Raw genomic sequence first — 57,252 nt, forward strand, 5'->3', positions numbered from 1 at the left:
AGCAGCTGTGCTTATTACCCATGGGCAGTACTTGTCTTGTGTTGTTTACATATCGAGTTATTGCATGATGGTGCGTAGGTAGATGACAAATGGCACCAAGAACACCAAGTGTTCAAATTTGCACAAGTTTTCCATCCTTTTTACTTGTCTCTTGATGTATAAAGTACTTTTTTTGCCAAGGTCTTCGTCTGTAAGGAAAGGGACCTTATATAAAACTACAATATACAGTAGCAGCAGCATTAATGCAGACTGAATTAACAAGCAATCCAAATGATAAGGGTTTGTGTTACAGGAGTTGAGACTTGCAGCAGGTCCCAGTTTACTATGGCTAAATTAGCCTCTGATAAAAGCATTGTTTTCACTTCAGTCAGACATACAAGACTTTCAGCAGGAGAGACATCAGCCCTGAGAATCAATGGCTTTGGGGCTATTAGCTAACAACATGTGGCTTTTCAGAGCATTCCTTCAGTGCTGTGGAACTTCCAGCCACCTGCACATCTTGCAATAAAACCATCAGAAATGAGTGAAAGTGGGGGGGAAAGCAAAATAAATGTAACACAGATGTCCAAATAAGAGTGTGAATGATTAATTCTGCAGAGATTAGTAGGGAGCAGCAGTCTCCCACAACAACTTTCCCAGGACAGAAAGAACTCGTATTTTTTACTGCCTTGGATTGTCATCAGAAATTAATTTTCTCTCTGAAAGACAAATTGAATAGTAGCATATGAAATACAACAGAAGGAACAAGAGAGAGTCTGTTTTTCCACCCCCCCCCCCCCTTTTTTTGTCATCCTTGGTCTCTTACATCTAAGCGATCCGGAGTGTTCAAACTTAAATTAAGATCGGTGGCTAGATAAACAGTTAAAGCTGGTTCCCATAGCTACCCTTCACACAGTGCCATGATTGCATTATAATCCGACAGTAATCAACTCTAAATGAAAGAAAGATGATAAGGGTGCTATTTTCAGTTTTTCAGCGCTGATTTTTATTACCTTCCAATCAGATCCGTGCAGCAGTCCTTTTCATTACTTTGCAGCCGTGGCAGTGTTTGTAGAAACATTTCCGTAATAAGGTCTAAAGAACTGTTTAGATGGCTTGCATTAGATGGCTTTGCTGAGGGGATTTTCAAGTCTCTGTTTCTTGGCAATGGAACAACTCCCTTTCTCTGCAAAGAGCTCAAATAATAATAGTAATAACAAGCAGAAGACCTCTGCTTATTAGATCAGCATTGCTTTACATATTTTGTGTTCCTTTGGAGAGCTAAGAGGCACATCCACTGATTCAATATGCCTTTCTTTCTGGCTATGAGGGACTTTGTGTAGCTTAGAGCTTTATAGGAGCAAACAAAAAGAGTGACTAATAAAAACCAGCTGAGAAGCAGTTTCAATTAAATGTTATTTGTTTTACACTATTTAATATATTCTGCTGTTATATATATATATATATATATATATATATATATATATATATAGGGCCATACATTTTATTTATTGCTTGTTGTAGAGCATTGAAAGAAGTCAATTATGAACTGTTATTTAAAAAAAAAATAAAAAAAATAAAAAACATTCTGGCTATTGAGTCAGATATTCTATATTGTATAAAAAAACTGGCACATTCAAGAATACTCTAATAAATACAAGAAGAATTGACAGTTCATGAAATTATTAGAAATGTAGCCTCTGCCAGAAAGTCAACAGCATTCTTTTGGAATTTTACATCATAAATAATGAAGATTAATAGTGTCATAATGGCATATACAGATAACTTGTATATACCATATGATGAAAGGAAAAGTAAAAATGCAAATAGTACATAATACAATTGTGTTTTTGTCAGATTTTATTTACGCCGTTGTTATTCCTGCAGAAAGATCAAAGTTATAATGTTAACTTAAGTTGTTAAGTTGTTAAGTTGTATTTGCAAAAACAGCTTTTAATTGCTTAGATTATGTTTCCCTAAGGACAGGAAGATATGTAAATCATGTCATTCTGCCAATAGGCTGTCACCAAGTTAAATATAATGCTGAATGCTTGCATGTATGTAATTACTGCCTCTAGTGTTTTGTAAGCCTGTGGACAATGATGAAGTATAAATATAGGACAAATGGTTTGGCCTTGTGACCCATTTAGCTATTCTGCAGTTCTGTAATGATGGAAATCTTCACCTGGTGTAGTCTTTGTGGCTATTTGTTTTATTTCTTGTATGTTTTTACCAAAAATGAAAATAATAAAACATTTTAAATTTCACATAAAAATGGCAAGCCTAAGAACATGAACTGCATTTTTAAAACAGAGCTGTCACGTTGTGTATCATGAACTGAAATGCATTTAAAAAATATTCACAATTTAAAATGTATTGCACACTGTTAATTACACGTGACAAAGCTGACAGTTTGCACATTAATCTCATATTCATTGTTTTATTTAAAATCCAATGTACTGGAGAACAATGCCAAAACAGAAGCAATTGTGTCACTGTCCAAATACATTTGCATTTTACTGTATATATCACAAAGGGTCATGCACATGTTGCTTTTCATGTTCAAATTTGGTTCAGCAACAATGCGATTAGCGATATTAGGCACTGACCTATTACCTGATATCAAATTGCTAAAATGTACAAATTTACTTTGCAAAAAACATTACATACATTCTAAATGATGTCAAATATAGTACCTATGTGACAACCTGCAAATGTAAACCAAGCAAATCTTGGTGAGAAAGTGGTCAATATTGGTCGATTCCTGTAGGTGTATTCCCGTGGGAGCATTTATGACAAGTATTGCAATCTTAACAGAGCAAAGCATAGCAATATAATTTCATAAGAATGTTGCCTTGTTTCCTTTGAAATGGATCATGAAGGCAGTGTTTTCTTCGTGTGTGTGTGTGTGTGTGTGTGTGTCAGACATGACACACTTAAAAAAAAAAAAAAAATTTTGTCAACCTATCAGTTTCATACAGCCATCTCTGCTCTTGATTGAGCTGCTTTGTAACATGAGCTTTATGTGTTCTTTCAGCATTGTCTCTACTGGCTTCACTTGTCCAAACCATTCACATCATCAGCTCTGCGTTCTTGTCTAATTACGCTATTAAGGGATGGGTGTAACAAAGGGATTTCGTACGGAGGATTAAAAAAAAATGACATGTTCCATCTTCTGCTTTTCTGTGCATAATTACTTAAAATAGCAGCCTGTGCCCCAGTGCCACTGGAGATGCAGCCTGTGAAAGATCAGGACAACGAGAGTCTATGGAAGGAGAAAGCACTTCCTTTTTTCTGTCCTAGACTGGGTGTCTCAGCAGGGAGAATACAGCCTGTCAGAGATGTCTGCAGGTTGTCAGAGAGAGGCGTGGGGCGAGGTACACCCTGAGGCTGTCCCGGGACAACAAGAGGAGCGTTTGTAGGGGCCCCCGCCATCATTCATCCTGAGAAAATGAGCCTTGCGATGATGCTGCAGCCATGTGCCGGGCACACCCACACGTGCAGGCACACACATACACACGCACCCATGCGCATACACACACACACACACACACACCCACACGTGCAGGCTCACACGTACACACGCACCCATGTGCACGCACACACGCATGCACTGTACCGCTCCCAGACTCAAGGACAATATCTCCCTTTCATACCATGCCTGAAATGTGAATTAAAGACCCTAATAAATCATATTTCCCCATCTTTTCTTCCCTTCACTGCTCACAACAGGAATGCTGGTAATGAGGCAGAAGGCCGGAAGGATATTGGCTGGGAGCTGAGAAGCCTGGTTAGGGCATCTTAGATTTTAAGTAGTCTGACTCATGAGCACTGAGGCTACTCTCCTGAGGAACTCCTTAAACCCAGCCTCTCAGTAAAACATCTTCTCTTTCACATGAATGGTTGGCATCCCACATCCCTGTAATGTTTTCTTGACTTGCGTTTCATTTCCCATTCATATATGTAGTACTTTAGTACTGTTTCAGTAACACAAGGCCGAATCAACAAATCACAGGGTTTCCTCACATTCACAACCCACTGTTTACTTCTGTAATACAGTGACAACCATTTTGTTGTTTCTTGGCTCTTGAGGTCTGCTCAATGCGTGCTTACCTTGAGGGAAAGTGCATTGATTTAGAGGTAAGAGCTTTCTTGAAATTGTATAAAACACATTTAAAGCCTGAGCAACTTAATTGAAGGCTAGGGCAGTATGAGACATTTTTAACATCCGGTGTTATTCAGTGAATAGCACAATGACATTACCCTGACATCCATTTACTGCAACAACAAAAGAAGTTTGTCAATAGACACTATTCGGGCACTGAAGGCTCATTTAGTGTTCGGTTGACCAAAAATAAAACAGGTCCTTACGTTTTACATTCAGGGGCTGGCCTCCCTTGAGATGGTGAGACTCAAAGATTGCTGCTGACAAAACAACATTATTTCTGGAGTAAAAACTTGTTACCTTTTTATTGTGTAGCATCAGATTAATTCATTTGGTTTTGTGAGGGATAATTGAATAAGGAAATTAGTAATTACCATAATTTATTTTAAATGTGGAGTCTTATCCCCTGAGGACTTCTCAAAGTTAATTATAGGTCAGATATAGGACAACCCTACACACTCTGATGTGCAATATTGGACAAAGCTGTTGTTGCCATGTGCAAGTTAATATAAACACCATAAAATGAATGCAGTCACCGAAGGTTATCTTCATACGTGAGCCAATTAAAGTGTGTGCATAAAACTAAGATTTGATTAGACCCCCCCCTCCCCCCCCTTTAGCCAAGCAAACCTTTTTTTTTTTTTCGAAGCCTGTGCCGTTAACCACGGCAGCATTGTGCACTTGATAGCTTGTTATTGTAAATAAGAGGGATAAAAGCAGTCCTTCAGTGAAGTAGGTCTAGTGCAGTGAAATATGCACCCAATTAAAGAAATGGGTGTAAGGGGCTAATAAAGTGTGTGTGCCTACAAGATGCCACGTCCTAATGAATCCCGGCTAATTTGCTTTGACTGATGAATTTCGACGCTAGTCGTAGGGGTTGAATAATTATGAAATTTATCACAAGACATAGTGACTCATTAAGGATTAGCAAGGTTTCATTAGAGCAATGTTGTTCTAAAGACACACATGGTCTGATCAGAATAATTACAGGCTGCACAAAGGATGCTGGGATAGGTTCTATGTGAGGGGGCTGCATCCTGGAGCTTCGCTCTGTTGTGCTAGCATATGCCACGTTCTTTAAAGAGCAGTGGGGGGATTAAAGTCCAGCCCCTTCACATTTTTGCTAAGGAAGGGATGGGTACATCTTCAAAGAAGATGGCCTGCTTCACACTGTTGTTATTATTAGGGCCATGTGTTATGTCCTCAGCCACCCCACTTCTGCTCCTAGTGGTATGTGGCTGGTGTCTTGGTTTGATTGTAGGATTGATGGCACCTGTTGGAAATCCTTTATACGGAGCCCTGTGATGGCTGAGAGGGAGCCATTGGCGCTCTATGCTGCTTTAGTTTCTGTTATTCTATTGTGACTTGCCAGGGTCAGACTGCAACATATTGGGGGCTCGTCCAGGATGGATTCTTCAGTTTGCTTTACCCCTAGACGACTTTGCTTCTCTTTATGGTTCTCATTGATGAACGAATGGTGAGTTGATCCATGTGTGGGTGTTGTCAGTTATCATTTTGAGCTTCATGTCCATCCGACCTCAGTTAGCTGACGTCAATGAGCAGGTCCTGTGGGCTTGCTAATTTATTATTTTGTCGGTCATTTGCTAATCTGATTGCATAAATAGTATTTAGTGGCTGATAGCATTCATTTTTTCTACATGGTCTTTGTGTCTCGGGGCTCCATTGACAGTTCCCATTCACTTGTTGTGAGAAGGTGATATCCTTAGGAGAGGTTTTTTTCTTGTCTAAATCGTTCTTTCTATTATTGTTAAACTCTAGGGATGTAGTACCTATTAACACAACTACTGCTAAGTTTTAAGCATTTGTGTCTCAATGAGGAAGTGCGGACTACATGATCATCCTGATGGGTGGAATGTGATCTTTCAGGTAGTAATTCCAACCAACTGGCAAAATGAAGTTTTGAGTTTTGCCAATGTTGGTTTAGCAGACCATCTGGGAATCAACAATACATGTGGTCACATTCTTAGATATTTTTTTTTGCCTGGGCTTAAAGCATGATGTGGTGCAGTACTGTGAAACCTTTATGGTCTGTCAAGTTGCTGGTAAATCTAACCAGACCATTCCTCCTGTTCCTCTAACCTATATTGGTGACTGGAGAATCTTATGAACGTGTTATTGCGGATTATGTTGGACCGCTTCCATGTTTCAAAGGTGAACATCTGTATTTGATTACAACGTGTGCAGCCACACGCTTCCCAGAAGCTGTTCCTCTGTGGAAGATTATTTCTTCCGGTCGTGAAGGCATTATTAAAATTTTTGTCTTTGGACTTCCTAAGGCCATGCAGAGTAATCAGGGGACCAACTTTTTGTCATGTGTCTTTGCCAAGGTCCTTCAACATTTCCAGATGAAGCATGATGTGTCCAGTGCCAATCATCCTAAGAATCAGGGGGCCTTGGAAAGGTCCCCCCAGACTTTATAATCGATGTTGAGCACTTATATTAAGATCGGAAAGGGTTAAATGGAGGGCCACCCACAGCTCCTTTTTGCAGCTAGGGAGGCTGTGCAGGAGTCCTTGGCATTGCTGTGTTTGGCTATATAATGTGTGGTCCCCTGGCGCTGTTGAGGGACCAGTGGCTGAAGGAGACTACTCAGTATATCTTGTTAAATTATGTATGAATTTCACTCCAGATTACATCGAGCCTGTGAGATGGCAAAACAAAATCTTGAATTTGCTCACCAAAAGATGAAACTGGTTTAACTGTAAGACAAAAGTCAACAAGTTTGGTTGTAGTGATAAGTTATTGGTCCTGTTGCCCACCACTAGTTCTGCTCTGCAGGCATGGTACAGTGGTCCATATGCAGTCGAACATTGGGTGTCTGACTATGACTATTGCCAATCCAGATAGGAGGTGGTACTCACAATGGTGTCATAAGTATGTTAAAACCCTACTATGTGAGAGCCCACTGTAAATTTTGTAACACTCCCTGTAGTGCTTTGACCATAATCTTCAGTAGCAGACCAACAGAAAGACCTTCAGGTGTGAAGGGGTTGCCATTCACAGAAGGGAATGTGGGCGAGGTGACTGTTCAACCTCAGAGTCTGTCATCCTTGCTCATGTGGAAGAGAGAGGTGGGTATGGCTCTTCCCTCTCGAGGTACAATAGAAGGTTTAACATCACCCTCATTACCTGTTAAGTCCTGAGAAGGCTGACATTATGTTTTTGGTTGAGTCTTATCCTACTCTCTTTTCTGATGTGCCTCGTCAGATGTCTATCATTACGCGTGACATTGATATGGGTTCCATGTCCCCTACTGAACAAATTGCACACTGTGTTAACCCCATGAAACGTAATCTGTTGTGTAAATCACATTCCTTCGCAATCAGCCTCAGTTTACTGTTCAGTAGTGCTCGATGATACCTCCACAAAATTGCTTTAACATCTACCTCGTAAAGTCACCTGCATCTCAATGTCAAACCCAGTGCTTACCTGTAACACTGCTGGTGTAGTGTTGTTACATGATCTTCCAGTGTTTGGCTTGACGACCTAATATTAACTCCCTACCTCCTCTTTGGCAGTCCAAACACATTCATTGCACATATCTGTGTACCTGAACATGAGTGTCAAATGTGACGTCAGGTTCTGCATTCAGCCTAAGTTCTGGAGCTTTGCATGACTTGTCTTGCTCAACTGGCACTCGTCTTGCTGGCACTGAGGCTATGGTGAAAGTACACTCCTTTCGCTGTGTATGAGCTGAGCCCCCTGCTGCCATACCCATTTTAACAGTATTACGATTTGGCACGTCCTCATGTGTGTTTTATCTAGACAGTTGTGTGTGTTTGGAGTCTATTACAGATGTATGACCTTGATAAATTACACCCGTGGGTGGGATAATCTTCCGGCCGATGCCGCTGTTCTGCATATCGGATGTCAGTAGTTGTGCCATGTAATCTCATATGTGATTGGATATTTGCTACATCTTGATGCTGACAAGATATCGGAAAGTCTGCATTGGATTTTATTATTGTCGGTTCAGTCGCTGCTGATGTGGTTATGTTGGAATGTTGGGCTGTCTTGGCCCTTGGCAGGGGTCGCAGGCAGCTTTCATAAGGGAAGTTAGTCTGCTGGAATTTCTCTCTCTCTGGTTTGTTTTCTGTCCCTCTTGCTTCAATTTCGTGTTGAATATGGTGAAGGGGAGTTGTGGTTTGGTGAGTGGGTTTCCAGTGGATTTTCAGGTGAGGCCCTATTTAATATTTCTATATTTATTTTTTCATTGCTTTGTGCAGATGGGTGTCACTATTTGAGGGTGGGGGTGTTATGTCCCTAGCCCTCACACTTGTGCCCCCCTAGTGGCATACGGCTGGTGTCTTGTTCTTTCATGTTTTGTTCTTTTTCTTCGATTGTAGGATTGGCGGCACCTGTTGGAAATCCTTTATGAGGAGCACCGTAATGGCCGAGAGGGAGCTCTCTGTGGCAGCCATCTGGGTTCCACACTGTCTGAGTTTCTGTGTTTTCCATTTTGTTAATATACCAATTTATTTTTGTAAATAAATTCCTCTCTTTTGAGAGTCGCCAAGGGCAGACTGTAACGTGTTTATACAACTTGTCTTTTCAACAACAATCTGCGGGGTGCCTCTGCAGCCCCTACAGCTAATAACTGAGATATCAGCCAATAACTTGTGACTTGTGAAATGATACACATTATAAACACACTTTCAGCGCATGCACAAAGTAGAAAAAAGGAGGTGCAAGGATGGGGAGCAAGATTATAGCTTAATTAGGTTATTGGTTCACATATTGTATGTCAGGTACTAGACTTTCATGAAACATTGTTTGGACAGATATATTAATGGATTGATAAAATTGCTTATTTAAATAACCACTTGTAACTCAGGCAATGTATTACCCAGGCAGAAATTATTCTAAAAAAAAAGAAAAAAAAAAAAAACTGTGAGCATAATATTCAACTGAATTCATAATTCAATCACAGATTTTTGAAGCAAACCGTGTTGCCTTGTACTTCTAAGTAAATGTGCAATCCTGGTACAGAAGCTGAATTTGGACATCAGAAAATTTGTCTTAATTCATTGTCCATTATGGCTCGCTTTCACTTTGTGCCGTCCTACCCAGACATCACACCGAGAAAAGCGGAATAAAGTGCACATTAGTACTTTGTTGCTTTCCGTCTGTGGGAGGTAGTCCCAACAAAACGTGGAGGTAGTTTGCCCGTTGCGAAGAAGTCACAGCTTTGCTGCTGTGGAATCTGATTTGTGTCAAAACAATCAAACAAAACACTGTATGTATGGTATGATAATAATTTGGTTGTTTTTCACAAAACTGATTCGCCAATATGGTACACTGGTCATATTACCATAATACTGCATTGCAATTCATTATTATTTATTATTTTAATTATTATAACAGTAATATGAAACTATTTTGACAGACTTGTGGCAAACTGGCACATTTCAACCAGGAAATGTTTTTTAGGAGTACGTCAGATAGGAGGACGTTCGTGTAAAACTAAGATGTCTGGTTACTGTACCTGCACATCATCAGGTTTGAACTTACAATAGTCTCTCTGGACAGATAAGCCTTATCCAGGGGGCACAAATGGTGCTTGAGAGGGAGCTGCCAAGAAAAGATTTCATTTATACTTGGCTTCTATGCAATATATCAGCATGAAACAAGTTTTATTCAAGTTATACTCAATTGTCATCTGAACACAAGAAGATGTATATGGGTTTGATGTAAGCAACGTCTGGAGGTAGTTTTGGTCAGACTTATCTGGTATCAAATTTGACATAAATTATTACCGTAAAAAAAACAGGAGAAGCTAACAGAAACTTAACGTCTGAAAAGTACGTATTATGCATGTTGTACATTTTTCTTCTTGTGTTGGCACACGGCCACAATAAAGCCACAAAGCTTGGATGATTGCCTGGGCTCACAGCATGACAGTCCAGCTAAGGGGTTATCTAACAGGAGGAGTATGCTCAGATGGCGTCAGTTAGAAGACCCTGCTATACAGTGCATTAATCATTATTAATGTACCTTATCTCAATGCATTTTGAAAGAAGCCATTTAAGTGGTTAATCATAATACTGGTGAGCGGTAAGTGCAACGACTCATAATATAAACAAATGTTAAACATTATAGAATGAAAAAAAGAAAACACAGCAATATATTGAATGAAATTATCCAGAATGCATGGCAGCAAGCAACATACCTACAGTTAATATACTACACCACTTTTCAAACAAAACATTTCAGTTCTATATTAGGATATTTTGGCAAAAGTATTTTAAACATTTTTAACATGGGTTTTAGAGGTTGCCAAAATATAGTTTAACTTCTTACGCTAGCTGGCCTTACACGGTAGATGTCATTAGTTATATGCAGTACAATTATATCAATTAAAATTGATTTGGTTGATTATCCAGGGCAAAATCCAGTTGGACAAAATTATGGAATCTCCTAACAATATATGAATTTGAAGTAGCTAATAAAGAGTAGGGCCACCCTTCACTTTCAGAACAGTTTCAATCCTTCTTGAAATGCTGTCATACAAATTCTGAACCATGTGCAGTGAAAAGCCTCCAGTTCTTTAGGAATGTAGGCGGTTTAAATCTATTCTATTGATTGTCCATCAGTCCCTGTCGGTAAGCTTTGCTTGCGACAACTGTTGCTCTTTGCTGGTGCAGTTTGCTTGTGTTTGGCATGGCATCTGGTGTCATAATGTTTCCTATGCATTAACACATTTCACAGCTTTTGTGAGCAATGTACCTGCACTTTGGGAACTGATTATGTATCCTCTTTGGAACTGTGTTGCTTTGGAAGCTCACATATCAAAGTGTTGATTGTCAGACCTCTGTTGCAGCTGACTCATACTGCTAATTGGCATTCAATTTAAAATGACTCACCTGCAGCTGCTTTTGTAATCGTGATTGTTGATTTAGTGACTTCAAAGTCTTTTTCATGTAGTGTTTCTGTTGTTTCTGTTAGGTAAATGTAGTTGTTACTATCATCTGCACAGATTAGGTATTTTTTTCATACCTTTTTGGTAATTTAAACTCTTTCAAATGACTTTTTTCATTTGATTGTTTGGCTCATTTCAGTCTTTCAAGCTTTTTGGACTCAGCTTATAAATTTACATGATGCCTTCGCTGAATTTGCCAGAACAAGTTGATAATCTTATTAATGTTGATTTTATGGTAAATGGTAAATGGACTGCATTTATATAGCGCTTTTATCCAAAGCGCTTTACAATTGATGCCTCTCATTCGCCAGAGCAGTTAGGGGTTAGGTGTCTTGCTCAAGGACACTTCGACACACCCAGGGCGGGGTTTGAACCGGCAACCCTCCGACTGCCAGACAATCGCTCTTACGTCCTGAGCTATGTCGCCCCTTTATAGTGCATTTATATATTATGTCTGTAGCATTCAGTCTGCCGTAGAAGCGGAATGGTCTCAGCTGCGCTGGATGGTGGCGAGAGTATAAGCACCTGGGTTGCGTTAGCTAATCAGCCCAGGTCCTTAAAGGTGTGTTCCTCTCCACAGTTTGGGGCTGAGACTGGGAGCTCACACCAAAAGCGTGTGGCTTTATTTGAGGTGCATTTAATTTCATTTTTGTTTCTTTTAACAAGATGGGGAAACAATGAACACCTGCTGAAAAGTGGGAGAAGCTGTCCAGGTGAAAATCTGGCCAGCCACAAGCGGGGAACTGAAAAGTTTCCGCTCAGTTTTGCTTTCTTTTGTCTGATTTATTTTAGTTTGTTGCCTGGAACCCGTGACGGGAAAGGGTGAAGATGGCGTTTAGTTTATTTCATGTTTGTGTGGGATCTCTCTCTCTCTCACACACTCACACTCACAGTTTGTGAGCTCTGGTTAGCTTGTATGGTTTGACATTTGACTGTCTAAAACTGAAATTTAAGGTCTTTGACAACATATGGTTCATGCATTTATCATTATTTTCACGTAAAACCATTTATCGATCACAGTAGGAATGTTATAAATGATTAGACATATAGCTGGCAAAGGACAATGAATGAATGTACATTTATTGTGTTATTGTTGGGATGATCTAGACTAAAGGAAACCCTTTTGACTGGATACTCCAATCAGCTACTTGTGTTTTATTGAATATAAACTTTAATCTGCCACTGTTGTCCTCAAAGCAGCTAAAATCTGCAAATATTCTTGCCATAAAGAAATTGTAGGTTGAGAAAATGAATGATTGATATAGTGAAATGTAAAGATGAGAAAAAACCATGGTGGTAAAAAAAAAACAAAAGCGATCCTCTAGATCATCCCACTAATAATCTTGTAAAGAATCTAAAGCTCATCCATAAAATTTGATAACACATTTATTGGCAATATGAAAACACATTTATCATTGTCTTTTGCAAGTAGCTTTATGCGTAATTATTTGTAACATACCCATTTGTAATTGATAAGATGTGAATTTGATATAATTGTATATGCGTTTATATAAATTGTATCACGCATAAATAATGATATCAAACATGTAAAACATGTCCTCAAAGACCAACCATAGAAATTTCCTTTGACCTGCTGACAATGTTGAAGTGTGGAAGAATAAACGTGAGGGTGTTTTTAGGTACTTTTTTTTTTTTTTTTTTTTTTAATCAAAAAGACTTGTGACTTCCATGTAATCTTTAAAAACGTGTACAAAGGAGAGTCAATTCTGGACTTGTTTATTGTGTTGACAGTATATAGGAAACCATGATCTTTGCAGGTTGTGTTTTAATTTATCATTATTTTCATAAACCTGAATATTTTGCTTAATTGTTTCACTGTTATTTCACCGTACACTCACATGCATGCACGCACACACACACACACACACACACACACAAACAAACAAACTAATGTAGGAGGAATGAATTTTTAATGTAATTTCCCTCTGCTCTGGGCTTTGCATTCCCCTGTATGCCTTCTAATGGAGCTGTCTTAACATTTGCTCTGCTGTGTCTGTTTTTCCAAGTCCAGGGTGCTTTTTATTAAGGAATTATTGATTTGCATTTAATTAAACTCCCACTAATTTGCTCTCGACTGACATGAGATTGATCAAGCCAATCAATAACATCATATTAAAAAAATGTGTCATGGCTTGAGAGCTGAAAGGTGTAAAACTGCAACTTTGTCTCAAAACCTGCTGTTTGTTACTTTTTGATGTCACAGCCCACCCTGGGAAAGCAGTCCCACTGATTGCGCTGTAGAGGCATACAATTAAAGCTATTGCAGATAAAACGTGACAACTCTTGCTGAATGTATTCATGGGGAACCTCAATTATCATAGAATTTTCATCCATGTGCCAATTTTAAATCGGTTTGCTGTGGATTTAATGATATCTAGGGATTTTGAATACCATTTCAAAGTTCAGTTTTAATGTATCGATTGCTGAAACAAGAAAACATTATTTTGACATTGTTCGCAAAAACAACTGCAGAGGTTATGCTGCAAGATGCAAACCACTAGTTAGGCACAAAAACAGGATGACTAAGTTATAGTTTTATAAAAAGCATTCTATAGGACCTCTTACACATACATACATATATTACTCCACTCTAAAGGTTGGTCAATTTTCAGGATAATGACAGCCTTTTAAATGTTTTTCATGCAGAGGGACATCACTAAGTTTAGCTGTTTCATGAGGGGGGGGAAATTAAAAACCCAATTGTGTACAGAAGGGAAAGGATCACAGGACAGTACCTTATTTGGTGGCTACTGCTTAGGCTGACATGGTTGCATCATTCAAAGGCCTCTGGCCTCCCATGTATTGGCAGACTATCAGTGTAATTGCACAATAAATGCTGCAGGAGGTCTCCTCAAGGGGAATGAGGGCATTTAAGGTCTATAAGACACAGGTCTATAAGATACTGGCCCTGTCCTCATTCAAAGCATTTTGCCACCTCTCTTTGTAAAGGAGATCCTGCGGATTAAATTCCTGATCCACAGAACATTATAACTCATTATTCCTTGCTGCTGGCATGAGGTGAACTTGTGCATTTAGAAGATTTAATTTGAAGATTTCTCCATATGCAGCCTACCTGCTTCCAAGCAGAGCTGATGTTAAAACTATCTGAATGTTCTCCATCAGCAGATTATCTCTGTCTAATCTTCCCTTATCAGCTGGATCGGCTAACAGAATCTCCTTCACAAAAAAGATGGCTGTCCTGCACCCTCACATGCATACAAGCACACACACACACACACACACACACACACACTTGCATCCACCAGTAGTTGAGCCTAATCCATTCTCAGTTCTCAGAGTGGGGATACTTTTGATAAGGTCATTGAAACAATTTGTACTTCTATTTTGAAAAATACAGTTTGGTGGGCAGATATTTATAGCAAATGTTGCTAGGTTGCAAATGACTGTTTGCAAGGTTAAGGGTAGTGTTCACAATTGCTCAATGACAGACACTTAACAACCAAGAGACACATTTTGTAACATTACTTCTACCAAGGTTGAACTGAAGGTGATAGTAAGTAATACTGGGTGTGAGATTACATAGACATTTGTTTACAAGTAACCAAAAAATCTGCTATGAGTAGGTTTACAGTTGTATTTTATATTTTGGCCAAGAAAAAAAATACTTTCTGCGTTAGCATTGCAGTTCTTATGCTTTCTGTGCTAAGCTGTAAAAAAAACCATCCACCCCGATAGTCTTTTCCCAAAATCTTCCAAAAGAACATCATCAATACAGCTCTTGTATAGTGAGGCTGTCATATGTGAGCCAGCTCTGCATGCTGAAGGAGATATGGGTCTTTCACATACTCCGAACAAAGTAATTGTGAAGTGCGCTACCACCCGGCTGTGAATTAAACCAGCAGATTTGTGTATGTATGAACTACCGTGCCCCACAATCATCCTATCATCTATGCAGAATGTAATCAGCGTTGCGCTCTCATGCTGGAGACGATGGGGGTACACTCTGGGGTCCATTATCAGCTTCCAAAAAATGACTATCTCATAAAATGTCATTTGAACTTGGGGGTATTTTCAATATGTACTCTGAATGTGTCGGATTATCCGACCCTGCCCGACTCCAGCAGTGTTAGATAAAAGCTACTCAGCAACACAATGGCATAAGAATAAATATAATGAAGTGTGAATTTCTAGTCTGAAGTGTACCATCACAAATAATGTGTCTTTTAACAGCTATCGAATCAGTTTTCCCCCAGGGCCCATAACTTCATTATGAGGCAGGACACTTTTGCAGATCAACCCTGCGGGGGGGTGCTGATACTGTGGACGGCTGCTGCTTTCTCTCAGCTCTGTTTAAACATTTAAATAGCATTTCTCGATGTTGTAACACCGCTTTCATCATCTGTGTGTGCAATCATAATGCAGATGCCTGGGAAGTGCTACAGGACAACAGGAGAGCGCAAGAGGGGATCTGGGAAAAGCACATTTCCATGGGGATCCCACAAGCCCCTTCATTATTTGTCTCTGTGATATTGCAAAAAAAAAAAAAAAAAAAAAGAAAAAAAAAGAAGAAAGTCATTTTTCTTGTCCATTTAGAACAGCTCATTAAAAACAGGAAAGAACAAACAAAGCCTCTCCGTTGAGACCCCCATTCAGAGTCATTTCATAACTCTGTTTTAATAGTTGAGATAAATTAATTATTCCTCCGTGTAAACAGCAGTCTTTGCAATCTTGGTTTTGTTCTTGGGTGTGTGAGGGGAATGGCAGGGCGGGAGAGATGAATGGGGCTGAAACCAGGGTGGAATACGGCAGCCTTTGCGGAGAGGAAATTTGAATGGTGTACCGTGATTTGTTGGGGGAACCGGGACAATTAAACCGTTAATATTTGCAGTTGGAGTGGCTTCAAATAGTAGATGTCTTTTTAATAGACCCAGAGGCTGAACACAATAATGGAGTGCCATGATGTCAAGAATACTTGTTATTGAAAGTCAGCACACTTTTGTAATACAACTTTTCTCCCTTCCTATGTATGTTATCAAAGGTAAAAGTACAGAAATCCACTCACAGATTTCTATATTAGCTAGCATGAACAAGAGCTACCCTGTACAGCATCTGTATTATAGGATACACACATACATATCCTCCTAGGTAATTAACTTAGTCCCCTATAGGGGACACAAGTCTCTGGTCTTAATATCAAGAACCATATATTCTACTATGTTGAAATCTACACTACAAGGGGCATTCAATAAAAAATAAATCATCTTTTTGAATATATTTTGGTTGCAACATGTTTTGCGTCATCCAAGATATTTGTACATTGTCAATAAAAAAACACTTAAACTTTTTGTCTGCTGGGAAGATAATACATCTTATATATGTACAGTATATGTGTATGTTCAAGCCTGTGACTAAAAAGAAAAGTATGCCATTATTGTGTGTGAAATGTTGAATCTTGGAAAAATGTTCATTGTAGTCTAGGTGTCAGTGCAGGTGTGAATTTTAAGAGTTCCCAAACTGTAAAAATCAATTTAGGAATTTCCAACAGGAATGGCCACATTCTTGATACAGAGATAGTCTCCATTCCCTTTTCAAGGTCTTCAATATTTTCCTTTCTGAGAAAGAAAAGACAAGAAAATTAGGTTTCCATTCAGCACATCAATGCAAAGCTACTTTTAGAAATGCAAGTACTGGTGTAAGGTTCGATAAACGATCATCTCATCTTATCACCTTTCGAACAGATCCTTTCTGAAAAAAGAAAAAGAAAATGCGAGATCATTATATTGAAAATGTTTTACAAATGGCAATAAATAAATAAATAAATAAATAAATAAATAAAACGTCTTCACTGCAGGACGCAAAAGCCATTACAGCGCCTCTGGAATTATGTGAATGAATGCTCTCTATAATGCCACTTCCAATTCACTGGAGTGTTTAATTAGCAAATACCATCTCTGGCTCTAAATCACAACAATGCAGAAACAAGGGGCTGTAAAGAACTACAGAACAATTACCACTAGGACTGCAATGTGCTTTGAGATACAAGGTTTTTTTTTTTTTTTCCCCAGCATGCCATAAAGACCAAGTGCTTACCTGGCAAGCATATGCCTGCAGTGTATTTGTATATGCAGCACATATTTTATCATTACGTATTCATCACGGGTTGTAACAGCAGAAATAAGTGTACTTATCCCATTGAAGGTGCCCAAAAACACGTGTTGCATTTGGTCATTAAGGCTTAATATAGCTGAAGCAATGGCATATAATGATTTAATGCAGACTGTATTTGTGTGTAAGTGTTTAAGTGAGAATTATGCAGAAATTGTTTGATATGATTGAGTGGTTCTGCAAAGACGTACCCTGCAGAGAAGAGGTCCCTAAACAAAGCTGGAAGCGTGAACATTTTGGGGGAAAAGGTCGCCTTTTCTAAAGTACCATAAAACATGCCCAAGACTCCATATTTTCAGTGTAAACGGAAACACGCACATAGCCTATAGCAGTCTTTTTACTTCTATGTAGGCCTACCGTAAATTAAATTCGAGAGGTCGACTATAGTCTAGTCTTACACTAAAATTAAAATGAGCGATTCTTTAAAACGTATTCAAAGGGTAGCCTAGCATGCATATATGCATGTTCATCTCTGTGATCTCTGAAACATATGCCACTACTAAAAGTCTCCGAATCGCATTTTATATGAAAAGTTGTATTAAATAGTGACTTGTTTTCAATTTGCGTGTTCTCTTCAACTTAACGGATCGTAATGCTTAAATTTGACCAATTTTGTATTATTATTATTATAAATTAATAAAAATTACAGTTAAGTTGTACACTATTCCAACCCTAACTGCCACGATGTTACTTATCCACCTGTGAAACAGTGATCCCACTTATATATGTCGAGTCTTTTTTTTTTTCCCGTTCCAGCAATCAGAATTCTCTGGGAAAATGCATTGTCTATGCATTCAGGAAAAAGCACAATTATTCCCCTTAACCTAATCCATTTTTCCATTACTTGGAACAAACAACGAAAATCAGCCACCAGCGGAATAGCAGTTCCAGTATTGATAATCAATCATAATTTCGGTGTCATTAACCAGCAGCAGACTGTGTCATGAAATCGTGCATTGGTAAAAGCAAAGTGGCAAATAAAAACCTAATTATAGGCTACATCTCAAACCCATTTTGTTTCGTGTTTTATTGTTTTTTATTTATTTATTTATTTTTACAATCTAATGTCATTAAATAGTTTGCACAATGTTCATTTAGAAATTGTATCGTTTCACACGCGTAAAAATAGCTTGTTTTGTCATTTGCTTGGACAACACCACCAAAGAAATGCCTTTTAATGATGTAAACCTCATCATGCATAGGCTACTTTAGATGCTTAGCCTACAGTTATTTTCGTGCACGTTCTTACAACAACAGTAGAGCTACACAGGAAAAACGTGAAGTAGGTAACGTGTGAAGGCGTTATTGCAAAATGTGTCTATTTTTTCTTTACAGTAGTTGTATTGATCCTTTGGAACTTTAAAACGCTGGATTGTGCTGTCCCTTTCATTGACAGATGATGGCGCCACCGTGAAGGCGCACGAATAAACGCGTCCAGGAGGCATGCAGATACAACTTTTAAAATAAACTAATAGTGCAACATGACATCCTTCAAGTGTGTGAAACAAAACAACATATGGAAAGATAAAACGTTCAAACAGAAGTTGGCCTATAAATCTTACCGGTTAACGGTTAAGCACCACTGACATAAACATGCCATTCAAATCTAAAAGTAATCAATACTCCCATGTTTCTTCTTGGATGCCTTACATGTATCCAGTCTTCAAGCTAATAAGAACAGACCTATCATCTGAAAATAATTACTTTTATAACTACAGCCTACACCCTTATTAACTCATTGGAGATTTATTCTGTTTTAAAATTTTACGGATATAATCTCAGAGATCCTAGGCTATCAAATAAATGCCATCTGAAATACCACATCGGTATAACTTGTGAGGGTGTGCCGTTTCTGTAGTGTCGAAATTAGTAGGTAGCTCCAAAAGAAACGTCGAGCTGTAAACTGCATTTTTCTTCCTTTACTCTGTGTGTCCAAGTCAATTTCACGTTCTTCTGATTGGGTGGTTTTGTTATTCCGGCTGAATAGACTGTGTGGAGATTGGCTGCAGATTGATTTACGTCATCCCCCCCAGAAGAGATGTACTTGGGATCTTCATTCTGTCACTAACACATGTAGAGCAGGGCAGGACTGAAGTACGGCGTTCGTGGGGGGAGAAAGAAGAGATTACATTACTCTCGTTTTGTGAAGCCGAAAAACAAAGGTCCGTCTGTTTTGTATGGAAATTTCTAAGTGCATAGTGCAACATATTTTTTTCAAGGACATATCCCAGTCGCTCTTGAAACAGGCTCGCGCCAGTGGAAATACAATCTGAAAACTCCATTGCCTTACTTCGTGTATTACTATCAATAGAGCGAAATATTCCGGAGGACTTAAGATCTGCATTTTCTGGTCTTGGGCTGGTGCGTTGTATCTTGACTTTGTCATTTGATTGCGAATTCAACCCAGTTCCCCGGACTCTCTGTATTGCTTTTTAATACAATATAATTGTCCGAGAAGGGTCTGCGCGACAAATTGTTTCAACACTTACATTTCAAGGAGACAAAAGAGGTACGTTTGCTTTCATTATGAATTTTAAATCCTACATTCGGTTCATATTGATATCACATGTCGTTTATGCGAAAAGCATATAGTGTAACAAATGTCTACGTAAAACTGGCTGCATAGATATTAACAAGCAGTAGCTGCGTGTATTAATTGGTGTTAATCAAAAACATGAAGAGCGAAAAAGTGACTTTAGTAGCCTATGTTACGTGTAGCCCAGAACGTAGCAATAGATTACATGACGGAGTTAAAACGTCTGGCGCTTCCAACATCACGGAATGGGAACGAGGATCTGGCAGGAGCGGGGCTAACGGCGGCTTTACAGGCGTTTCTTCGTCCAACTAGGAGCATTAAATATACACAAGCGCAGCGGGTGAATTTGCCATTCCATTATTAAAAATATACTATTTCCCATATTTTACTTTTACGTTCTATGAAAGTGGCACAAACGACTGTTAAAATGGAGACTGCTTTGCCTCCAGCTGCCTGGTCTGTTTTCTATTTCACTGACTCCATCTCAGTACCTAAATTGCCTGGCCATGTAATTACTATAGTAAGCCCATTTAAGTTAAAAGCTTTCCCCCCGTCTATTCTTTTCCCCCCTACAAACTCGGAATGAAACTTGACGATGGCCCGATCCTATTTATCTGGGGACTTACTCTCGGGCTGGGCTCTTTGATTCATCTCCTTTTAGATTTAATCAGCACTAAGGTATTGCTTGTCCTTAAGAGTCTCAGCTAATGGGGTTACTGAATGCTTTTCTCAGTGTAACGTTTTTTTTCTCTCTCAACCCCCCCCCCCCCCCTCTCTAATTACCTTTCAACAAAGATTTGGCTTAGCCCGCCATGGAGTCCGCTGTACGAAATTGGAAAGGATTAAAAATTAAAATACATCAACCGAAAAGTGAAATAGAAAAGTGTGCCTAGAATATAAAAGAATAACAATAATAGGCTGCATGCACGCCCGGGGAGTATATTTCCGTAGCAGTAAGGTGTGGGGGAATTGAAAACACTATATGGCCGTGGCCAAAAGACGTAGCTATGTACGGTGCTCACAAGGAATTCCACCAACAAAAGCAGAGTATTGTTAGAACCCTGTCATGCCATTATCTCTGTGGCCAAGAATTTACACGTAGACCTGGATACTTTTTCATCTTGAACTATTACCAGCCGCTGGAGCGTGGGTTAAAATCCGAAGCCTATTAACTTTTTAAATTCACTACTGTCAGTTAAAATAACACATTCTACTGAGATTAATGGGCGCGTACTGGCTTTGGTATATCCTATATAACTTTTATGGCTTTTCAATTAGCAGCACTCGCATCTTCTGGCAGTACACCAACCCTCCAATTTTACTTTTTCTTAGACCATTTTCCGCTTGAACAATGCACATTGAAGAACGGCATAAGGGGGGAAAAGTTCAGTTTAAAGGCAATTTAGGTGTCTGAGCAAAATTGTTGCTTTAATTGTTCTATCAACTATTATTTTATCAGTTATCAGCATTCATCTGGGAAGAGACAACCACAGCATTTAGATGAGAGATCAAGGGCAGATTGGGGGAGGGGGGGAAGTGGTCTAAATGTGTTTGTATAACAGGTAAACAACTCCTCTCTAAGCACCAGGATCTATTTATATGCTTGTGTCTGGAATCCAAAAGGAAACACAGGCGTACTGATAAATTGCATATACATCGCACCAATATAGAGATTAGCAAAACATATCTCTTGCTTTGCCTTTTGCAAAAAAAGTAATCTGTTGCTGTGGCATATTAAAAAAGTTGTTTATGATAAACACAAGTTGTCTTACAGTTTTGTGCAAATCCCACAGGCTGTTGTGATAAAAACCTTTTTCATCTGACAGGTAATGAAGAGCAGTTTTCATTCTGGAGATCTTTTGATATATATCCACTTTTGGTATTGCGACATTCATGTTTTGACTAAATAATTAACCTATTTCCCTTAGTATCATAACAATTGTATGTTAACAAATGGATTTGTAATATCCACTTCAAGACAGTCTGCAGATTTAAAGTTTGAAAGGTTAAATACAATCTTTAACAGAATATGTTTTTTTCCACCACAGCACATAAGAAAAAACTGATCATAAATTCTTAGCCACACATAAGTAGGTATAATAGCAACGCCAGTTGCCTGTTGTCTGAAAATCCAAACGGGAACACTCTGAACTATTTGTACAGGAGTGAATGAAAATACAACATCGTCTCATTGACCAAGAGTCAGCTAAAAATGAGTAGTGCCTGTGGTCTGATGGAAAAGTGGAATAGTGCCTGTGGTCTGATCAGGTCACAAAATATTACTAGGGTCATCATGAATACTTGTCTGTTATTTTTAATAAAAAAGTTCTGTTGGGGTCCTCCTCAGCATTCTTGACGATGACCATCAGAACCCTACGTAAGACAATTTGCAAATATGAAATTTCCTGGGGGGTTGGGAGCCGGGTAATATTTGAACGGTGAAATATTCTAAATTAGCATCCTTGCATCTCTGTGCAGCTTCTGAGCAGCTTCACCCTGTCTTGTCCAGCTACGGAGATCATGGTGAACCCCGGTGGCAGTGCCCAGCCACCCCCGGTTGGAGCAGGGTCCCTCTCCTGGAAGAGGTGCGCGGGCTGCGGGGGAAAGATCGCAGACCGCTTCCTCCTCTACGCCATGGACAGCTACTGGCACAGCAGGTGCCTCAAGTGCTCCTGTTGCCAGGCGCAGCTGGGCGAGATTGGCACGTCCTGCTACACCAAAAGCGGCATGATCCTCTGCAGAAATGACTACATAAGGTAAGCCTGTTCCCCAATACTGGGGGGAAAAAGGGGTGAGGGCAGCGAGCTGGACGTTACATAGGAAATGAACTGAACAATTAATTTGCAGTATGACAGCTTCACTGGATACAAAGACATTCATTTTGTGGTAACTTGTGTACCGTTTATTTTTATGTTATCCCCCAACTAGAACCATTTAGGTGGAGTCGATCTCTCCCCATATGATACCAAAATTTCCAGTCAGAGTTTGGGCTTCAGAACATTAATTTCTGCTGAACGAACATTCTTGCTCTTTTGGGAAACAAAAGCAGTGTTGCGATCCGGAACTTAAGTCTGACCAGTTTCCCAGGGGCATTCAGATACAAGGTTCAGGAAGAGGTTAGATTTCTTGTTTGGCTGAGGTTAGATGAGACATTTGATATGGGTAAGCCAAGTATATAAAGCAACAGAAAGGTGTATCATAACCAACACTTTATGTATTTTTGAAGGAGGTAAAAAAAAAAAAAAAGGTTTTTATTGTTCTTGTTGACAAATTATACACAGAACTTAGTGGATCCTCCTTGGTGCAAAGATACTCAGAGGAAATGCCACAGACAGTGTATGATGAACAAGATTCCTTCTGGAGAATGTTGAACTGGCCTTTCCTAAAGCTGTTGTTCTTTGTAGGGCACAGTCGTACAGTATGAGCCATGTTGTTTGTTTCTGAAGGTATTAGAGAAACTGGTTGGACACCACGTATTTATGTACAGTTTGAATAAAAAATAATCCTGGCTGACTGTGGTCATGTATCAGAAAGAGGAGAGATGTAATTAGGAATAAAATCTTTTTAAAAGTTTTTCTTTTTTTGAGCACACTGGCCACTTGGAACAGGACTAAATCATATAATTTCATTCGGCTAATGGATGCTATTTAACACCACTGAACAATGTGACCTTAAGAAGGACACAGTACCACCTATTGTACTTAAAGAAGGCTGGAAGTTTAAAGTTCATTGAAGTAACCATAAAAAGGTTTTTTTTGTATTGCAAGTTCCCTCACAGTGCTGCCAAAGTTTTAATTTCTACATGCAAATTTCGATTAAAAAATTAATCTCTCATATCTGCCTTAAGAGACATTTTTTGACCTCATTAGTATTAAAAGATGAATGAAGAGGTCATTTAGTTATTTTGATAGTGTAGCTTCTTTCACTGGAGTGAACTTCAATCAGCTAAATGGAATCAAAAGCATGTGAGTAAAACTTGAAGAAATGACAACCTATTTCAATGCGTGAGCAAAAAACAAATAAAAAGGAAACTTTCCCTGAAACATTTTATTAGCTCAGCTTTCTTTTTCTAAAAGAAACTTAAGCTAATAAGGGAAAAACATGTTTAATCACGTGTATAAAGCTTCAGATGACTTGACGTTTAATGGAGGTAACGTAAAAATCAATTTTCGTGATGAGTCAAAAAAAAAAAAAAGTATTGTGCGTTCACCTTTGACAAGTCACTGAAAAAGTGAAACGTCAGTTTCAGTCAGGAGTTTATTGCACTTTTTTCGGTGGCACGCTCACTTCTCAGTGTTCAGCTACTTGCTAACGTTGTTGACATCACAGAGTGTGACATCTTCCGTGTCAAGTAAAGCACAAAAAGGTTTTCATTTCTTCTGCTAGCACTACGTGACACGCCGTCAAGAGTCGAAGCTGACACGCCACCCCGTAACTCAACCAGCGTGGAAAAGCAAAAAAATTTTGAGATTGCCAGCCCTTCCCATCAAAAGAATTAAGTCAATGGGGGTGCTTCGCTTGTAATGGGTCTACAACCTAATTAAAATTGGGAGGAAAAGTGGACACACCTTTCCACTTGTAATGAGAGCGTGGTTGGTGGAAGAATGAGGCCGAATGTGCGCTCACAAGCCTGTGATCTGTGTGGAGATAAAAACCGGCTGACGGTGAGTCCACACAATTAAAAGCTTTAATTAGTGGCTCCTCCATTTTCTTTTAGTCCTGATGGGTTTTATCTAATGAGATCTGGGTCCCTGGCTTAGATCTGCTCAGGATGACGTGTCCGAAATGAATGAGAGCCACATCACAAACAAAACATTTAATTAACAAAATTGGCTTTTGAGAGAGAGAGGGGATTATTACAAGGGCCGGTTGCCTCCGGGGTTTAAAGGGACAGGCTCATTTTTGTAATGGATTATTAAATCGCAGGGCGCGGTGTAAATAATAGAGCGGCGCCTCAAACTTTTATTAACCCGCAAAATGCAGAAGACGTGCAGATTGATCGCGTAAATAAACAAAATGCGTCGCATCACTCTAAAAGAGGAATGCGCGTGACCTAAGCGGAAGCCATCTCCCACAAATCACATCGAGAGTCGCCGATGCCACAGACATTATGCAGAAGACAGTCGCTGTCACTCCGGATCTCAGTGCAGAGCAGACAGCAAATGCCCGCGGTGCAGGAGCCGATGTTCAGCACACCTAAACTCATTTATGTAACTTCGATTCTTTGGGCCTCAAAGGGTGTCTGTGATTGTTTTACAGCATGTTTTTAAGCCTGAGAAATTTTTGTGTGTGGGCAGTAAGAGGAACTCGGCGAGGGAATTAATTTAGGCAGTAATCATGTGGCTGCTCGAGTCATGGAATGTGGCCCCTTTAATTGAATAGGCTAGGTAATTAAATGGCACTTTTCCAATAGAACGTGCTAGGTAAATCTAATAGTTGGTTATTTAATATCACTTTGAAGTCTGCCCACTCAAGTACCATGGCAACTCAGGAGCATGTGAACTATTAGCTAGGAAAAACCAGGATCTCAAAAATTAATTAAATCGCATGCAATTTAGGGGAAACGTTTATCTTGATTTGTCATAACAGAATTAATTCAAGGCCTCCAATTCACTTGGGGCCAGATCTGTTACTCTGAATTAACCAAGCGTAATTTGGCAGATTTTTTTTTTAAAGCCCTCCCCCAGCACCCCACCTCCTCTTTCTCTAATACAGCACTTGCCATTATGCAAAGCCCCTCTTAAGTATCAATATCTCCGAGTGCTTTTAAGGGGCTTTGGCTGCTGTTTTACCAAGGCATCTTTAATGGACTATGTCGCTGACATCATTGGGGTTTTAATATACATTTTAATGCATTTAAGGATGCCTTGAAAGATTCATATTTTTCCTGTCTATTAATTTTCCATTTTTAAAATATACTGTATTGTACTGAATTCCATACTGAAAACATCACTGATGTTATTGAAATCACACATCTCCCAGAGTTTTTCAGTCTGATTCGTTCTCCTGCATCAGTGTGAAGATGAAGTCACATGACCCTTTGGTGGCTTGAGAAGCACCATGTGTAGTTTGTGATTGATTGGTGGCTGGATGGCTGAAATGCAAACAAAACCTTGAAATTGCAGTTTTGGAGAAGAGAAACTGAAACCAATTATTGTCATTGCAATTAAAGAGTCTTCTGGCCTTAATTATTCCAACCCGGGGTTTCTTTCCCCAATACAGGAGTTCAAGAGAAAAAAAGCCCATTAGGGTCCAAGCACAGACTGATAGCAACTTAATTGAGCACCTAAACCCTTAAGCTTTTTAAATCAAATGCAATCCCCTGGTCAAATAATTAACCCGGTGCTTTTAGGAAACCACTGTCAGACTAAGACTTGTGTGGGGGAAGCCATCAAGGTGTGCATGGTTATGAAAAAAAATAAAGTATTCTCAAATACTTGCGTGAGGGAAATGAATAATTGAAAAAGTCTAATAGCTCAAAGTCTAATAAATGGATCGGATTTTAAACAACTAAATGTGGCCAAACTGTCAAAGAGGATTCATTGATTTTAAAAAAATGATTATTTCTGGAGTGCGCAACCATGTAAAGACAATACATGCACATAATTTAACATGGTACAGCTAGGCCTATACGTCTTTGTAATGCTTTGTTTCCCGATTGGCTGGTTTATTTGACATAAAGCACTTGCAACTATATCATGTCAAAATTTGTGCCTATTTTAAATAATTGCTATCTGTATATTTGCAATGCAAGCCCTTCAAAGTTATCGCGCAGATTTTATTTAATGTATATAAAAGTCATCAAAAGATGGCTGGGTTTTAAAAGGAGGAATACAGATTGCACTTTCTTCATGTGAGTCTGATGTATAGCTTTCAAAAGGAGGCATTCTTTTGGCCTTTCCTGCCCTGGTCATTCCAATTTAGATACCAAGCAGTGATGTGTCGTGGATCTCAAACTAATTAGTTTTGAAATGGAGTTTTGATTGAACCATACAAATCGATGCTGCAGCAAAATTTGTTTCTCGGGCTTCCTATTAAATGCCGTTTTAGGGGCAGTTTTACTACTCTCCCTGTCGTTCCGTCGATACATTTAATAACAACTTACAGGCTATTTTCAATAAAGTGGTGACAGCAAATTAGTACTTGGAACATGTCAAGTCCTGTGGATGGGATCTAGATTTGAGAGATCTCTTCAGGTTGCTGAGGGGGGAGGGGGCATTGGGGGAGGGGTGTATGGGCTGCGAGCAGGTTGGGATTGCTGGTCAATGTCAGTGTTCAAAGAATATAAAGGCACAGATGTGGCCGGCAAGGATTAAAACCAACGAGCTAGAAACACACACCCTCCTTTTTATATTCTGCATATTGCTTCTCTAAATGATATTAAATTGTAAACCTGTTCAGAGCTTTTGATTGTGTTTCTGTTATGCTTCGCATAAAAACACAATGCAATCTAATTAGGCCCCAAAAAGGAAATATCTCAGTTTAAATGCACATAGGGTAATGCTATATCCTTCTGCCCCCCTCCCACCCCCACCCCACGTCTCTCTCTCTCCCCCTCTCAAGCATGTCAGATGCTGTGGTCTTATTTGATTGCATAGGAAAAGTGCGGTGATAGAGCAAACACCCGGTGAGATATGATGACAAATGGGTCCAGATCCCAGTAAATTACTTTCTGCTCAAATCGAAATTTCATTCAGTTTGTTGCTAGCAGAGATGAAGTAATCTAAATTGTGGACTCAAAAGCAGATAGAGGGAAGTTGGAGCAAGCATTTCATTATCAAGAGGGAGAGAGAAGGTTAGGATGAAAGAGATGAGCAGAAGCAAATCTAAAGTGTTGACACCATGATTGAAAAGGTTAACCCATGCACATTATATATCAACCTGGATAGCGGAGTGTTTCTAATGGAAACACTGCTTCGCCGGGGCCTGTGCTGGAGTTCTAATGGCAAAAGCACTATGTCGCCTTAGATGTACAATCAAATCCTCTTAGTCTGGTGATTGCTTATGTTCCAGGTTATTATTAGGATGCAAAATGTACGCTAAAGGTAATACCTTGTTTCAGTGCCCTAGCTTGGAAGTAAAACATTTTCATTTAGTCCCTGTTATTGTTATGATTTGCCTTTTCTCTTTTATTATTATTATTATTTTATTTTATTTTTTTCCCCACAATGTGAAATATTGAATTTGTTTTGTGTGTTATTGCGGTTTCTGGAGGCTTAAGAGAACCCATTTAAGCAAAATAAATTGTGCGAGTATGTGATTGAACTGTTAAGTCTCTGCAGAAGTATCCATTTGTATGTGGGTGCACAGGGCCACACCCATACATCTGAAGTAATTGAATCATTCACGTGTATGTGCTATTGGGAAATGTGTTCTTCATACGTACGTGAGACGAATTCCTACCATTGCCTTTAAATAATCACTACATACATAGTGCACTAGCCTGCAATATTTTGTCAGCGCAGAATAAAAGATAATGAAAACCACAGAGCTGGATAAATCCAAGCAAAATAAAAGAAGTAAAAAATATGATCTCATTCAAAGAGGAAAGCTGTTTCAGTTCCCTGTGCATTGCTTGCTAAATTGGCACTGACGGTGCATTGCTGAACTAATGCCATTGCAAATGTTTTGTCTTTATTTGCAGGTTATTTGGGAATAGTGGGGCTTGCAGTGCGTGCGGTCAGTCCATACCAGCCAGTGAATTGGTCATGAGAGCACAGGGCAACGTCTACCATCTCAAGGTGAGTCCCCCACCCCCATAAATTTACCCAGCCGCAAAGCATTCTGGAAGAAGAATGAAGAGTAATGTTTGATAAGTTAATATCCAGCTGTTTAAATGGATAGTACTCAAAAAAAGGTACACTGTAAGTTGTTTTCTTTAAGGGCATGTGTAACGCAAATTAATAATGTACCGGGACATAATAACATAATGTAGTAATAATGTTAATGTAGCTGTGTAATGATAGGTTATCTGTCTAGTGCTGTTTACTCTTGTTAGAATACAAATTGGTCAGTTAGGTTAACATTACACTTACTGATTATCAATGGGCCTTCTGTGTCTTCTTGGTGATCTCACACTTTTGTTTTCCCGAGACTAACACTGATGTTAGTGACGTCATGTGCTAAGTGATTCAAATGTAATGTAACAGTGAGCCGCTTATTAACCCCAGATACGCAGAATATGTTTTTAGTGTCTTTCATAAGGCTGTGTTCGGACCTATTCCGAACATTGTTTTGACCCATGTCATGTGATGAATGGTACTCTCACTTCCTTCAGTTTGGTTCGCCCATTGATTGAAGCAGACTGCTCTGAGCCACTGTTTGCTTGCTTGGCGTGCCTATTTGGAGTTTGTTTTTTTGGGGGGGGGGAGGGGGCTGGCGTTGGAGTGTGGGGTTACAGGTGTACGGAGCGAGCGTCGTTGGGGGGCTGGTGGTGAATGGTGTCGCTTCTCCCCCCCCTGCAGTGCTTCACGTGCTCCACCTGCCGGAATCGCCTGGTCCCCGGGGACCGGTTCCACTACATCAACGGCAGCCTGTTCTGCGAACACGACAGACCCACGGCCCTCATCAACGGCCATTTGAATTCACTCCAGACGAACCCGCTACTGCCAGACCAGAAGGTAAAGACCATCGATTTCCCTGTTCAATGACCACTGAGGACTGGTGTGAGAGGAGGGGGGAGGGATGAGGGGGGGGGGGGTGGCCTTCTCCTCCCATGCCAGTCCTCAGTGAAAACAGGGCGCATCGCTCCGCGCGCGTGCGGAACGGATGCGGACGATCCCGGGGTGCAGCTCCGCAGAAACCGTGACTCTCCCCCCGAGCTTCGCCTCGTGCGTCTCCTAGGCCAGCTCGCGGCTTAACGGTTCTCAAATGACTCCTTGGCGTTTGTGTGTTTTCCATCTTCTGACTTGGGAATAATTGAGACAATACCCCCCCCCCCCCCCCTCCCCCTGGCCTCGGGTTAAATCTGAGGTCAAGGGAATGGGTTTCGGTGATACGGAAGTGATGAGGTCAGCAGCACAGAAATGAATTGTCCCCGTCGGGTCCGAAGTCCTTAACACGACATCGCGTCCGCGCGCGCCCTTTTTTCGAAAGCGCTGCGCAAAAAAGGTACGGTTCGGTTAGGGCCGAGGCAGGAAGACGTGCTGTTCGGTGTTACCAAAAAACAATTTGTAACAATTACTGTCGACCATAAAACGAGAGGACTTCAAATGCAAGCCTGGACCAGTTTAAAAAAAAAAAAATTAAAAAAAAAAACGCAAAAGAGCCCTCCACATAATTGCATGTGCATCATATTTCATACTGATTATATATTGATGACTTTGATTCATTTACTCTTTACTGCTAGAACCGCATGGATATTAAATCTTATTGACCAAAGATGAATTTTAATTTCAGATGGGTGATAGATTTTTCCATCATTCCTGATTGCATGTTTGACTTTTTCATCATTAAGAGAGGCAATCAGACCCTTCTGAGTTATTACAGTGTAACCAAATGTGCACACATCACAGGGTAATTCTTTATGGATTTACAATGGGAACTTAATTAATATCTGTTTGAAGCATCGCAGATTCGGGGTTTTGTCAGGATTGTGTGGACCGTGCTCGTGCCGAACGCGCCCCAACAGCAAACGCGAGAAAGGCCAGTGCCTTGCCAGAAGCCTTGTTTCATTTCTGTCTGCTTCAGCGATTGAAAAGATTAAACAAATCTTTGTATTTTTTTTTTTCCATTATAATTTCACCGTTAAAACAAAAAAACAAAAAAACATGGAAAGGAACGGTCCACACCCTGAATGCTTTTTGTAGACCTATATTCGAACAGCCGCGTAAATGTGGAATGGACCGTGGCGAAAGTCCACTGGACGTGATGGAGCAGCCAGAGACAGCCATTTTGCGGTTTAGTAAAGGCTAAATGTGTTATCCAGCGTGTATTTTAGTGTGAGTTAGGTTGCAGGGCCTGCAGCAGAAGTATTCCATTAAGCCTTCTCCCCCATTAGAGGCTTTTTAAGGCCCAGTCAATTTGCCAGTCAGTGCAAAGAGTACCTAACATTCAAATTGAAAGCCTTTGCATTATCCAGCTTAATTTTAAATGTCTGTTTAAGCCCGTGCCTCTCTCTCTCTCTGCGGTCGAGGCGGTAAATATGTGGTCTCATTGTTTATTTATGTGCCAACATCAATTGTAGTGAAAACAGCTGAATTATTAATGTTAAAATGCAATCTGAATATTGGGCTCAGCGCTTTAATTATAGCGAGGGGAGAATTCTTAAATAAAGGCGGCCACCTCCCTCAGCAAAAAGCGAAGGAGTGTCTATAATTGCAGCATGTAAAATGAAGTGCTTTAAATGCCTTTTTCCGAGAGGGAGCCATATTGAATATAGATTTCTTTTTTTTTTTCTTTTTTTTGAAGGAGAAACACAATATCAGGGAGCGTTCTTGCACATAAGGATCCATTATGTAATGTTTAATGAGGGACGGTCGTCCACGTCCGATTGACAGGGTAGAAATAACGAACTCCTCGTTTCCCCCGTTTTACCCCTCCAGTTTTCAGCAAGGCTAAAAAATAAAAAAAATCCGTAACGTTGGCACGGGGGGGAAAGAACGGAGAGAGGGAAGGAAAAAAACGAAGCAATTCCACTAATGCGGATATGAAGCGTCTTTCTTCGCCCGTTGTTTATATTATGTGCGATTTCACAGTGACATAATTGGTGTTGTCTGTGTCCACAGTAGAGGACATTTGATGCTCATTTATTAAGTAGGCTCTCTGGCTTCTCCCTAATCTCTTTGTTCAGGACAGACAAATTACCTTTCTCACACTGAGCTTCAACCCCTGGGAATTAAACCTCTCTGCCTCAGTCACTTTAATTAGCCTGAAAGTGGGGGTTTGCAATTACTAATAGACTGCGGCCCTCTTAGTAATTTGAGGAAAAGGGGAAAGCAAACTTCCCCAGAATGTAGAAACAAGCGAGGAGGGGGGGGGAGAAAAAAGTTGATCGGAATGTCGGAAGGGAGGGGGGGGGGGTTGGGAATTCAAATTTGCTCAGAAAGAATGAAATAGCCTGTTCCTCAGCATCTCTTGTGCTTCACAGAAATGTAGCACCCCAGGGGAGGCTCTGTTACAGTACGGTAGTAGTAAGAGACTCGGCTTTATAAATGTACATTAAAGAAAATGCAAGGGGGATGAGATAGCAGATGCTCCCACGGCCTTGCTGATCAATAAATTAAGCTGGGCTTGAGCGTTGCTGGCAATAGATGATGCAATCTCGACTTCACCGAATGCAAAAAAAATAATAATAATAATTTGGCGCGGAAATTTTGGGAAGCTCTGCTCTGTTTGTGATATCGCCGTTGTCTTGAAGGAGAAAGATTCACGCCTGTGCGCGTGTAATTCCCCTTTGACGTCAAATGAAGCCCACCTCCCCGTCGCCACCGACGGGACTCTCTCTTCGGATGTTCCGCACTCGAATAAACGGCAGTTATCGCCAACTTATTATGAACCGCCGGAGAGCGAAACAGTTTGACATTTATCAAGTTTCAAAACTACTGTCGGGCGGTTTCTCCCCTTTTTTGCTCACTGCCCCCCCAAGCAAATGCACCTGAGCGCGCGAGGGAACCGCTAGCATTCGCGTAATAACTGTCCCGGACCTGTTTCGGATCGTTTCTTCCGCGTTTTTGACCCGCTTTCGTTTCCCTTGGTTTTCGCAGGTGTGTTAAAAAGGGAGGTGTTCCAAGAAGCAGGAGGCGTGCCTTCATTTCCGCCCTCCCTCATCGCCCCCCCGCGACCTCAGTGCCGGCCCCCCCGCAACCCCCCTCCCCCCCACCCGCTCCCTCCTCCTCCCCGCCATCCCAGCTCCCCTTTCAGCACCCCCCCCCCCCCGACCCCCCCCCCCCACAGGTGGGCGCCCTGTGCACACGCGTGACTGAGATGCCACTCCGAGGACTTCGTGAACCTGGACTAATGGGAGGCTGATCAGAGAAAAACGAGAACGATCGAGAGAGACAAACCTGAGGACATTTCGGGTAGACAGAGAAAGGGAAAAAAAATGACAAATGAAGCTAATTACGTGCAGCTTTTCAAATCTGCATAGTACCCTCATTAACAGTTAGTGGGGGAACTGACTGCATTTTCTTTCTTTCCCTTTTTTTAAGCCCTCCCCCCCTCCCTTTTTTTCTTTACAACCTGATATTTCCTCTTTATATATTTTAAGTGTTGTAAAGGGAATGTGTTTCATTTTGGGGATAAAAGACTATGGGATAAAAAGATATCCGTGGCTTTTGTGGAAATCAAATCATAAACACTTTTGGTGTATCTGTAAAATGCCATGTATGTATGCATGTAAGTGTTTTGTCCCAATGTGGCTACACTCTTCTCCTGACATCTCCTTCCCTAAACCCCTTTCCTCTAAACTTTTACCCCGACACCTAAACCTACCACAGCAGACAACAAAAAAGAAAAAAGAAAAAGACAAACAAAAAATGCTCATAGCTGATAATGTAGAGATTTTCACCAACCTATAAATGCTGAATGAAATAAATCTATTTGTGATATTTTCAGAGACATTTGCTCCAGTATGGTGTATTTAATTAATAAAAATTAAGATCAAATGAAAATACAAACCCTGCTTTCTTCAATGTGCAGGCGACTGCATTTTTTTTCACCATCCATGTATGATATTACAAATTGAGTCTGAAATTTTGCTAGTTGAGTTTTTGAATAAATGTATACTATTGGAAAATTCTAGAACTTTCTTACATGGAGTATAGTATACAGTGTATGTATGACATTATATATACTATAATACCAGAGGTTATTTTTCTTACATTATAATGTATTTTGTAATTATTTTCCCATCCTTTCTAAGCATTTCTAAAGCATATCCTTAACAAATAAACTATGTCTTGTTTATCGACAAAATGCGCAATGCTGAGGGGAGTTTATCATAATCGGTGTCAAAGCCATGATTTCCAAGCATTTCCAGTAAGGGCTTCAAACAAACAATATTTAATTAATCCTAAAATAACCCAACATTCTCTTTATTCAAAAAATTAAAAATAATAATAATAATTTTGAAACTGGTCATAACCATGATTATTGTGGACCAACATGGTTACATGTTAATGCTAATAGTGGTCAGGTATAGTACATGAATATTTGTACGCGTATAGCATTTCGTAAATATAGACGCTATTCATCCGCTATGTACATACGAATAGTAATGCCCTTTGAAAATTGAATTACCAAAGAAAGGGAAAGATGTCTCTGTCAAACATATGGGCTACTCGAGAAAAAAGGAATTAAAAGCTGTTGCAGGGACCTAGTGGTTCTGTCTGTCTTTGGCCAAGAAACATTTATGCATCCGCAGTGTTGGGTTCTATTTAACCTCAGCTTTTTGTCCATGGCCCTGGTTTGCATGTACCTCAATGTAACCTGGGGGTAGAAAGCTTTGCCAAATTGTTGAACAATATAAGAAACAAAGAGTATCAGCTTCTTCAGTATTTGATTTGTATTTATTTGTGAAGTCGTGTGGGCTGAGGTCGTATGAGAGATGTTTTTATTGGACGTTGCGGTACAGTAGTTATGCTACAGTATGGTTTTGTTGCTGGAGGCTCCCAGAATATATATTTTTCAAATTTTTCTGGCTGCGTTTAAGGTAAAAGAAAAATGAATGAAGTGGACTCGACCAGAGAGGGGGGCAAAAGCTCAATTGCTAGTAGCAGTCAACCACAAGCATTCAAATTCTGGCAACATGCATTCTTTGTCCTATCTCAGGACTGCTAACATGAATTGAAACGCTGGTAGAACAGGTACATGGTGCCAGTCATTCCACTGGATCACGTCCGGAGTTCAAATCAGCTCCTTTTAATGCAGTAGATCACACAAATGGTTTTAACAGGGAGTCAAACATTTTGGAGCTATAAAGAAAATAATGTTAAAAAATAGAAAGAAACCTTGGCACTGTCTTGAGCTTTCAGGGAAAAGTGAATTCAAGAATTATGAACTCTTAATAGGGTAAGCATAAACACACTGAATTGTCATTGGAACTTGGTTCAATGCTGCCATGTTCATTTGTTTTATGTTTGCTGCCTTGCATTTTTTTGTGAAAGGAGAACTTCTCTTTCTTTAAGATGATGAAGACGTACCACTGAAACTGCATCTCATGGTCAAATCTGACCTTGACAAAAATGTCTTGCTGTATTTCTGTATCTGTTTCTCTTTATTGTTACGCCATTGCATAATGTGTAGTGCAACATACATTAGAACAACAAAAAAAATATATCAGCAACTAGAATGGTTAACGGAAGACTAAGGGTTGTTTTCCATTTTGAAGTGCTCTAACAAGTGCTCATCTGAAGCTGGTTTTACAGACACAGTGATGTTTACGGTATTACTAATGACTGTAATCATAATATATGTAGATACCTCCATTTCTGTAAATGTCAATGTCATGGTCATTCGGAATGGGGGTTGGCTTTTTGTTTCGCTACCACTTGTTGGATGGGTGTGCTTGATATTTGAAAATCTGAATAGAACTTGTATGTCTGAATTTACATTTTTGTGTTTTTTTTTTTTTTTGAAATCCAAACAAAAGATAATCAGAAAGCAATTTGGTTTATACCAATCAAGATTAAAATGGAATCATCAAGAGTGTCATTGTCCCCTGCAATGATATTACAATGCTAATATAATTATAAAAGAAACATGTTTGCGTTTTATAATGCCGACAGATTACATGCTCGCATGGATATTTTTTTGTTCTGAATAGATTTTCAGGCCTAATTATACTATTTTGTAATTGCGTTTTGTCTGTGATTCTAATAAGGCTGTACATTAGCATTCGAACATTTTTTTTTTCTTCCTTACATCTGCACAGCATGCCTCCAACTCAATTGGCGCTACAATTTACTACCTTTTTCCCCATGAATATGATCCTAATGAACTATTGTAATACAGTCTATAAATCTACACTTGTTTAGCGCCGAGCGCTGAAAGCGCGTCTTCAGTTTCAAACCTATGAGATTACAAATGGCATTCATGTCGGCGTAATCCACGTGGCGGCACGGGGGCCCTCGCTTTGATGTGCTAAACTGAAGGAAGGGCTAATGGATCCCGCCCGTGACAATGGAACACACTTAAATGGTATGTACGTCTGCGTAAGGGAAGCACTCTGTACAAACTGGAGCCGTCGCGAGACAATGGAAACTTCGTAACAGGGGACGCTGAAATGTGCGGCTAGTCGCTGGGAGCACTTTATTTGGTCCCGGTTTTTTTTTTTTTTGAGCTTCGTATAGAAATAACCCTGAAATTCAGCATGGGCTGCGTCTTAATTGTTTGCGCTTCTTCGAGGCTTACGGGGAAGCAGAGAATTAAGAGCCGCAAAAACCTGCACTACAATCGCTGCCTATATTTGGCAACCCCGAACAAAGGCTGGGGTTCTGGATGAGGTGGGAAAGCAGTTTGAAGTTGCAAAATTGCATTTAGTCTTGTGAAGTGAGACTTTTCGCACTCTAGCAGAAATGAAGGATTGCACGCGTGAGACCTTGACATCTTGAGTGCCTGCATTTTTAACAAAGGAGAGAACAGATTTCAGAATCATATTTAGTTACAGGATGTGAAGTGTTAAAATCAACCTTTCACTCCCTTGAAAACGACAGGATCTGGAGGGTCAAAATTAGGACAAACGCCAGTGGTTAATTTGCTCCTTGCACACAGTGGTCGAGATTAGATTTGACAGTTTGTGCATTGGTCATGATGTAGAAATTTTAGCGTTGGTAAATTTCTGAAAATAGTATGAATACTATCCTCAGAGGTTTTGTGTGTGTGTGTGTGTATGTCTGCATGCGTGTGTGTGTGTGTGTTCGTGTGTGCGGGTGCATGTGTGTGCGCACGTGGGCGTGTGTGTGACTGCGTGCGTTTGCGCATCAGGTTTCGAGGAGCTGACAGTAGCTGTAAGAATGGCCCAGCAGGTTTGGGCATGCCCTTAGTAATATTAGCTCAAGCCATGGCACGTTTGTCTTTGAGGATCAGCAGGAGAGTGCACTATGAAGGAAAAGAAACCTATCCTTTTCTCAGGGCCTGTCCTCCTTCGAATGAGACATGAAAGCATCATTTAAATGGAAGCCACTCTTATCCAAATCCCCTTTCTCTTCAAGCACCAGTGTCACTTTTCAAAATTAGCTAAACTTAATGCAGCAGTTGCGGCATAGTTTGTGTATTTCGCTTTTAAGCGATGTAACGCTCCTCAGTCTGAAAAACAAGAAAGGAATAATGTTCATGTGTACTGTTTGCTGAGGGAAATATTTGTCATTGTTAAAGTTCCATCTTCCCTTGTTATTCATAAGCAATACTTACATTTCAGACACTTCTGTCTTGTTTGTCATTTGTTACGGGGACACGCAAACCGTTATTTTAACATTGTCGCTGACAATGTTGTAATTTTCACATTTTATAGCTGAAAAGTTGTGAAAGAGGAACATTCTTCGAACTTTGTTGCACAAGTCACTGAGATGAATGTTCTAGTATAAAAAAATGGGAAGTCTCAAATGCGTGGCATAATTCTCCGCAAAGTGATGCATTTCAAACCATTTTAAATGGGGCATGTCCCACAGATGCATAAAAGAGGCTCGTTTAAACCTTTTAAAGTGACAGTGCAATAGAGAGCACTTTCGTTTTACGAGCCTAAAAGTGAAATGCTGAAATATATTTTTGTTCTTAATTCCACATTTTCTTTTTCAAGTCAAGAAAACAGCACTCATTCAATTTACCTTTTCTGCCTATTTTCGTTGGTTTACGAGAAACAAAACAACAATGCGATCACTTTCAACTCAAATGGCGGCAGTGTCGGGAAAAAACAGAATGCAGATATACCTACAGCATCATTAGCTGCGACAGATTTCGTCACTGCAGAGCCAAGGCGTACAGCTTCTACCTCAGATGTAAGAATCTCGACCAAGGCCATCCCCCTCTCAAATGACCGTGGTGTTACTGTGGTCTCAGAATGTTACATCCATTCACCATCACTGTGAACTCTCAGCAGCTCACCCTCATCATCAGTATGCTGAAAAGCCAGTTGGACAGAAAATATGGTGTATCTTTGAATTAAAAAAAAAATTGGTCTTTTAAAAGCACGACTTTAATTTACATTCTGGGGCATATAGACGTTGCTTAATGATCGATAGTTCAATCAATTAGCAATGGATGTCAACCTCTTTAAGCTGTATTTATAGTAATATGGTTTGTGAAAAGGTTGCTAGCATTATCATTGGTGTGTGTTTTTGCACGAGAAATGCAATGTGAAAAGGAAACTGTTTGCATTAGTTTCTGCCTCCTGATTGAATCTTATCAATGCAGTTTCCATGACCTGCTATTGTGGTCAGACACACATCCAAGGCCAGTGCTTTATAATCACACAATCAGACTTGCTCTGGAGTGAATGCCATATTCTCAGAATATCAGAAAAGGCCATTGCTTGCCAGCACGAAGCAGAATATGGTCAGTCATTGTCCTGTTTTTGCAACTTGTTCAGAGGCATCTGCAATCAACTTAAAATAGGACCAAAAACAATGGTGCCCTGTTACTTTGTAGGGTGTTCAGTGACACGGTGAGGGACATGCAAATATTGGGCTGGCAAGTAAGGACAGTCCTATTTGCCCTTATGTATAAGGTAACATGATCTTGTCCATTATGTGTACCATGAACGCTAATGCGAGGCACCCTGAGAAGGAATTTCTCTCTTTTTTTTTTAGTTAAAAGGGCTCCCATGTAACAAAAGGGGCTCATTCTCCACTGCGTCTTGCACGACGTAAATGTTCTCGAAACACTAAGAGATCAAAAGAACCACCCATCTCTCCCCGGGGCTTACAGGATTAAAAAAAGGGGGCTGTCTGTGGGATTCTCCATTTTCCTCGGAGAAAGTGAGGATTTTTTTTTTTCTCGCAAAAACTGCGAGGAGACAATGAGGGATGCCTCCCCCTTCGTTTGCAATCTTACATTTGTTCACTTTGTTCCTCTGCTCACCCGCTCCTCTTGCTGAGTTGCAGTAAAGAGTTTTTTTTTATTTTTTCCCTTCCTGTGAAATAAAAGAACATTGCCTAAGTGGCACTACCCTATTATACAAATAAGTTGACATCTTACAAAGTTATATTTAAAGGAATATGTGTAACAACCCAAGCAAAAAATATTCTAATTTAAGTATCCTTTTAAAAAAATGTACTTAGTGTACTTTCAGTACATATGGATGAACTGCGTACTAACTGTACAAATGTTGTGTTAAATTGGCTGCACTTCAAATGTACTAAAATGGGGGAGAGGCCTATCTCAGCATGTTTTCGGCGAGAGGCAGAAATACACCCTAGGCCGGCACCCAATCCATCGCATGACTGGGATTCGGACCTTGGACATTTTTGCTGTGAGGCACCAGTGCCGTGTACCTCCAGTGTGTTGCTACCATACTTCAGTATTTGGTATCAATTAGTATGCTCTAAGTGTGTTCCATTACATATACACTTTAATTGTATGAAACACACATATACTTATATGCATATACTTAAAATGAAATGCATGGAACCATGATTGACAATGACAGACAAAATAACTATACAATTATTAAAACAAAAAGAACAATACAATTAAGCATGGCAACAGGACACTAGAGTGGATAGACTTTAGCCTAAATAGGTGTTAGAAATGTGTAATAGTAGTACACGTCAGGGATGGAAACAAAGTGCTAATAGTATACTCACAGTAAATATACTTTAATTTTATTAATTGTAATATTAGTATATTTTTTGAAAGTATGCCTTAAATATGATTAAATTGTTTTTAAAGTATACTTTCAAAAGGATACTAACGATTAATTAAATAAAAATGTACTTTCAGTAAGTACTGTATACTATTTGTATAATTTACCAGGATTAAAATAGTGCACTACAATACACCGTTAGGTAAGAGAAGTTACAGTAGACTTTTAATAAGTATACCAGTAGCATGCTATCCAGGGATTAAAATAAAGTATACTTTTTATAAGTACAATAAAATACTAGTATAATTATAAACAATTTGGTATACTTATTTAAAAAGTACATTTAAGCATACTTTACAAAACTGGGCACAACACGATAAAAATTAAATAAAAACTTGTGCTTTTCCCATGTAATACAAACAATAGATGCTTACTATACAACAGGACAACAAAAACAGGAAATGAGTGCATAATGAACGCAGGCTGTCATCGAAAAAGGAATTCAAGCAAATAGTTAACCTCTACCTCGTTTACAACACACCTGGCTTTGACAATAATATTCTTTTCCTTTAGTTTCTCATTCTGAGAGCAGTTCGTGCTGAACGTAACAGTGCTCATTAGGCTTCATCACCGCTTAAAGAGGGACTATTTTTAGCATCTCATTCTCTATTGCAGAACTCTAAAAAAGTAATCATTGGTTCTCTCCCGCTTTAAGCATTCTATATCAGAATGTGGTAAATAAATACATAAATAAATAAATAAATACTGTATTGGTCAAGCTGGGAAGCCAAACAATACCCAGTATGTCTGCTTAAGTGCTGGGCGAGTCTGTGACATAAAGCATTTCAGAATGCCCGGAGTCTCCTGTAGAGAACCCAAATACACCTGGTCACAGCAATTGCAGTGGGAATGTTGCCGTTGATAATACCAGCTGAAATGAAAAGGAAAAAAGAGAAAAGGGGTAAACCGATAGCAGCAGGGGGAGAGTGTTTGACCAGTGTTGTCAGGAAATGGAATAATTTTTTTTTTTTCCTCATGGTTGGCTGTTAACGATTAGCGGGGGTATAACGGTAAAGCCAATTTCCACAAAGCGTGGTTTCCCGGAGCTGAGCCGGGCTGTAATATAAGAGTGGCCGTTGGTGCCCTGGTGTCCTGTCTGAATGGGGCAGCCAAAGCCGCACAAAGAGCAGACCCAAGCAGCCAGGTTCAAATGCCGAGGTTCAGATTTGCTGTCGACAACTTAATCAATCAACGAATACGACCAATTAAGACTGTTTCAACAAAAAAACAAGCACACAAGACAAAATCATTAAAATTGTTACATTATTATAAAGGACGTAAAGATTAACATACATGTATCTATGCTCCTCTCTCTGTTTCACTGTTAAAAAAAACAAACACTCAAGACAAAATAATTTAAAATCTTTATGAAGGATGCAAATATTAACGTGTAGCTTTATGTTCCTCTCTCTCACTCTGTGTGTATGTGTGTGTGTGCACCTTTCAATGTCTACATTTTAGATGTGTTTAAATAATGTAATGTGATGCTCAAAGTACTGGAGAAAGCTGGTAGGAGGAAAATGTATGTGTTGAATAACTCATGTTATTGAATGCGCGATGCAAATTTGTACATTTGTAAAACAAAGACCTGCAGAGAAGGAGATCTGAATGAAGATTAATTGTTATGAAACATTGCAAAGGCTGAATCAGATTTCTCAAAGCCTGGAGAAAATGGAGGTAGATCGCAAGCTGTGGCTCCAAGGGGTGGTGCAGTAGCCAAGTGACTTCAACTAATTGCACCATGTGCTCGGTCACCACCGACTTGGCTCCAGTATGTGGCTCTATCCCACCTGCACTAATTAGTCAGAACTTCATGCTCCCTGCAAATGCTGGCCAGGGTTTCTTATACATGACAGGAACACTATATTTGTAAAGCTGGGAGTAAGTCACTACATTTCTTTGTTCATGTGCTATAATATCTATGTACATAAAGTACAACTGAGCTTATGGAAGGACTCCAAACATGCTTCTACTATTAATCTGCCCATATAAAGTCCAAGTTCACCATTGGAATACATAAAACTAACCCTACATCTGTAAAGGGACTGTGCGTTGGCTGGTCAACATAACATATACTACTGTTGTGTCTCTTGAACTGTACGTATGACTGAGGGAACTGTATAAGAAACCCTCAGACACACCAAACAGCGGAAGTGTCTGAGTGTAGAAGGAACATGTGTAGTTTTACCAGGTGTTACCAGAATGGAATTCATTTGTTATGTCAATGACCTGACTCCAAAATAATGTTTTAAGCTTTCATCGGTGCTAACAGTTGTACATAGGAAGAAACTACGAGTGGGGGGCTATAGCCTCTTTCAGCCAGTATTGTGGCGCTATACAAATTGCTGTCTATCTTGGTAGACAGAGACATGCCTCTGGCTTGTGTAGCCTACAAGGATACTAGGTGTATATTGTCATGGCACTACATTTAGGCAAGTTACTCTGGGGTGTCAATATCCTTTGTTGCTTTAGCATTATGTTTAGGATCATTGTCTTGCTGTAGGATGCAGTGCCTTCCAACGGGCGTGGAGGCATTTGCATTTGAACTCGAGCATATAAAATGCTTCTGTACACATCACAATTAATTAATGAATTCAGCAGTTATGTCATCAATGAAGACAAGTGAGCCAGTACCTGTGGCAGCCATAACAAAACTATAACACCCCCACCACCAAGTTTCACAGATGAGTGCGGTAATTTCTACATGGTGAAGTCATAATGCATTCAAAATATAATTTAATAAAACCTGAGAATCTGCTCTTCAACCACATGTGAATTGTTTTATTACAAATCTAAAATTGTGGAGTACAGCCAAATCACAAAAAAAAGGCTTTGTCCCAAACATTATGGAGCTCACCGTATATAGCTGACATGTATACAGACTTCATGAGTGTGCTAGATGTACAAATATTTTAGGATAGACTTTAGTGATAAGAGTGAAGATTTCTGATTCCTTGAACATAGCAAGCATAATAAATGAGATCACCATTAGGCCACAATGAAGTGGCTTCATTTGAGTGGACATGTTCACGTTTTAGATCATTGTAATCATATTCACATTTTTCCACACAGAGGAACATATTAGAACTTGTTCTGGGACTGAAACAGTGCTTCTATTGGACATCATATAAAAAAACACTGGTTTTTATATGTACTCTATTATCCTTTACGTTTATGTGCCCTTTCTGTTAATGGTTGCCATTCAGGACCCATTAGAACATGCTGGTTGAGTAGCACAAAGGATTGCTGCTAAATGAAATTCTGACCACAAAGAACAGAAATTACCACAGAAGAGTCGGCAGTTCCAACAAAATGACAGCTAAATGGACTGATAATCAAAAAGACATTCATTTGTCTTATTGAAGCCAGAAAACGCAAAGTTTTTCTGCCTCAGGCAGCAAGCGTAGGAGGAATGCACACTCCAGTCCCTCTTGGTCACACATGAGGTTTAACATATTACAGGCCCAAATGCAAGCAAACTAGGTTCATATTAAGATAATGACTTAAGAATGGATACCAATTACTTCCATCTGCTAATTCAGAATATCAGTTTTCTGGGAAAGTTGGTCGTAAACAGAATAAATGTGCACGACTGCTTATGCAACAAGATCGTCCTGGCAATTTTAACAAGTAAACACTTTCAACAGAACAACAGTTCAGCAGGGAAACACCAGAGCTTTAAAGTAGTGGACGGATATAAAAAAACATTAAAAGCCTCACTAATGCATTGAAATCGGTGTTGTGTAAGATATGATTTCAGTCTGGCTTTCTTCAGTTGTGGAAAAAAAATGTAGAAAGAAAAATCTCATTACCTATTAATAAGTATTCGAGATCCATTCTTCTCCCTTCCCTCAATAATGCTGCTGTGAATATGTTGGCAATGACTAATATGATCACATTGTTATATTTATTAATGATTTTCCACAGCCTTTGAAGTTCCCACCATTAAAGAGCAGTAAATCACAAAGTTGCTGGCTGTCTTCTGAAGTGTCTGCATGAGCTCGCGTTATCTGTGCAATTACAGAGAGGGGAGTAGGATCTGCTTAGGATTGCCTGTCCGCTCCCTCCCCCCTCCCCCCGTCCCGCCCCTGGATCCGAACATCCTCCCCGAAAGCAATTTCCACTTCTCCCCAGATTCCAAACTTGACCCTGCCTGGATTCCTCTGACTGGGCCCAGATGTTTTCTTCCCCGGCTTTTAATGATAGCAAATTTCATTAGGGACTCGCTTTGCAGAAATAACGGTTCCGCTCTATTGCGTCGCGCTTCGCGGCCGGCGAGACTAGGCGTGCCCGAGAAGCGGGGTTGTGCTGACGAGACACGTCCGCCGGATGCTCCTGCGGCGATTCCGCATCTCCGATCAATCGCGGAATTCACACTTTGGTCGAGCCTGCCCGCGACGGGTCCAGCTGGTTCAGGCCAAGTTCAGCCTCGCACGCCTTGTTCTTTCTCCGGTCGGCAGGAGACTGCTGCACTTGAAAGGGCCCGAGCGGAGAGTGCCTTCAGCGCGCTACAAGGGAACTCAGGGAAAGGTCACGGTTGCGTGTCAGCAGCGAAAGTCTTTTTAGATCAGTGAATCATTGTCCCACACTTGTGCATGTAAATACCTTATATGAATACTTTTTTTTTTACATTTAAAAATAATTTCAGAAATGCGGAAATTCTTTTTCACATTTGCATCTGACGTTTAGAATGACCGACCCCCCACCAAAAACACAGCACCTATTTAGTGCCCCTAGCAGTCATGCCAATCCCTGTAAAAAAATCATTTGTTCAGATTAATTAATGTATTGATTGGTTGATTAAACAAAGGAAATTAATGGCCCCAAACCATTTATATCAATTATGTTCTTTCCATATCAATAAAATATAAATTAGTTTATACAGTCTGAATGTACATCTGTGACAAAAGAATGTAAATGCATGTAGTTCATTGAGAGTGCAGACATAACATAACATGCATTAAGTGTATTAAGTGTATTAATACAAGTGTATTTGTATTTTCTTGAGAGTACGGTCCTTACAATCAGCAATTATAGCATTTTGACACATGTATTTTTTCTTGTGATGAAATGTCTCTTCAGTTTGAATAAAATATCTTTTCACTGCCACTAGAATTGTTCGGAAACACCAGCGAGCGGACACAAGAGCGTTTACAGTTGTTGATTGGGTATGGATTCTGCAAATGGTAAATACTGGAGAAGTCAAGAGAGTGACACTTAAAATGAGTGGAGGTGAATTAATTTTATTGTAGCATTACGTCTGTGTGTGGAACACAGAAACGACATGAGTGGTGATTTATGTAGTGATGGTAAGGAATAACTCACAGTACGAAATGCCAACAATGTAAGATTTATTCATTTAGATCAGCCAGGTTCTTCTGAAAGATGGTGGATAGTGTGTGTTTGTCTTGATTGTCTTCTGTTCTTATTACATAAATTAATTAAAAAATAATCAGTGAAAGCTATATTTGAAAAGTAACAATTATCATTAGTCAAAAACAACTTATGGCAAAAACCTAATTTCTTCCATTTTACATTTTATGCAGGAGATTTTTTTTTAATAAGCTGTCCAAGCAGCTCAAAATGAGCCTGAAGGAGCCTCAGCAGAAACCTTGCTTGCTTCTAAAAAATGCATTTATCATCTTTTTCCTGTTTTTGCGTACTTTGTCATTTAACACAGATGAAGACTTGGTGACCCGAACTGCAGTGGGCAATAGCCAAACTGTCATCGCGAACAAGGTTTTGGGGCCTACAGCGCTGCCAACTGAACAACTGAATAAATAAACGTATAACCTTAATTAGCCGCGCATCGTGGGGTGATGGAATTAGCGCGTGAACCCAGGATGGAGGCGCGGTGCCCGGGTTCCTCGGGAGACCGTGGCCCGGGCACAGGGAGATGGCCTTTGAGCAGATGCTCCTCCTGTTCTCCTCTGGCTGGTGCCTCCCCTTGCCTCCTGTCACCTAATCTATTAAGCTGGCTCTTGCTGAGCTCCTCTGGCCTTGGGTTTGGGTTTGAGATTTGAAATGCTTCAGACTGGAATTAGCACCCAGGGATGATGAATTGAGCGTCACAGCTAAAGGAAGAGCACCGTTTTAATGAGGAACGGGGTAAATATATTACCGCAAAAAATAGCCTCTGTTCCGATTGTGTTTCCATTCCGTGATTGCCTGAAAATATGAACGCACAGATTCCTTCCCTTAGTAAAAGAAATGTCTCTCAGTTGATGTTTTGTCTTACAAAGCATGTTTGCATAGAAAGCATAACACTATTACTGTATTTTAGTGTATTTTTGTGTGCTAAATGTTATTACACACCACTAATTATAACCAAGTGAAAAAGCATTATATTTTTTCTTTCAAATCAAAGATTTACTTTATTGTGAAACTCCGGAACAATGTCTGGTATGTTAAATCGATCAATCTTAAGTGTCAGATGAGTAGTTATTGTACCATAGTTTTACATAAATAATATTGCTTTGTTCCCATAACATACATGTAAAAGCATGTATATTGACTATGTATTTAAATCTATAAATACATGGTACCAAATGTAACCTGGAGGCTGTCCTTTAAAAGTAGCCACTCCAGAATTGTCGTGATGAATTTCATCAGATTTTTTCTCTTTCTCTGAGCTCCTGCAATGTGACCGCAAGCAAGCAACAGCGTGCTGCACCAGAACATGGCACTGCAAACACTTCCGGGACGTCTTTGCCATCGCGGACCTCCTGCTTTTGGAGGGTCCGCGTTTGCATCACAGGTGATAATGTGTTTCAAATGACCCTTGCGCGGTGGCGGCCTTGCTGCATCGGGCTCGCGTATCGCACCCGGCGGTCTTTTGACTTATGAAAAAAGATATTTCAACATCTCACAGCCAATTAAGAACACGCGGCGAACGAGAAACCGCCGAACGTACCAGCGAGGCCAGGGAAGGGGCCTCAGGCCGCGTGCTCTCGTTAGCTCCTCCGGTTGTCAGAGCAACGTGCTTCTCTCGGGTCTCTGCGGCCGATGTGGATCGAGCCTCAGCTTGGGCCCCTGCTCCGGTGTGCACCAGGCCTGCCTGCCCACACGTGGGCCCCGCATCGGCGCAGAGTTAGACCGTTATCCTGTGACACCTGACCAGGAGTGTGGGCTAAGCAGCATGACTAATTCCGCCCTCGTATCGCTCTGTTTACCGCCGGAGGAGAATGCTGAGGTAGCCTTTGCCTTTGTGCGTAACAGCGGCCACGCTGACTGCGAGGTCTTCGTTTTCTTATGCTCGCCTTAGCTGCGGCCGAGACTGCAACGCCTCTTCTCGCTGTGATCACGCGTTCAAAGAAATGCTCCCATTGAAGGTCACATGTGAAACACTGCGCTGCCGTACGAGTAAAATTTGAACTGGTCACAGGTATCGCGAATGTGGGTGTGGGACTACCGGTGCCCCCATTACGTGACAACTCAGTGAGGTCACCTGGGACTTAAAATCACGTCTCCTGATGGAAATATTAAGTGCAGGCCCTTTAATCAGATGAGACACAACACACACTGTCTGTGCCCATAGCAACAGAGTTATTTATGGACTCAAAACTGAAATGACCAGTTGGTTAATTTAATAGTGGGCAATAGGATTACGCAAGGAAACAAATTACCTAAGTGGGGGTACTCCGCTACCGAAATCTTTTAACAATGATGGAAACCACGGACATGATGTCTCCCTGCATTATTCCATTATTGCGTTTACCCTCTGCATCTGTTGGCCAGGCTGGGCCTCGGTGACAGGGCCAGTCTGTTGCACGATCACAGGGAGCTCACAGCTGCTCATTCTCAGACCCACAGGGACCAGGGATACATAGGAGAGCTGCAGGCCCAGTGGTGCAGGGCCACATAGGAGAACTGCCCCCTGCTTACCCTCTGCTGCAGGCCCAGTGGTGCAGGGCCACATAGGGCAGCTGCCCTCTGCTCACCCTCTGCTGCAGGCCCAGTGGTGCAATCCGACACAGCCTCGCATTAACACAAACACGGAAAAACTCGGGCAGTAATATAGAAAAGAGCATTACAGAGACGTTACTGATTAGGTGTAATATGGTTTATATATTTTATGAAGTACAGGGTAGCAGAGATGTGGCATGTAATATGTAAATTAAAATCTAATTGCTTACAATGTCAGAATTGTACATATATTTACATTTTTGTAGGCAAAATATTTATGTTAATTTAATATTTTAATGGCATTCCTTAGGGGCGCGGGGGGGGGGGGGGGGGTATTTTAGAATGCTACGCTCATGGAACCCTTCATTGTTCAGTCGGTAGAGCATAGTCAAGCATGTAAAATTATTTACTACCCATGTTATATAATGTTAGAATAGACTATGTGTGTAGAGGTCAATGAGGATCTGACCTCTTTGTCATTTGTAATGTAAAAGGCCAGTCACTATTAAACCTAGTGCTCTTTTATTTGAATGAGCACTAATACACATTTCTAGAAGCCCTGGTTATGCACATTCCTACACAATGCTAAAATATGTCATAGTAAATTATACCACCCCACCCCCTCCAAAAAAAAGTTGTGTTAGTGGAATAAAAAAAAAAATTAAAAAAAAAAAAAATATATATATATATCAAGAAATGCAATTAGGCTTCAGCCTTAATATCTCTAAGGTTGTCACATCACTGAACTACTCTGTAGTGCTTGCCAACTGCAATCAGGAATAACGCTGTCCCTTCAACTTAATGAAAAACAAGTACTTGGCCATAAACTTGTAGTCATCCTCTATCCAATCACATTGTCTTGAGTAATTAAAATGATTAGCTTAATTAGCTTAATTAACTAAATTTGACTACAGGACATGGCCATATGGTGAAGCAAAACAAAGATGGGAGCTAATTAAAGTTAAAATAATGCAGGTTTTAATTAACTCAACCCCTAGGCATCAACATTTTCAAATTTATCCAAGCTGATAATTAAAAAGTCCTCTTGCCCAAGCAACATTTCTTCTCTGAGCTAATTAAATCTGGAAATGAATTAGCAACATGAAGCTCCAAATATTAATTCCTGCAAGAAGATGACTTCACTTTCTAATGAAATTAATTAGCTGCTCTGGACCTTCAATCAGACACCAAACGCTGTCCGTGAACATAGACCTTGTGTAATCTAGCAGTAGGCTAGGAGCCCTGGGGCAGGAATTTACAATTGTAATGAACACTCTTTAACTGTGTGCCTCTCTTAATATACCAAATGAACATGTAGATCTATTTATGCCAAGGGCTTCCTCATTTAAACCCAGGAAAATGGAGGGAGGCAGCTAGTTAAAATAGTTAAAACAGAATGCAGAGCAGATATTAACCTGTGTTGCTGAACGCCAGGGCTAAACAAGGCTCGCTGGCCTGTAAATTCTCACAGTCACGGCCAGTGTGCCAGTTGGTTTCAGGCCCTCTGGTTTGGAATTCTCTCTGCCTTCTGTGCAGCTCAAGGGCATGATGGAGCGATTCCAAAATGCGCACCATCGTCAGATGATGACATGCATATATAAGTATTTTTTTGGCCATTTATGTGCTCAAAGTCCATTTTTATTTCCTCGCCATTCCTGCATCTTCAGCAGATATAATCAAGGATTACGGGAGAACAGACGTGATTAGCTCTCCTGTTAAGAGGTTAATTAGATACAAGGCTGTATTGTTTTTCGAGATTTCCCTTTCTGGCTAATTGCAACACAAGTGTATGTGGTAATGGGAGAATCATTGCCTTAAGAAGAGCATCAGGAAATGCCACTGGATATCCACGAGGAGGTGCCTGTCATGAAGATTGCCAATAATTTACTGGAGCTATGCATGTAGCATAAAAAGTCATTATCTCTCCGTTTTGGCCTCCACACTGTTGTACGCTTAGATTGTCACAGATCCCATCTCAAGATACAAATGACAATTTAGACTCACTTAGAAGGACCAGGATGTTGTCTGAGATTACTGCCTCTGCTATGTAGTTCAGAGCTTTGGCAAAAAAAGGATGGGACATAGGCTGTCCTTGGAATTCAAGCCCATTTTTGGGGAGCATTGTTCTGTAATATTTACCAGGTGTCAAATTGTAAGTGATGAATGTAACCATGGTTTGAATTTGGATGGGTTGGAGTGCCAGGGGGAGGATGAGTGCTATTCAGCAATACAAAGCCCACCTAAGTGCCAAAAAAATAAAATAATGGGGGGGGGGGGCATCACCTGGACTTTCTTTTTTGATTACAGATATCTATATATGTCTGTGAAAGGACATTTTAAATTTAACAGCATTATGAACATGAACACATGGTTTCAGATTTCAAATTTTGTAAAAAAAAAAAAAACATGACAGCAACAACAACAACACAAGTAACATTAGAACCGCTCACCAGCGAAGTCTTCGCTGTTCGCGTTATGTAGGCCTACTAGGGCAGCAAGGGTCTTGCTCAGACTCGGGAGGTTTGCGCACCTGCTTAAGCCTTTTTGGCTAAGTTCATGTTACGCTTGTTTTCTAAGCAGGCATTCAGGGAGCCTTGCGTGCAGTGTTAATTTGTTCAGGTTAAGCACACACCCAAGGGTGGATAAATATATTAGACACTGCATTCCTACTGCATTTCCCATTTCCAGTTCCCCCTAAAAACTGAATGTGACTTTATGAAAAACTATGAAATCAAAGCACTCGTGAAATCAAGAGCTTTCTATGAATTCACTGAAGTCATCACCTACAAGCTGAATGTAGCCCCTACTATGTTACATATGTTGTCTCTATTTGACCGATGTGCTAAGAGTACATTCTTCTGGCTCTTCCCATGGAAGGCTGGGGTGTTGAAACAAGTGGCAAACTAATCATTTAAATATTGAAGCTGCAAGTCAAATTAGAAAATGGTATATAATTAGATTTATCCCCCTTCACTGTACATTTTGAATGCACAAATGGGTGAAATAGGCTTCAGATTATTGTCTGCTGAGCTTTAATCCTGAAGCAGGCAGCTGCTTTGCTAAATCGTAACAGGATGTAACTCTCCTGAAACCTTAACAACAGAAGATCCTTGTAAATGTAGCACATATAGCAACATAACCATGAGAACACACAAAAGTTCTGATAAATAACACATCACCATTTGAAAAAACTAAAGTTTTAAACATTCAGTGACAGAAACTTTTTTCACCAAACAAGAAACTGGGGTTCTGCTGTGATTGTAATCAATAATCCACTCCCTTCTTCATGCATTCTGGAACTGAGAGAAGGCAAAAGGGTGTGTATGGATTTAATGATGTTGTTATCTTACGCAATGAAGTGCAATATCATTTTAACATTAGCACTTTGCATATTTCAAAACATGGAAGAGGCTAGATACCCTATAGCCTGGGTGATTCATTGCAACCTATCATTGCCATCACCCCAAATCACCCCCAAACAAGCTAGTAGGCTTAGTAGGCATGAAGCAGAAATTTCTAACGGATCAGAACCACACTGAGAAGCTGCCTGCAGGAGGAGAAGGTTACGAGGCTAATGTGAATCTTCAGCTGTTCTAAAACTTATGAGACATTCAATTTCAAATCAACAGCTGCCCACTTACATGCCATGAAGTATCAGCGCAAATAGAACAACAGCCTTAACAAGTTGGTGGTTGGCCCTAATGATATGTTTGCTTGTTTTTACTCTGTCAAGATGAGCCTGATATGATAAGAAAATTACATTTATTTGGCAGACGTTTCATCCAAAGCGACGTACAATAAGTGCATACCGAAGGTCATTGGAACAACTAGAAGACAACGGTCTGATAAGGTACGATACTCAATTTGTAACAGTTATTCGTGGCCATGAACACATTAAGTCCAGTTCACACAGAAAACATTACTCTCTGACCAAGCCTATGCTAAGTCAAACTAGGAGGCATGACAAGCTACGACATCAAGATAATGATACAAATACAATGTAAATGCTGGATGGAGGTCCAGGTGGCACAGGGGATAGATGTGTAACATGAAAGTTCTGTAGGAACAAAGTAGAGGGACTTAACTACCCCTGAGGGCCACCTCATATATTCAGTTCAGGAGCCTTTTGAGTTTATAGTGTCAGTTCTCAAATGATTGTAGGTTCCATCCAAAGTTCAAATTCCTCCAAAGCACTTAGCTTGCTGGCGGCTAAAAACCAACTAGTTTAGCTTGTATCCTGAATGCTAATTCACTAACCCTTTTGGAAATCGAATATACTGCAACATATGATACATATACAGACTTTTTAGCACAGCGGTAATACCAGAGATAGATTATTGTGAAACCGTCCTGCAATAGATAATAGAACTGTCCTGTCCATAAGTGTTTCCCGGAAGTCAGAGGTGCGTTCAAGTTCAGCGAACAGAGGCGAATGTTCGTGGCGAACATGTTTTCTTTGAACAGTTCAATTTGAACGGCTTTTTACAAACATTCCATATTGTTTTCATTAAACATAAACAGACATGGTGACGAGAGCGTTTGTACTCACAGCCGCTTCTGTGATCATCGATAATAAAAAACAATAGCTAGCTAGCAAACAATAATAACACTGGCCAGCGTTAGCAAAAACATAATTGAAAAACCCGATCACACTTAACAGCATCTTCAATTGAAATACCCATCTGGGAACATATCCCTCAGTCCAGCGTCCATTGTTGTTCGCCGCAAACTACCTTTTCAGACCGTTCGCTTATGTTTGCAAACGTTTGCGGCGAACACAAAGCTGACAGAAAAAAGTTTGAAATAGTTTGCAAACGTTTGCAAACGTTCGCTTTGTTCGCTGAACTTGAACGCACCTCAAGAAGCTTCCTACCACTGGATCAAAATTATATCAGTCTCATCAGAAGGGGTTTGTTGCACCCATGACCCTTGATTGTATTTTAAATAAGGATTAGTTAGTGCCATGTCCCAAATTAGAGTGAGTGAATGAGTTAATATAACACATAGCAATAAGGGACAGGAATGAAACCTCTGCAATGGACATTAATTCTACCATATCAACTGCAATGTGAGCCTGCAATACCTTTAGGTCCATAGCTGGCCCTTTAAAGCAGTTGATTGGGAACATGGAGTCCTTATTGCCTGGGAAATAGAAATGGCAAAAGAGCATGCACACAACCCATCTCAGTGTTCAAGGCAGTGTTGTCCCTTGTGCATCCCTATAACTACACCACAGGCAGTCCTTTAAGAGTTACTTGATTTACTACAGAGAGGGCACTCTTTGCAACATTCCATTGTGAAACTGTCAGTCCACGTCTCTGTTTATACACATTTATTTTTTTTCAAAAAAGTCACAGTGTTTTTAAATTTGAAATAATTATGTTTACTGTGCTTGGTGTGTTTCTCTGTCAACACAGACATCAAACCACAAAGAGCAGCCTATCTTTTGATTTTGTGGGATTTGAATTTTTAATGTCCTCTTCTGGCTATTTTGATCCAATATGTAAATAGTTTCTAATCCCATTATGGGCTGTATTGATAAATCTAACAACATTCCCAGAGTTGACGGTCAAGCTTACAGAAATAAAAAATGTTTGAATGCGGAGGGAGGCCTACGATACATTAATAGGCTGCTCTTTCAATGTTACTCAGAGTGAAACTGGAGAATTTCAAATTAAAGGTACAGTTGGCAAAAACTACTAAGCAAGTGTCCTTGTTTAAAGGGAATAGGAACATCAGTCAGGATGCATACATCATGCATCATAAAACTATGCTTAAAGCTAGTTAGGGCTCACATCAAACGGACGTCAACATGCCCAAGCACTACAGTTGCCATTTATGTCTCGGCAAAGCCGATCCTTTTTAGATTTTTTTCAGTGCCGCCGTTAGGAAGCGTCCCTTACTTTAAGCCCTTAAAAAATAAAATATAATGTGTTTTTCCTCATTTGTTGGCTCTTCATTATTTAGGACTGTTCCTTGAAAGGGATGGTTTATTTCTTCCCGATCCGGGTAAACAAGTGCTTCAAACTGCCATTTACTCCAGGCCTCATAGTGGTGAAAGTAGGCACCATTAGACCGCTTTAACTCTCTGACCCTCTGAACACGATAAAGGTGATGAAAACATTCTTGGAAATAAAGGGCAGCACAATCAAATGTCAAATGTTCTCATCACAGTTTATTTTTATTTTATTTCATTTATTTTTTTTTACTGTAAATGGCTAGACAGTGCAGTGAGTTCATCTTCATCTGAAAGTAAAGTGCATGATGGTCGACTCCTATCACACAAAGTGATCTGAGCGATGGGCTCACAGCTACTGTAGAGCAGTGTCCCTTCAGCATTAATACCATTTAAAAAGAAAGAAATATAGATTAAAAGTATCAAAGACAGACAGACTTATTCAATCAAATATTTAACATGGTTTAATTGGAACGGGTAAGAAACAGATTGCGGAATTATTTCAGCAAACTCCAAGCATGGTAAATCAGCAAAGCACGTTTGGCAGCTCAAACCTGTCCGTTGCTAAATGTTTGCTATAGGAACCCCGCATTTCAAAGAGGCATCTTTTTTTATCGTCTTCACAGAGTATGCACAATAAACAACAGGTCTAAAGAACTGTGCGGTGTCTCCTCGCTGCCTACTCTTGAGCCAGTTCAACAGAGCATGGTTGTGCTGAACTTTAAAAGGGCATTTAAAATGGCTTTCCGCTCCCCCGTGGAGCAGCCTTGTTGAATATTTCTAAGTGATGCTCTCGGAGACGGCAGAGGTACATCAGCCTTGCTCGCTGACCCCGAGATTACATTCTTCGGTTTCGTAAACCTAGGTGGCAGAGCGCAGTCTCCCTGTTGGCCCATGCACCTGTAGAAAACCGCACCACACCACCTTACGGCATCATTTAATGAGTGTTAGCTCATCTCCAAGCGCGCCCTTCTTTCCTTCTCATTGGGATAAAAAGGCCTGTGGCTTGATGGGGTTAAAATCCCATCGGCCAGTCAGCCTACAAAGCCCCCCTTGATTATCATCCCTAGCTGCAGAGGAGGAGGGGGACACAACACATAAAAGTCTGTCTCAAAGTAAAAGATAAGTTCTTATCTTAATCTAATGACTCCAGAGGCTTAATTTGTCAGACTGGGCTAGTTGATAAAAAACAGGTTTCTGGTTCCCAGTGTTAATAGGAACATCTTTCAAGTCTTGGAGTCGGTTGGCAGAGGGGAGAGGATCATTCCGCAGACATCCAGTGACAACGCCAATGTGGGGTTTGTTCTTCGCGACTAGTATTTCTGCTAAGAGACGCTAATTAGCACCTTATCATCCGCCAAATTGCTTCATAGATAGAGCAACACAGTAACAGTCTATTTTTTAAAATCCCAGTCCCATGACTGTATGAGCAGCGACTTCTGAGGGAGTCCAGTTAGTGCTCTGAAAAGGGTTCGCCAGAGTAATGAGAGCAGACCCATGACCTCATGGCACAAACATTTCACATTTTCGCCAACAGGGAAAGGGAAAAAAAAAACAACCTCAAAACAAAAAACAATCCATTCGCGCTTTAAATTCCATGAGGAAATAATCACACTTATAATATCAGCTTCTTCCATATGGCTGTAAGGTTGACATTTGCAAATTCATAAAAATTAATTTGGTCACAGGGGCCCAAGCATTTAAAAAAATGACAAAGTTCTGATTTTCATGTCAGAATCCACAAGGTGCACTAATGTACACGCCACAAATGAATTGGGAAAGAACTGCATAAAATAGGGACTGCTCCTTTTGTAAATAATTTAGGTTGAGACTGCCATAACTTTTCTCTATGGGGAAAATAACATTTTTGAATGACACACAGTTTGAGTGTGATAAAAAAAGCTTGTTTGTTTTTCACAGTCAACACCATTAGGTTATATATGAGAAATGACGATTGTGGAGGAGCAAGAATTCCTTGACCTTTAATCTTCACACAGTGAGTGGTGCAAAGCAGCCAATTAAATTCTCACAAAAGGCAAGGTTTTATGAGAGCTTTTCCCTCCTTACCAGAAATTTTACATTTAAAGTAAATAATATAATATTACGACTTGGTTGACCCCCAAGGCACAGTTCCACAAATGTCAAATTGTTTTGTCAAATTCCAGTTTTGCTCAATTACTGCTGTTTTTTCTAGTCTCTTGCAAGGAGCATAGACACGTCTTTCATTCCACAAGGCTATAAATTAACTTAAAGTGACATTATGGGTATGCTAGTGTGAATAGTCAGGCCATAATATGTGCTCGTGCCCCAAGTATCTATGGTTGTTTCTGCATAGACACAAAACAAAATGAGAATGAGAATTTCAACAAAAAAAAAAAAATGCTCAGCATGTCATTAATGAGTCTCAAAAAAAAAAAAGAATATGTAAGCAAAGTGTTAGAGTAAATCTCAATAGATTAATTTGAAGTGTTCACTGAATTGTGATTCCTTTTTAATTAAGGATAGAATTAACTGCTTTGTTAATAGATTCCTCAAGGAATTGAGCTGCTGGCAGATTTGCAATGAACAGAAGAAGGACATATTTTCTCTTGACATTCATATAACTGAATTTGTCTATGTCAAGGTACAATCGCTCATGATTGAAGAAGTTTATCTTGTGAGAACATTATGTTTCATTGAGGTGATTCTGTGCTCTGGCAGGACGTTTTGACATAAAATCATTGAGATTGCAGGAATAATAATGACAGAAGAACAGTTGAGCTGGCGGGGGGGGGGGGGGGGGGTCTTTACCTGTGCTGCATGTAATACTTTATATGCATGAATTGCACTGTATCTGCTCTTCCTTACTTTAATATAAACCAGTTGAGAAAGTTTGCGACATCACACAACATTGTGTTTTGAGTGCCACTTCATTCGTCTGCTCATATTTTTCGTAGCTAATATTTTCCCTTTAATTCATTTGTCCATGAAAAACATGTCGTCATCATTTAGCATTGTGCAACCTTTTAACATGAATTTGAAAAGCATGGAGAAATTGCGTGATAAGTAACTCTTCCAGGGCTTCATTGTGAACACCTGAAAAGGTCTGGCCTCTCTTATGGTTCAGTGGGCTCTGAAACATCAAACCAGACAACCATCAAGAATGCAAACCTAATTTGCAATAGGAGAATGAGATACCATGACACCAAAAATGGGCAAGGATGCAATTAGCCACACATCACTGTTCATGTTTGAACCAATCGGTTTTGCTGTTCACCACAAATACTATGATTGGTTTAAATCAGTGAGTTTCCGATTACAGATAGTAGCTCCACCCATTTTTGGTGTCATGAAATTTCCCAGCACTACACACAGCATACCGCAATGTAAATTCAGGTTTGATTTTAGCATGGGGGCATTGAAAATGGTTCAATTCTTGAGCAGGCCATGTTCTTTACATTCAAGAGGAGAACATTATTTTCCTGTTGGATGGGAGCCCCCCTCTTGCTTTTTTACGTATCGAATTGAAACAGCGTACGCAAATGGCCAAGATGAGGTCGGCCATCCCCAGAACTAGAAAATAAACAAATGTCACCTTGTGGTATCACGCAAGCTTTGCAGAAGGTGAGCTGGACCTGGTTCTATTTAAAGGCAAAATCACGCAGAGTAGGTCCTACATTACAAGTCAGCGGATTCCTCCATGGGCCTGTCGGGCATGATGTACGCATCGGGGCAGTATCTCTCCCAACAGAGTCCTGATTCTTTTGATATTTTTATTAACATGTCCTCAATCATAAATCATCGAGAGACCGGGTCCGATCCCTCCTCTCTCCGCGGGATCAGATTA

General features: G+C 40.1%; 1 protein-coding gene across 4 annotated transcripts; it reads left to right on the forward strand.

The window, feature by feature from the left end:
• Window positions 1-19,271: 19,271 nt before the first annotated feature.
• On the forward strand, window positions 19,272-32,583 carry LOC118224878 (LIM domain transcription factor LMO4). 4 transcript variants are annotated; one of them, XM_035412697.1, is made up of 5 exons: window positions 19,272-19,740; window positions 22,246-22,523; window positions 28,412-28,508; window positions 29,232-29,387; window positions 32,472-32,583. In XM_035412697.1, the coding sequence occupies exons 2-5, from the start codon at window positions 22,288-22,290 to the stop codon at window positions 32,478-32,480; spliced, it is 498 nt and encodes a 165-aa protein (XP_035268588.1). In that variant the 5' UTR covers window positions 19,272-19,740; window positions 22,246-22,287; the 3' UTR covers window positions 32,481-32,583. The 4 variants fall into 4 exon arrangements, with proteins under 4 accessions (XP_035268588.1, XP_035268587.1, XP_035268590.1 ...); XM_035412696.1 differs by having other exon boundaries at window positions 22,277-22,523; XM_035412699.1 differs by having other exon boundaries at window positions 19,275-19,393.
• The last annotated feature ends 24,669 nt before the right edge of the window (window positions 32,584-57,252 follow it).

This window comes from Anguilla anguilla, chromosome 4, assembly GCF_013347855.1.
Source record: "Anguilla anguilla isolate fAngAng1 chromosome 4, fAngAng1.pri, whole genome shotgun sequence".
NCBI lineage: Eukaryota > Metazoa > Chordata > Actinopteri > Anguilliformes > Anguillidae > Anguilla > Anguilla anguilla.

Coding starts and splice junctions, on each gene's coding strand:
- LOC118224878 (XM_035412697.1), top strand. CDS start 22,288: ATGGTGAACCCCGGTGGCAGTGCCCAGCCACCCCCGGTTGGAGCAGGG. Junction 22,524..28,411: donor TGCAGAAATGACTACATAAG/GTAAGCCTGTTC, acceptor CTTTATTTGCAG/GTTATTTGGGAATAGTGGGG. Junction 28,509..29,231: donor GCAACGTCTACCATCTCAAG/GTGAGTCCCCCA, acceptor CCCCCCCTGCAG/TGCTTCACGTGCTCCACCTG.